This window comes from Cannabis sativa, chromosome X (assembly GCF_029168945.1).
Source record: "Cannabis sativa cultivar Pink pepper isolate KNU-18-1 chromosome X, ASM2916894v1, whole genome shotgun sequence".
Classification (NCBI taxonomy): domain Eukaryota; kingdom Viridiplantae; phylum Streptophyta; class Magnoliopsida; order Rosales; family Cannabaceae; genus Cannabis; species Cannabis sativa.
Window position 1 is genome coordinate 67,677,724 of NC_083610.1, and position 72,089 is coordinate 67,749,812.

Genomic DNA, 72,089 nt, shown 5'->3' on the forward strand with positions numbered 1-72,089 from the left:
CCCGACCCGCTATAGACCTGGCCCGGCCTGACTACTTCCTTTAGCCTAAAGGGTCAGGCCCGACCCGAGATGATCGGGCCGGGGCAGGCCCGACCAGTAAAAAAAAATCAATTTATTTATTTATTTTAAAAGAAAAATAAAGACTTTAACATGCACAATATAATTATAAGTATATATCATGTATTTAATTATATATATGCTTCCAATGATAATTTTGATAGTATCAAAATGCATTGCATTGATTATGTAAGTCTATTCTCATAAAAAGGTATTTTAAAATATACAAAATTGGTCAGAAGTGACTAGTGAGCAAATTGTAAGACAAGACCAAGTTATACTAATACAGTAATATTATTTAGTTGTATAACTGACCATAAGCTCAATAGTCTATCCCAATTTAGGGCCATTGAATCTCTTCTGCTAAGTAAGAAAAAGACTACGCTTTCACCATAACCTACGCTAATATATATATGATATTAAAGAAATCTAATTAACTGAAGATTGGAGTCGGTCGTCGTCGAAGAGAGAGAAAATGGGAGAGAACAGAGAAGTCAGAAGAGTCCAAGTTCAAAATGAAGAATTTGGGACTGGTTTTTTTAAGGATTTATGTCAGAAAAAAAACTGAAACCAGGCCGGGTCGGGCCCGACCGAAATAATATTTGGCTTAAGAGCCCGATAAAATCGGGTCAAAGCTGCCCCGCCGAGCCGGGGGCCCAACCAGACCCGAGAAAATAGCCCAAATTACCATTCCTATGTGCGGTTCAAGTTTTGAACTGAATTTTCAATCATTGAAAGCATTAAAGAAAATGAATGATATGGTCAATGGTGAATGACCGTAGGGGTGTTCATAACTTCATATAATATGCAATTCATAGTTTTAAATTCCAACCAATCTGGACAAAACTATTTGAGACCGAACCAAACGAATACGGTGTGAATAGTTTGGTCAATCCAGATCATTTATAATTCTCTAGTTCAGTTATAGTTTTAAAATTTCTGATAGTGGTTCAAGTTATACCAATCCGTATAATTATTTTATATATACTTGATATATTTTTTTTCCAGACAAAATGTTGATATCTAGAAATAACTTTATGTAGAATATTGATATTAACTTAATATTGTAATGAAATTTATTTTATTGTTATTTATGTATTATAAATTTATACTTTTTACGTAAAAAAAAAACATACTTTTTAGAAAATATATTATAAATTTATTAAAAGTAAAAGAATTACCAAAAAAATTAACAATTACTATAAAAAAAAAATAGAACTAACTATTTTGTTCTTCAATGTATTGGTTTAGTTTGGTTTGATCATTTAATTAGTCTGGTTTAGTTTTGAAGTTATAAAAAACCATAATACAAGTTTAGTTTTTGACAAAATTAAAAATTTGAACCAAACCAATTCATAAACACTCTTAAACGAAGGGCATTACGCGAAGGAGGTGGTCGGCCAATGGGAATGATAAGAGTGTAGGGAGGTGGTCAAGCGGGTTTCGGGGTATTGTTGTCAAAAGAAAGGCAACTGGCATATATTTTTGAGAAAATTACACTCTATAACCACTTTATTGTACTTTTTTTAATTTTTACCTCTCTTTTAATATTCTTTAATTTATACCCGCTTTTTTAGATTTTGTTCCCGTTATAGCCTTAGGTTAGTAAAAAGAAATAAAATTCAATTGCATCTCTAAATAACACCATAACCTCTGCACCTCCTTCCTTTTTCGAACAATGATCACAAAACGCACATAAACTTGTACACATATACATAGGCAATACAAACCATAATAAATAGAGGATTGAATGATGGAAAATAAGATTTAAAGAGACAAACTAAAACAAATTCAGAAAGCAAGAAAATAGAAAGAAAAGGTTACGTACATATTCAAATATTGAAGGACAGTAGCGATTGCGGTTGTAATCGGTGGTAGAGTAATTGGAGAAACGCCGGCAATGGTAGACTCGTGGTGGAGCTTGCGTGAGTTCAATTTCTATGGAGAAGTCGAACTAATTCCATTAATAAAAGTTGAGGGTAGATTAGGTAGTTCAATTATAAAATAGGGTATATTTTAATTAAATTTGTTTTGTAGGTGAATGTATAACAAAAAGAGGTAATTATAAACTTAACCCTATATTTTTGCCAACTTTAAATTATGTTGGCATTAAATTTTGAGTAATAATATGTACACACATAATTTACACACTTATGTGGCAAGCTATTTTTATAAATGAGACCATCTTAAATAAACATGATTGAATGAAATTACTTGTCACATAATTTTGTGTTTGAATTTCATGTGTGCATATCATTACTCTTAAATTTTAATAGGGTAGTAAAAAAGAGGCATAAATCATTAAGTTTTCCTTTTTTTCAACCTTGGCACTAATCGTTTTAGTTTTTGTGACAACTATTGTTCCAATTCAATATTCGATTCCAATAAAAGTACTGAAAGAAATAAAATATCTATTGTAATACACAATAGGAAAGTTGTAACTATGTTTTGCTTTATAATACAAGAATTACAAGAATGAATGTTGCTTTCAGTGCAAAAAAGAGGAGTTATGAATAATTATAATAAAAATAAATAGTGCATGATTAGTATACACAAGGAAAATGATTATACTTGCAAATCTACATGAAGAGCCATAAATTATGCAGGGTAGAGCTAATGCTGCCTTTAAATCATCTATAATCTTCCATCTTCTGGTTTAACAAGCTCACCAGGTTATCATATCCTGAAACAAGCATCAAACAAGGATAATTTCCTTTTCTATCTCAAAAAGAAAACAACACAAAGAGAAGGTGAGGTTAAAAAACAACATGAAATCTCAAAAAAACTTGTCTAAACTAGCTTACCATGCATGGTGTTATGTACTAAAACAGATAACATGTGTTATCTCACTTAGTTGTATAGCTCAAATGAATCTGCTGATTCTGCTCAATTGTTATTTCAGGGACTGTTTCATGTATTTGAGAGCAGACCGTAGCATTTCTCTGGCTTTCCTATCAGGGTTGCATCCTGATGAAATCATTTCTTCAAACACAGCTGGAACCTGAAATTCAGACCATGAAAATTGTTGTTTTACTCTTATACAATACACCAGGCTAAAATGATCAGATAAATACAATGGCTGGAAAGAATTCATATCTACCTTATCAAATTTTTCAACACGTATCAAAGTTTTCATCAGGGTAGTATATGTCACCACATCTGGTTTCAAGCCCTGTAGTAATAAAGAACCATGTGAAGTTTAATCAAGGCAGTACAATGAAACTGCATTAGGAAGAACACCTTGACTTTAGGAAGAACAATGAAAATGAACATGGAAAATAAGCAATTAGTTACATTATCCTTCATGTATTGAAGTACAGCAAAGGCTTCAGCATCCCTTCTATCCTCACCAAATCCATTGATCAGTGAATTGAGAGCTAAAATACTAGGTTTTAGGCCGTCTCCTCTCATGCCCCTGAAGGCATTCAGTGCTTGCTCAGACAAACCCTGCCAAAAGTTTACAATAATGGTTAGAAGTTCACCCTCACAAATCCAACATATATATAAATATAGATACTTAGATAGATAGATATATAAAGCCTAAGAGCATACTCTCTGTGCATAAGCGTTGATCAAGGCATTATACATAGTTGCGGATGGTTTCAAGCCTGAAGATTTCATTACTTCTAAGCAGTCAACAGCATCATTGAATCTCCCCGACCTTCCATATATATCCACAAGTGTTGTATAAGTAACTACATTAGGAAGAACACCTTGACTTTGCATCTTTCCCAACAAGCCATTGACATCACTCCATCTCTCTTGCTCTCCATAAGAGTTGATCAGAATGTTATAAGTTGTGGCGCAAGGCAAGCAGCCACTCTCTTGCATTTCCTCGAACAACTTCTCTGCTCTGTCATGGTGTCCCGCCTTGCAGTGAGAGTCTATAAGCGTATTCCAAGTAACAGTATCAGGCTTGATCCCCTCAGCAAGCATCCGCTCAAAGGTAGCCATTGCATGATCAAGGCAATTAAACTTGCCAAAAGTATCAATCATCACATTGTAAAAATGCCTATCTGGTTTCACACCACTACTTTCCATCTCCCTCAAGACTTGGAATGTCTTTTGCCACTCCCCTCGATCGCGATAACTCGCTAAGATTCTACTGAAGACGTATGAATTAGGCTGTACATTGCTCGCTTCCATCTCTTTTAACACAATTCTGGCGCTTTCCCATCTACCCGCATTGGCATAAGCATCGATTAGAAGGCTATAAGTGCGTTCATCTGGTGAAACTCCATTCTTTTCCATCTCTGAAACAATGGTCTCTGCGTCTTTCAAAGAACCTGCTTTTACATACCCTTTAAGGAGTGCATTATAAGCTCGAGTCCTTGGCTGCAATCCACCTTCTTTAATCTCCTCAAACAAAGCTTCAGCTTCCACTATCCTACCGGAATTCCCCAAAGCTGATATAACAGCAGTCAATGTAGCTGTTTTGGCTACCAACCCAGTAGCCTGAACTACAGATAGAAAATGCATAGCCTGGTTAGGATCACCAGCTTTAGCGAAACCCACAATTATGTCATTCAATAGATGCCCATCAAGCTCAATCTTATCACACTCAATTTCCCTATAAAGCTTTTGTAAAATAGGGGAATCGATCTTGTTTTTGCGAGTTAGGGATTGGATTACCAAGCTGTAATTAACGAAATCCGATGGAAACCCGTCTTGGCGCATCTTAGCTATTAAATTCAGCGCCTTTTCTAGGTCATCATTCCGAGCACAAGCTCCAATTAGGGCGTTGTACGTTAATGGCGTCAGGTTTTGCCTCTGAGAAAGCAAGAAAGCCTCGTAGAGCTTCTCGGACCGACCCAAGGCGTGGATGAGAATCGAGTAGAGAAGCTCGTAGGAATAGCAAAGGTTGTGCTTTTGAAGCCATGAAACGACGGCGTATGCTAGACCTATAGACGATGAATTCGAGCAAAGCGATTTAAGAAGATTGTGCCAGACAGTGGCAGGTACAGCCCGGTACGACTCGGCCAGCTTGAACTCCTCCGGGTCAAGCGAAGTCGGAGAATCCGAAACCGAACCCGACTCAGAACCATTAAGGAAGTTCAACAGGGGACCGAAATCGTAGCGGCGGTTACGAAAGGGAACGGCGTCGTTTTGGGGGTCTGAGCTTCGTTTTGAAGACGAGTAAGAGGGTTCACCCGAAAAGGCGGTGGTGGTGGTGGTTGCGAGAGCTGGGGCGGTTGTGGTTGAGAGGAGTAAAGGGAATATGTAATGGTGGTGGAATTGAATACAAGGGAATCTTGCCGAAAGTGGTGTCGGCAGAAGAAGCATGATATTGATATGGAACTAGTGAGAAGACAGGTTTGGGAAAATGGAAACAGAGAAAGAATGAAACTGAGTTTATCTGGTGAGTGAAGCACAGTTGAGTTCACTCGTTCAGGAATAGGAGGGAGATCATCACACTCCACATATTTCTTACCCTGTACTGTCTCGCATATAATCACACTGCTTCTTATTTATGGGAATTTTTAAACAAAAAAAAAAAATATATATATATATATATATATATTTTTTTGACCAATTTTTAACATTTATGAAATTAGAAAGAAAGGTAAAATAGAAACCAGGAATGAAGCAGTAGAGGCACTAAACGTTAGAGGACGTCTGAAAACCCGACATAAAGTAAGTAGAGGTAGATCTTGTTCTAAAAGGAAAATTTCAGAATTGAGATATGTGTGTGAGACATTCGTAAAAAGATCTTTCCAATGCACTTTGAATCACATCAATTGGAGTAGTATCGAGAGACTTATGTCTCTTTTTTTGCGAATTGTTCAGCCGCCAATACTCAAGTTGACAATCTTGCAATAGAGAAGTTGCACGATATAAATTTGGGTGCTGAGTCCTTGGGAAATTGTGCTAGAATCTTATTTTTTAAGTCTAAGTGATATGATGGCATCACTTAGCTGATTTTTTGGGTTTGGTGAAGTTGTTCACCAATTCTTGGAGATTTTGCTATTTCGCGAAATCATGAGACTCAAAACTATCCGAGTTGCGACCAGTTTGTTGATATTTCACTTTGTCGAAAATGTAAAATATCAAAGTGTGAATTTGACTTGTCACAAGTGCTACATCTTTTTTGTGATAGAGAACTACCATAGATTTGTTGACAAAACTAAAATTGGATGCTTGAAACCACCCGCGCTAGGTTGAATGTCAACTTGGGCGCTAGGTGCTCCTTTTGAGGCTCTCCGAGAGTCATTTTGGTACTTTGATGATATTTTAGTCAAGACATGACGGCTCCTCTCCCATTTTGAACCAAAATACAAAGAATTTGCAGGGCGAAATTTGCATCTGAGTAAAGAAACCACACATGCTAGGTTGAATGTCAGCCTGGGCATTGGCTAGGTGTTTTGGCCCCTAGATGGTCTTGTTTGCTTCCCGAGAGCACTTGTATCTTAATTTTTGATGAAAACAAAGAATATGCCCAAAAGACATCTCTGGAAAATTCGTTGGAAGTGTCTCAGGTTGAAAATATGTTAACATGGGGCCCAATGTCAACCTAAGCACTGGGTCAGCTTTCTGGCCACCAGATGAATCCGTTTGTTTCCCGAAAGTATTTGTATATTCATTTAGGATGAAGACGGAGAGAATGCTCAAAAAAAAATTTCAGTAAAATGGTTGGAAGCACCCTAGGTTGATAATGTGTCAACCAGGGCGTTGGGAGCTGGTGCCCAGGTCAACCTGTGTGTTGGGTCCAGGGTTAGTCCCCCTTGTGCACTACTTGCAAAAACTCAAGTACGAGTGTCGTTCCTTGTTGGATTGGAGGAGTCGGGAAGCAAAGAAGTTTCTAAGTCAAACCCTAGTCGTCGTGTTGCCCAGGTTGACTGAGAATGTCAACCTTGGTGTTGGGTGCCCAGGTGCTCCAAACGGGAAGTGTTTCAAAGTTGAATTTGGGGTCTCTGGCATGCTTGTGGCAAGTCTTGCATATGTCTAAGTGCAATTTTTGAGTAGTCTGCCCAAAGTTGAGGTCCGAAACTGAAACCCTAGTTCCAAATGTCAACTTGGGCAATGGATGAAACCCTAAGTGCCAGGCTGGCATCCGAGATGTCATCTTGACATTCTTAAGTTCCTGATCCGTGACTAGGGGTCTTTTTGTCGTGTTGGTTCAGATAGCTGAAGGATGGTGACTTGAAAATAATTTGGTGTGATCTGAACACCCACTTGGGAGTCCCCTATGTTAACTTGGGCGCTGGGCTAGGGACCCATTCCCGAGGTTGACTACTATGACTAGGGACGTCAAACTCCAAGAGTATTTTCCTTCTTGTCACATGTCAAAAAAGATGTCCACGTCATCAGGGCCAAATTCTGGGTAAACACAAGGCAAAGCAATAATTTGTATATACATAACTTAAAGATTAAATTATTTTAAATTCAACGAAAAAACTATTATAAAATAAAAAAAATGTATTTGAATTTCAAGAGATAATTCACTAGTAAAAAATTGTGTTAAATAGTCGGGTAAAGTATTCCCCTCAACAGTGATGGATCCAAAACTAAAGTTGAGAGGAGCAAACCTTTTTTTTTTTTTTTGTGAAGGGGAGGGTGGAAGTAAACTAAATATTAAAAATAAAGATGCTTTTGTTAGGACTTGACCATAACAATCATGCCAAAGCCAATGTTATCTTTATATTTTATCACCTTGAATTACAAATATATGTTGTAACTAATCAAAATATAATTATATATTTTTTTCTGATTTTTTTTTTCAAGAGGGGCTACTGCCCCTGCCTCTATGTGGATCCGTCCATGCTCTTCGATCTCTATAATTGCCGCCTATTCAACCATCGCAAAACGGGTAGAATAGACAACAGTGAAAAACTGTAGGCAAAATTTTTTACCAACGGGTGAAAACTGTCGCCTATACTATAGGTTATGGTTTAGCCTATACTATACGCTACAGTTTAAAATCGTAGCCTATACTTTTATAGTTCCACTACCAACAACGTGAAAAACCAAAAACCCTTGAAGCCCAGTACAGTTATCAGCAAGGTTTCAGATTCTATCAAGGTATGGATCCACAATCTCTTTCCCAACTGCCAAAAAAAAGCAAAAAGTTACAAACTTGAACAAACATTCGAAGTAATTTCAACAAACACTTACGAAACAAAAACCAAACCAAAAATTTCGACAATATATGAAGATTTGATTAAGACCCAAATGAAGATAAAGGACAAAATCAAGACGAAAAAAAACCTACCTGAATGCCATGTTCAAGGCAATAGAGCTCCCAACTAGAGTTACCGACTTGACCAATGTGGATCAAGATGCACACTCTCATTTCTCTTCTCTGGTTTTTTTTATTGTTCTATTTTAGTTAGGTTATTTGGTGTGAGAGAGATCAAGAGAGACGACAGTGGCTGATGGGTGGCCGTCGTCGGTGTAGATGGGGCTTTTGTCTTTGGGGGGATTTGGGGTTATTTGGTGTGAGAGTGAGAGAAAATGGCAAGGAATTTTGGATATTTTTATAAGAGGGGTTTAAATTTGTCATGCATACCAAATTTAAAAAATTCGCAAATTTATTATATAACAATAATAAATCGTTGGCTATACTAAACGAGTGTTTAAAATCGATGGTTATTCTCAACTATAGACGTTAATTTTAAATACTCACTTAATTTTATTAATGACGGTCTCTAAGAAAAAACGATTTGAGAATTAACAAGAATACTAATTTTTGTAATAGTGATTTGTGATAACATATAAATTTTTATTTTTATATTTGGCAAGTTAATAATTATATAGTAATTAATTGTACAAAAATAATAATATTTCGTAATTACATAATACACATAATTCCTATAAGTGCAATAAAAAATTGGAGTTAATTGCCTTCAATTACATAATAAATACACCAAACTTAGAGTGTGTTTAGCTACACTCTATTTTGATGTGTCTGTATGTCAAAAAGTAATTTCATATGAAAATTCTTCTTTTCATGTTTGGCGAAAGAGCTATAATTAGAAAAATAATATTATTATTTTTTTTTTATGGAAATTAGAAAAATAATATTAACTATCTAAAAAATATAATATTTTTTAATTACACCCAATTTTTATGAGGATCATAAGAATTAAAAAATTAAAGAGTAATTGAGACCCCTCAATTACATCTAATTCATAACTATTGGGTAATGATTTAGTTAAACAAACACGCCAGATATTATAATTACTCCGAATTACACTCAATTTTAATATTACAAGATGGTTTTCGAAACACACAAAAATTTCACCAAATACTAGAGGAAGGTGTGCGGCATGCAAAAACTTTGCCCTCTAACCCAACAATCGTTTCCCAAAAAAAAAAAAAAACCAACAATTGTCATATATTAAGTTTGATCCTAAGCTAATTTTAAATTAGACATATAATCACCACAAATTCTCTATCATAAGAAAATTTATAAATTCATATGTATGCAGCTCTCCCCATAATTCTTACAAATTTTCTCCTGGGGGCAACTCTTGAAGCTTTGGAGGAGTGCCAAGAACTCGCTCCATGTCAAAGCGAACTTCAATGTTACGCAGGCTGTACCCAACCACCATCAGCCAATAGAGCAACTTCGCAAGTTCAGGCGCAGTCGTCTCTGTTAAGCTCGTCTGCAAACACACAGAATTGAGAACACTAATACTCTGCTAAGAGTGACGAAGAACATGAAGCTCTAATAGAATTAGTAGGAGTGATATTTTGCTAATACTCTCCTACTAAACATTAAAATAAATTCATCTCATTTCATCAAGTTTACAGCACTGCTTTCATAAATTATTTATAACATGTCTACTAGACGAGAGTCCACGATTGGAGCTTAAACCCATAGTGAATAAGAGAGTGAGAGCCTCAAACCTTCATTTGGGCAGGATCTGAAACAGCCAATAACCGCTTGATGAATGTATTCATTGCAAGCACAACATCTTCACCAGCACTACTTGTCAAGTCCTACAAAATTATACACGAAATTGCTAGTGTATTAATGCCTCCTCCAACACTTACGACTCAAACATAATAGGAAACAACGAATGAAGTATGCAAATCATTATGATGCTAAAAAGTTATATCTACACTTCTAACAAGTTATCATTGAAAATATCAGAAATAATTTTTTCTGTAGATTTCAAAATTTTAATTTTGTTCTTTTGAATTTCTTAATGGTTAGTTTTCCTCTCCTAACACACTGTCAGCTAATGTCATCCATACAAGGAACTTAAAAGTCCAGGAACATGCATATTAGTTACAACAATACAACAATAAAGTATTTCATTTAAGCCTTCTTATTTACCTTCAAATTTTGTGGCTCAAGAGACTTTAGATATTCCAACAACTCATTTTGTCCATTTGAAGATTTCCTGTCTACTTGTCGATTCAATTCCTCAATCTCTGCTTCAAGTAGCTCGATATATTTTTTAGCATCAATTCGCTCAGCACCAGAAACGTTATTCCACCGAATAACTTCACCAGACACATTCTTCTGCGTCCCAGGTGCATAATCTGGTGCATCCTGAACACCCACTGGGTCATGTTAATGCACCAACTAAAACCAAATCAGCCAAGAACTAAGCTGATGGGCATAATAAAGGTGTACCAAAAGGTATGGATGTAAGTAACATGACAGCATAAATCATGGTAGCAAATTAATAACTAGATTTCATCAGAAGAAAAAAAAGAGTACTGACAAAAATAATTATACATGGAAATCATGGGGGAAAAAAGATCACTGTTTTGGGTTTGGTAGTACTAGTGTGTGTGGGAGGGGAGGGTATCAAATACCCATTGTATCAAAAAGAAAAAGTTGATGTATTTAAAAGAAAAAAAGAAAGAAAGAAAAAGAAAAAAAAATAACATTAAACATATCTGAAATTTCACAGTAGCTTAATGACACCTTCTTCTCTTGGACATCAGGAAGTGCAGCCTGCTCCAGACTCTGCTGAAGTTCCAACCGATATTGTGCATTCTTAAACATATATCCAGTCATCATGACGCTGTACATTAGCTGAGCAAGATTTTCAGCGACCTGGAATAGAAACCATATGACTAAAATGAAGTTGTGAACACTTTAAATCAAAAGACACTAGTACTACACTCAAACGGTATGCGGTTAGCTCTAGCTCCCATGAAATCTACCTTAAATAGAAATTGGTATAATTTCCCGGTCTCCAAATATTGTAGAGTTCAAACGAGTATACTTTAAATCATGCCACATAACAAATCACATCTGGCTTAAGAAAAAATTTACCGTGGAGACTGTTACTGCAAAAAACTGCGGGGGCAGTGTTCCTATCATGTTGGTCACTGTTTGGCGCATGGCATCAACAACCTAAATGAGTTCCCATGATTCATGAAACAAGTTTCAGACTTTCAGTCCAGCTAAAAATTACATGAAATATGAATACCCTGAAAAACTCTAGATATGAATTAACAAGTACCCAATGCAATGCAGCAACATAGGATATCAAAGCATATGCACCACTAAAATAAATACCTGTTGGGGCGCCCTTTTCACGAAAACCTCCATGAATTCTGGTTGAACATTCTTTACGTACTCTAATAGAAGTTCTCTCCTACTATTTGGCTGTATAATTTCATCCAAGACAATGTGTAAGCAGAGTCAGGGAAAATGATAATACATATTCTTTTTCTCATAATCATCTTGATTCGTAACCTTTACTTGGATTCCATTAATAAAAATAAAAAAATCCAACTTGGCAAAGTAAAGCTAGCACATCCATATTAAGAAGACAAAAAAGACAGAAATTTCATAAATACCAGAGCTCCATTTGGGGGCTTGGAATCGGCATTAGGATTGGAAGAATCGTAAGCTTGGATCTTCAAAGTCAATCTTCTTCCTACATATTTTGGCTTAACCGGGAACCAAATCGAAGAATGTAAGTGAGAGAAAGAAAATGAAGAAGAGGAAGAAAGTAAAGATTTTGGTGGAAAAGAGGGTTTTATAGTCAAAGAGTTCATCTGAGCTAGCTTGCTTGCTTCACTCACTAATCGAATTGAATTGAATTGAATCGGCAGACAGCCAGAAAGGAAAAAGGGATACAACCTACAAGGGTTCCGTTTCCCAGGAAATCATGGATGACGATGATGAATGATGATAATAACACACAGCTTCCACGTGTGCCACCTTACCAAAACTCTCAAAACCCCTACTATGTTAAACTATCTCCAATAAGAGTTATCTTTTAGAGTGTTCTTGCCACATATACAATATAGTTCTATTTTTAAGATTAATTTTAAAGAATTGTTAAACAATATTATTAGTGTCTAGCACCCTCTTCAGTATCATACTACTATTAGTATATTTAAGTATCGGTCACATATAACTTAAGAAAATAGTTTTTAAATAATATCACTAATCAATCGTGAGGCGGCACTTAATGTCCAATATCAATACTCTTTAATTTTATGTTAATGATTGCTCAATAATGACAATAGCCACATGATATATTTTTTCTTTTTTTAATTTTTATAATTAGAAAAAGTTATTTTTGACCTAAAAAGTCATTAAGTCAATGTGATATGTGATGTGGAACTATGGTAGGCAACTTTTAGAGTTGTCAACTATGACAAATCTTGTGTGGATGAGAGAGAAAATAAAAAATAATAATATTTAGCATGATGTGTGTATTTTGACAACTTTTAGTGTTGCCTCTATTGGAAATGCTCTTAGAAGTTTGCCAATTTCATCCATTTTTGGCTGTTAGATGACATGTTGTATTGTCCATGTGTACTTAGTGTATTGTCACATAAACATAGTGTATACATGACACAATTTTATTAGCTCAAGTAAATAAATATTTGAAAAAAAAATTAAAATAAAAAATATTAAAGATAAATGATAATATTATAAATTAAAAAATTCATTAAAAAAAACTAATAGCCTTCACCTATGTAACCTCGTGCTCCACAATACTTCCTTCAATTCTATTTGCCTTAATCTAAGCAGCCCCTGCTCGGCCTGCTAATGGTCGCCTCAGGCCATCAACGATCCAAATAGACCATAGAATTAACATCCCCTGGTCTTGAAACTCACAACCCTGAGACTCCTTCTCTCGCCAATATCTCTCTCATTTCTCTCTCTCTCTCTCTCTCTCAGTTTTTCTCAACCCGAAAATCTCTTCAACGTTGTTGAGGAACTTAGAGGTCCCACACAAGGTCCATCATATCTGGTCGCCATCACGGAGCTCCAGTTGTCATCTAACCTTCCCCATTTTTCAATTCAGTTGCTCCTCCTCTGTCCCTCTGCCCAGATCCATTGTCTTCAAAAGCTTCCATAGTTGTCGGCACCGCCATTAAAGTTCCTAAACTCTCAAATCTCATACCCACGAGTTCAGATCTCATCGATGATGAGATCAAACATCTCAGATCTATTTATTTTCTATTTTTTTCGTATATTAATTTTCTCATTTTGATATTTTGTTTGGTTTTGTTTTGGATTTGATATTGTTTTTGCATTTTATGTTTTTATTTGTATTTTTTAGGTTAAATTGGATCTAATAAATGTAATGGTGGTGGTGGTATTACAGTGGTGTGGTTGAAGTGGTAGTGAGTAGTGGTGTTTGCGTCGTGGTGATGGTGGTTTCGGTGGTGATGAATTGATTATCAAATTATTTTTTATTACCAGACACAATTTTGTGTGGAAGACCATAACGACATACAATATTCTTTATGACGAAGTCCATGACCATTTTGGAAGTCACTGTATTAGGCTCAACTTCCACCCACTCAATGAAGTAGTCAACAACAATAATAGCGAATTCGACTCCTCCTTTTCTAGTTGGAAGTGATCTTACCAAATCGATTCCCCAAACAGCAAAAGGCCATAAACTGCTCATCAAGGTTATCTCTATTAGTGGAGCTCTAGCAACTTTGGAATATCGTTGGCTTTGTTCACATTTCTAGACATATTCAATGCAATCCTTCTTCATAGTTGGCCAAAAGTATCCTTGGCGGATGGTCTTTTTGGACAAACTCGGTACGAAAGTATGATCTCTACAAAATTCTTCATGTATTTCATGCATAACAGCGCTTAGATCAGTTTTGTTGGGTTTTATGCCCTAAATAAAACTCATTTCAATATAATCAGATTTACTTATTAATATAGATCAGAAATAACATTTAATGTTGCATGGTTCACATGATTTATTTCATGATTATATGTACATAATGTATGAATTCATCTGAAACCCTTTTCACATACTTGATCCTGTTTATTGTGTTGTCAACATATTGGAAAGTAAACATGACTATGTGAATAAAGTTTCCTAGATTTATCAGACATAGGGTTTTACTGATATGATAATCTACAACAGAGTTTACTTGCATTTGGAGAAATGCTATGTTCTTTCCAGAGCATTGGTTAAAGTAAAGCTCAGGTTGGGTGCATGGAGTATGCATCGGAAGGGACCGATATTGAACTTTGACTTAGATTTATTAAACTTACCGTAATATCTATTCAAGTCAATATCGCCTAGTTGATCCTAGATCAAATGATCTTAATCCTGTTATGATTAGGCTCAATCTCAAGAGGCTATTCGTGTTCTTTGATTTGTTAGTTAAGCCTACTTTTGGGTCAGGGTGATACGTACATTTTGGGAACACGGTAGTGCAATTGAGTGGGAGTGCTAACATAAACATGGAATCTATAGCTTCTATCTGGCAAATAGTAAGTAAAGGATGATCTCCTTCGAGCTTGACCAAACGAAAATAAATGGTGGAGTACTCATTTCACATAAGCTGAAATATCATTTATACGGGGTTAAGTGTTTTAAGGATAAATTACATTGTAGGGTGTAGCGTTAATCTAATCCCTTTACAGTGTAGATCATTCATATAGAGGATCATTGATCAAATTAGGATTATAACAATGGATAACTAATGATGTGTCTATATGGTGGAACATATAGAGCATTCTATATACTGAGAGTGCAATTCTAAGTTCTATGCGTGGATTCAACGAAGAATGAATAAGTCAGTGAATTTAGGTTATAAATTCATGATCTGCTTATTGGAAGCTCGGTTATATAGATCCATGGTTCCCCCACTAGTTGAGATAATATTGCTTGTAAGACTCATATAATTGGTTTTGATTAATCAATTATAATTCTCAAATTAGACTATGTCTATTTGTAAATTTTTCACTAAGTAAGGGCGAAATTGTAAAGAAAGAGTTTTAGGGGCATATTTGTTAATTATGATACTTTGTATGGTTCAATTAATAAATATGATAAATGACAATATTATTTAATAATTATTTATAGTTATTAAATAGTAAGAATTGGCATTTAAATGGTTGAATTTGAAAATTGGCATTTTTGAGAAAACTAGATGCAGAAATGATAAAACTGCAAAATTACAAAAAGTGAGGCCCAAATCCATATTGTATAGGGCCGGCCACTTTTATAGCATTTATCATCTGATATTTTCATTATTTTAATGCCAAATAATTCAAACCTAACCCTAGTGGAATGCTATAAATAGATAGTGAAGGCTTCAGGAAATTTACACTTAACTTTCACACTTTTCATTCAGAAAAACCTGAGCCTTCTCTCTCTAAACCCTAGCCGCCACTTCTTCTCTTTCTTCTTCCTTGAAATTTTGAAATCACTTAGTGTTAGAGTAGTGCCCACACACAGCAAGTGATACCTCAATCATAGTGAGGAAGATCGTGAAGAAAGACATTCAACAAGAAGGAGTTTCAGCACTAAAGAAGGAGAAAAAGAGATCCAGGTTCAGATCTTGATAATACTCTGTGACAGAAAGGATACAAGGGTTAGAGATCTGAACGGAAGGAGTCATATTATTCCGCTGCACCCAATGTAAGGTTTCTAATACTTTATATGTGTTTATTTTGTAATCGTTTTAGAAGTTCATATTTAGGGTGTTAATCAACATACTTGTGAGTAGATCTAAGATCCTGGTAAAATAATTTCCAACAACTGGCCTCAGAGCCATGGTAATTGATTTGCTTGCAAGAAATTTGGACTTAAAACGATTTGTTTGTGTTTTTGGATGGTATCATGTTGTTTTGAGTGTTGTTTGATGATTGATTGATGTTTGTAAATTTTCGTGAAAAATAATTGAATATCTGCTTCTGGAAATATTTTTATTGGATAGTATGGAAAAAATTAAGCAATTTATTTTTTTACAGAACTCAATTTCGATTTAATTTGAATTAGTTATGATTTTTTAAAGTTTCGGAAAAAATCAGGGTCGTGCAACAGGGCCACGCGCGCGGACGAGGGTGACACCCTCGGACAGCACGCGTTCAGACAGCTGCTCGACCGAGCGCTTGTATGAATTTCCTCCTTGCGCCGAGGGACTTCGGCTGTGCACTCCCCATGCGCGCGCGGACAGTATGCTCAGCATACTGTCCGTACAGCTCGCAATTTTTTCGTTTTTCTTCGATTTTTCATGCTATTTCATGGATTTAACTTCCGATTTTTTGTGTAGTTTTGTATTTAGATATTTACTATTCCTAATTCAATTCTAAATATCATAATTAAATTAATTAATTTTTTAAAAATTAATTCATGATATTAGTGTAATTTGAATTTGATAATAGTAAATATCTATCTTTTTTGCTTAATTATATATCTTATTTTTAAATTTGATTATATCTTATCTTATTTTTAAATTTAAGGTCAGATTTTAAATTTTAAATTAAATATTTTTTTAAAATAATTTGACCTTATTTAAATTTAAAAATAAGATAACTATAATCATGTAATTTTAAATAGTAAGATATTTTGCTAACTTTTAAATTTTGTTATTTTATTTATTTAAATTAAATCATAAAATCTGAAAAAGATATTTATTTATCTTTTTTTTTATTTTTATTGAATATTTAATTTATAAAATAACATTAAATTTTTAAAAGTAGTTAGCAAATTTTGAAATGATATTTAGGTTAGTTGAAACCTAATTTTTTAAAATTGTAGGTTTAATTTTAAATATTATTTAATTAATTTCGAATATATATATATTTTATTATATTATTATTTTTTTCGAAAAATAAATTTTTTTTTATTTAATTATTTTTCGAAATTTAATTATTTAAAATTAAATAAATCCTACATCTAACTATCCAGCTAACCTTGTTGCAGGAGTATGTGTTTTAGTTTGTTTGTAAATTTTATAAAACCTATTATTGCTTGATTGCAAATAGCCATGGTTAACTTGTTGACAGATCCAATGATCTGATTTTAACTCATGGCTCCCTTGGTCAAGTGAATAATTTGTAGCAGGTAATTTTCACAATCTTCTTTCATCTGTGTATGACCTAGCAACATGATAGGATCTATCCAAATTGTGTACATGTGTGAGCCTATATGTTTAATTTTGTTATAGATGCATATAGGTTGTTGTTGCTAAATAAAATATCATAGTTTTTGATAGATTTTATTTAGGTCCATTTAGTTTTTGGGCCTATTCAATTAATAACAGTTGTTCATTTTAAGGTTAAATTCCTCTCTTTTGGGCCTTGTGTGAGAGTTGGGAGCCATAGAAGTGGGTACGACATACTGAACCCAGCACCCCCTCACATGAACCACCCTAATTGTGAAAGCTCATTTGTCTGATTTGAATAACTGTACTAGGTTAATTAAATTAGTTTAACCTAATAAAATTGATTAGCCACATAATTAATTTCATTTATTTTGAAATTAATTTAAGAAAACCATAGTTTAAAGAATTTTATTCTAAGCTAAACTATATGTATTTTCTTGTATTTAATTAAATATAGAATTATAACCATCTAGATTCCTTCTGAAGCTTAATTTAAATTTTTCATTAAATATTCCTATTTAAGTTGATATTTAGTTATCTATAACTAATCAGCTTAAATCTGAATATCTTTTGGATTTAAAATTTCAAAATTAAGTTGAGAAATTTTAGGAATTGGTTATTAAGATTCTTTAGATATTTTTTTAAGTTGATATTTTTTTCAAATATTAACTTAAAATGGAATATTTTCAAATTAAGTGGTTACAACTTAATTTTTGATATTTAGTTAAATTTAAATTTGAAAATATTTAAGTTCTAAATTTTCTCTAATACAACTTAAATTAGATATTTTTTCAAATTTTGTGGAAAAGATACTTAGTCAAATAAGATATTTTCTAGATAGTTATTTCTAGACTACTTATTATTTCTAATATTAAATAGGAAAATATTATACATTGTGAAATTAATTATTTAAATAATTAATTTTGGTACAATTTATTTTAAGTATATTTTTTCCTAGTATTAAACTAGAGATTAATAATTAAGCCTTCTCTACACTTAATTATTTATTTCTTGAATTTAATACTTTTAATTAAATTGAAAATTAAATATCTAAGTTGATTTTCATCATGATACTTAAATATTTTTTTTTCATGACACTTAATTAAATAGAAAATTATTTTTAGTTGAAATTTATTTTTTCAACTTAAATTTAAATAATTTTCAAAATATATATATATTTTTTTTCTTTATTTTATTAATCAATTTTCGAAATTGCATTTCATAATGCAAGATGATTTTGAATTTATCTTGAAAAATAGATTAAGTTGTAAATTAATTATTTATTTTAATTAATTCTTGGACCAACTTAAATCAATAATTTTTTCATTTATTGATTAATTTAAAATAAATGAATTAAAGTATATTATTAGAAGTTGAATTAATTAGTCAAAGGAAAATCTAGATAGGTGATATTTTTGCTTGAAGTATTTTTCTAAGTAATTATTATTTAAGTATTTCGAAAATATAAAGTTTTTATACTTTCTTTTTCAAAATACAATAAATATATATTCTCATGAAAATTTATTTTGAGTTACAAATTAATTTAAATTAATACAACTTAAATAGTTTTCTTAATATTTATATATCAAAATTACTACTGAGATGGAAATAATTCAATTTATTTTTATCACCATCTAAGTATAATTTTATAAATATTAAATTAAATTCTAATTTAGAATTTTAATTCTAAATTCGATATTTAATGAATATATTTTATTATAAATAATGATGAAAATACATTTTAAAGAATGAGCTTTATTATTAAGATATTCGATCTCCATTGTTGGTTTTACATAGCGTTGGTTTTAGTGAGTAATCCTCCCTAATGGAGGAGCGTTCATTAGCCAGTTCGCACCGTTTAATCTCGAAAGATAAGTAGTTTGTAAGTGTTTTATATGGTATGGATCACCCTAATGGTGGCGACCATATTTGACTTACAAAATATGAAACAATGGTAGAAGCTCATAAGATAGAATTGCCTTGACTCTCGCCTAAACGGGACAACGCTGAATTCCAATCTTGATTGAATAAAAGGTTGCTAGAATGTTTAACATTTTAGATGAGCTGACAACTCTATTCAATGGATGGTAGCTTTGACTCTCGCCTAAACGGGACACTGATATCAGTTTGTTGAAAACCTTGGAAATTATTTAGGATTGTATGTTTTAGTATTTTCACTTGTTATTCCTACTTGCTATATGTTTAATAATTTCTGAATTGTGTATGAATTTATATTGAACCATGTTATTTTCTGTTATTAAGTTGTAGTTTAATTTCTGTTGACCGAGATTTTCGGCAACTGTTAGAATATGATTATAATAAAGAGCTGTAAGAAAGTGAGATGAAGATTTTTACGTGGTTGGGGCGTTAATGAGCCTTAGTCCACGAGTCTTTGTTATTAATGGATGTATTTAATACAAATTCCACACTTGAGAGAATGTTTTTCTCATAAATACAGAGAATATTCTTGGTGAGTATTTTCTCTTCTTGCTCTTATGCAACCCAAGATTCTCGACCCCATTAAATGAGCTTTGAGGGGGTATTTATAGTGTTTTGGTGGGGTAATCCCTAGAATTTTTCTTACACATGTATCTGTAAGTATCCATAAAGTTGGGTATTTCCAATGAATATACCATGGGTGATGCATGGTCAAATCCCTAGGTGCTGTAGGGTTTTTATGAGGAATGTCCTTTTTGCCTTGTGATTGACGTGACTCTTCGCAGAGTAGCCGTCGCTAGACTTAAATGATCATTACTGTAGCGCTGCTGTTTGGGGGTTGTGCCGTCAGACTTTATTGCGTGTTACAGTCCCAACACGCTTCCTCCCATGCGACATTAAATGCGACTTGATTGCTCAGGAGAGGCCTGACACATCCCGGAGAGGCTTCATGCCATGCGAGCTTCCGGGAGCACCTTACGCTCCGGGTGCCTCCTCCGGGACCTATGCCCAGGGTGCTTCCTTATGGCATACAAAGACTTATCAAATATTTACAAGTTATCTGATCCACGTGTCCCCTTTCGACTGGTCCACGTATATTGGGCGAATTCAGGGGCAACATTTACCCCTCAAGCCTTGTTTACTTGGAAAAATAAACCAAGGCTTGCTTAAGTGCCTCCGGTTGACTCCTCGTTTCCCTGGCTCAAGCCTAGAGCGCGTGAGGGCACATTTAATGATGGTATTTAATGCAGCGATTCACTTTTTTGCAGTGACGTCTCCGGCCGCCTCCTCGGTTTCCCGACACGAGCTTGGGGCGCGTGAAAGTGTGCCTAATGATGGCATTAAATGCAGCGATTCGCTTTTTGCAGAGGTCGATTCGTTTCACGCCCTTTGATTGATGCGGCGCATTAATGGTGTCAGACGGATACTCAAACGTTTCCACCGCCTTTATGGCAGCTTGATCTGATCCGTTGATTTTCGGGAATTCAAATCGTGCATCTCCCCCACCGTACGATTGGTAGGTGGTGACACCTGTTCCTCATGCACTTTTGCCTATAAAAGCCACCATCTTTCCTTCAGTTTGGTTACTTTCCATTCCTTGCCATTTTTGCTCGAATTTCCTAGAGAGAAAATTCTCCAAAACAGCACGAACTGTCTTAGCACTTAGACATTTTTTCCAGTTTTCCAGTGTTTGCTTTCAACAGTCCTTCTTCAACCTTTACTCGACCACACTCAGGACCCCCAGTTCAACGATTTACTGTAAGTTTTTTTGCATCCTTTGGTAATGACATGCCTTTACTTGCTTTGTTTGTTTCTCTGGGTTCGTATTCTGAGATTTCTGGGTATGCGAGTGTTGAGGTTCTTCAAGTGTTCTGTTTTATGTCTACTGCTTTAGTTGTAGGATCGCCGTTATCATGCCTCTGTTATAATGTGCATTTTTGTTGAAGAGAGTCATGTGTTCTTCGTTCAACAGTTGCTTAGGGCATAGAATGGTTTTTTTTTTCCTTTTTTTTTTTTTTTGTAAAACCACTTTCTGCGATTTCACTGCACCCGACACTTGTTCAGGGAATCTCTCTAGGGTTTCCCATGTGACACGTGTCCGGAGGGGGCCTCTTTCCAGCGGTTAGGGGACCCCCACTCCCTTTTTCTTGACTTAGGGTTTGGTATGGGACCTAACTGCTGGAATTTTCTTTTTCCCTTTTTGTCTTTCGCAGAACACAAAATGTACGCCACAGTTCGAAATCTTCGAAGAAGAGTGGAAAAGACATGGCCACGTTGGAGGAGGTTTCCCTGGGACCTGTTGCCCAGGAGGGGTACAAATCCCGTGCGACTGGGTGGGAAGCGGCTGAGCTTCGATCCACCTTGACTTGTCCTCACCAGCTGGAGAATATTATAGAAGTCGCTGGGATCAAACCCTCCACTTCAGGGACCTATCACCGGCCTCCTCGCGACTCGGAGACGCCTAATCATAACTATGACGGCTTCGGGGCTTGGAGCCAGACTCATTTGATGGCCGGTGCCATGCTCCCGCTTCAAGATTATTTTGTTAATTTCCTTGTATTTGTCGGCCTTGCGCCATACCAACTCATTCCTCAAGCTTACCGCCTGCTCTCAGGCTTATTTATTTTTTATACCGCCCGCGGCTGGGGGTCTCCCAGCCCGGCGGAAATTTTGTATTTTTACGAACTTGTATCCGTCCCCAAAAAGGGGGACAAACTTAAGGACGGTTTTTATGGGTTCCGGATCCACCCCGCTAACGAGGGGGTGGTTCCGTATAATAGGCAGACTCACGTTAAGGAGTACCGCCACCGCTTTTTCTTCTCCTCCGGGTTCAGGGCCGTGGACCACCCGGAGCTTCTCACGGAGTGGGTGCGGATCCCACCTTACCAGCGGACGCCTCCTACTCAGACTTTCCTCCGAAGGGCCCAAGCCTTTGCCTCCTACGACCGCGCCGATCTTGATGTTGGGGGCCTAGTCACCACGGAGAATTGTAGGAAGGCCAAACTTATCCTTCCTCACCAATCCGTGGAGGACTCCAACCTCTCACGGGTCATCTGCCCCAATGTGAGGGCGCCGGTTGCGGAGAAGGCCTTCCGGGATGAGCTCATTGCCACGGCAGAGAAGAAGTACCAAGATTATCTCTACCGGAAGGCCCAGGAGAAAGCATACTCTCAGGCCCAGGCTGCCTCTGGGAGAGGACTTCGCGTGGGGAGTCCGGTGGTGCGGAGGAGTCAAGCCATTGCCGGGAAGTCCGAGGCTAAATTTTTTGACAAGATTCTTCAAGAAGAGATTGGGGATCGTCCTGCCAGGATACCCCTTCGTATTGAAGATTCTTCCGAGAAGCAAACTTCCCGGCCACAGCCTTCGGTCCCCGAACCAAACTCGGGGGCTCCCGGTGCTAGCACCTCCGGTGCCGGCGGTAAGTCTCCCTTGATAATTCGTTATGTTCCTTCCGTTGATGAATACACCAGTCGTAGGCCCGTAGGGTTCGACGAGCGTCTTCGTAGATTTAGGATGCCATCGACCCGGTGGGGGGATCGTTTGAAGGAATTTTATTTTTTGAACTTAGGAGATTACCTAGGTCGGTCCCGGATGGGCTCCGGCCCTCCGGAACCTATTCCCTTAAGTCGTTCAGCTTACGTAACGTCCAACTGGTTCCGGCCCTCGGACAGTTATCTCGGAGATGACGCTGCCAGCATTAAAGTTCAAGACTTTGCTAGGGCCGAATTAGGAAGTTCGGGTAGGAGTAGCTTATTTGTTGTATCTTGTATAAGTGGTTCCTCACGGACTTCTAACACTTGCTTATTTTGTGAAGCAGGTATCTCCATGGATGCCATCCTGGAACAGCTTGCCGGAGTTCATACTCCCGTGGCTACTCCGGCCTTCACCTCTTCTCCCCCGGCCCCTTCCTTGAAGGTTTCTTCCAGCGCTCCCCCCGACACTATTGACTTAGTGGATGACGAGGAGGTGCTTCCGGGAGAGGGCCAAGGGCAAGGATGGAACTTCTCGGAGGAAGCCGCTGAGGGTGCGGGAGAGCCTCGAGCCCTTCCGGAGGAAGCAGAGGAGGGCGAGGAGGGGCCTGAGGTGGCTCTGATTCGTAAGCGCAAGGGCAAGTGATTGCCCAGGATGAGCCGAAGAGGCCTCGGAGAGCCGACACTCCTGCTCATGGTTTAGACGGCGGAGTCTCTCCCATGGAGGAAAATCCTGCTCCTCCCAACATCGTGCTTACCCCGATTCCGGGGGACGAGGTGAGGCAGGAGCTTCGCATAGCCAAGCATAACTATGCTATGGATGAGTACTCCCGGGGATACGCCGAAGTGGAAGCCCTTAGGAGGATTCTGCGAGCTGAGGTTGAGGCGAGCATCAACCACCCGGAATACCAGGATCCGTGGGACCTTAATCTGGACCCCTTATCGGACTGGTTCCGTCGCTTCCTAGGGCCTACCTTGGCTCCTTTTGCCGCGGAGATGACCGGCGAGTTCGCTTCTCAGCTCACCCGTTGCGCGCCTAAGCGGTTTGCCACTTGCGCTTCCCTGAACTCCATCTTCCAGGTCCAGGACCTCAGCCATTCTCTCACGGTGGTAAGTACTTTGCAATTTTTGCGTTTCCTTTTATTGTTTGTATTTTATTTTTTCCTTTGAGAAATTCCTCATTCTTATCCTTTCATTACGGTTCAGCTTGCTGCTGAGGCTGGCCGCCTTTCCAAGAACATCATAAACCATGGCTTCGTTTTGTCCGACTTTGGGGACATGAACGATGTCAGGAAGGTCCTCCAGGACCTCACAGCGGAGAGGCAGATCTACCAGGAGGCTGCCGAGCGCCAGGAGGCAGCGGCCAAGGCCAAGGAAGAGGAGGCCAAACGGAGGGAGGCTCAGGCGGAGGCCATGATCCGGGACGAGGCTCAGCGGAGGGACAGGATGGAGGCCCATCACCAGGAGGAACTAAGGGCTCAAACCGAGGCTGCTGAGAAGGCCAGGCGAGACCTCCGGGAGGCCAGGAAGGCTTTGGATGAAATGGTCGCCAAGGTGAGATCTTTAGAGGAAACTCACCAGGCGGACATAGAGTCCAAGGCCGCTCTAGCTGCGGAGCTGAAGGAGCTGAGGGACTTCAAAGAACAATCCGTCAGGAAGGCCAAGAGGGCCGAGCTCCTCTCTCCCGTTTCCTGCGCCCGGTGTCCGAAGCGCTTCGATGATGGAGTCTACATGGCTTGGTCCAACAACGATCAAAATATCAAGCTTAATTTTTATCCCAAACCCGAGGAAATGATTGCCAAATTTCGAGAAAAGAAGAAAAAGCTTGATGCCGTGCTGGAGGCACATATCGGACCTCGCCTTCCTCCGCGGGCTGACTGAGCTGCCGTACAACCGACCAAGATTCCACCCATTTCTTTTATAACTCTCTTTTTTTTTGTTTGTACATACTTGCTGCTGCCTTAGAACAATATACATATAGGTAGCAGCTTTTATTCGAAGGGGAGACAATTATATTTTTAAGGCCTGTCCCCGGGCCATTTATATGTATATGACCTGCCCTTTGGGCTAGGATATTTTTTTATGCGATCCTTCTTTTGTCACACTTATGTTTTTTAACCTGTCCTTTGGATCAGGATTTTTATACTTATGCTTTTTATTTCTGTGCATACTCTCTGACCTGCCCTTTGGGTCAGGATGTTTTACTTAGTTTGTTTTTCTGTTTGTCCGTGCGGCATACCCTAGTACCCCCCTGAGTGGCATAGAAACTTTGTTTTTAAGGCACTCAGTTTTATTTAATATAGAGGAGGTATACATTTGGACGGTACAAACCCTTTGAACAAAATCTAAGTTTTAATTCGCTACTGGTAATATTTTCTGAGGTGATCGGCATTCCAGGCTCTTGGGACGGTGGTTCCGTCCATTCTTTTTAGTTTGTAAGTGCCAGAACCGATCTCGTCCTCGACCTCGTATGGTCCTTCCCAATTTGGTCCAAGTACCCCCACTCCGGGTTCTTGGGTGGCTGGAAAAACCCTTCTTAGGACCATATCCCCAATAGCGAATTTTCTGTTTTTAACCTTGGAGTTAAAATACTTGGTCACCTTCTTTTGATAAGCAGCCATCCGTATTTGAGACTCATCCCAGAGTTCTTCGACTTGATCCAAAGCTTCTTGGAGCGATTGCACGATTAGTGGCGAGGATCGTAAGTCGTCCTCTTGTGGGATGGGAATAATGTTTCTACCGGGACCATTGCTTCACAACCGTACGCCATTAAGAAGGGCGAGTGGCCGGTTGTGGTTATGGGGTCGTCCGGTAGGCCCATAATACCCTTGGCAATTCTTCAGGCCAGTTATTTTTACAGGCCAGCAGCTTCTTTTTCAAGGTGACCTTTAGGATTTTATTGACCGCTTCCGCCTGGCCGTTTGTTTGAGCCCTGGCTACCGCGGAGAAGCTCTTCACTACTCCGTGTTGGTTGCAGAAGTCAGTAAATTCCTCGCAATCGAATTGCTTTCCATTGTTTGAGACTATTTTGTGAGGCAAGCCGTATCGACACACTATGTTTTTGATAACAAAGTCCAATGCCTTCTTAGCAGTTATTGTCTTCATAGGCTCTGCCTCTGTCCATTTGGTGAAGTAGTCTACTGCTACTATTGCATACTTTACTCCTCCTTTTCCCGTAGGTAGAGACCCGATGAGATCTATTCCCCAGACCGCGAAGGGCCAGGGGCTGGTCATCAGGGTGATCTCGTTTGGAGGAGCTCTCGGTATGTTTGCGTACCTTTGGCACGAGTCACACTTTTGGACATAGTCTATACAATCTTTTTTCATTGTTGGCCAGAAGTACCCTTGCCTCAATATTTTCTTTGAGAGGCTGGGTCCTCCCGTATGATCTCCACAGAACCGTTCATGGACCTCTAGCATGATTTGTCTAGCTTCAGGGTCCGATACACACCTTAAATAAGGCATGCTGAGTCCTCTCCGGTAGAGAATTTGGTCCATCATTACATAACGATGAGCCTGATACTGAATCTTTCGAGACAGTGCCCTCTCTTGGGGCAACTCACCTGTGGTTATGTATTTTATGATGGGGACCATCCAGCTAGGTTCTTGCCCAACCGTTAGTGTGGTCTCTTTTATTTTGATGCTTGGCTCTGCCAAGCGTTCCACTGGTACTACCCCCAGCTCTTCGATTTCACTGTCCGAGGCTAACTTAGCCAGACAGTCCGCATGAGCGTTCTTCTCTCAGGGGATTCTTTCTATTTTATAGTCCGTGAACTCGTGGAGCAGTTCTCGGACTATTGTTACGTACGCGGCCATCCGCTCGCCGCGAGTTTGGTACTCTCTGGATACCTGGTTTACGACCAGTTGAGAGTCACTGTAGACTTCCACTCTTTTGGCTCCTACAGCTTTGGCCAATTTCAGCCCTGCTATCAAGGCTTCATATTCGGCTTCATTGTTTGAAGCTGTGAAGTTGAATCGGAGTGCTGCCTGGAGCCGCAATTCAGTAGGTGATATCATAGCCACTCCGGCTCCCGAACCGTTCTCATTAGAAGCTCCGTCTACAAACACCCTCCAAGTGGGGATTGGCGGTACCGGCGTATTAGCTGTTGCCTCGGCTTCATTACATTCGGTGATGAAGTCTGCCAAGGCTTGGCCTTTTATGGAAATCCGGGGTACGTAATGTAAGTCGAATTGACTCAGCTCCATTGCCCACTTGAGGAGTCTTCCGGATGCTTCAGGCTTCTGGAGAACTTGCCGGAGCGGATGATTGGTCAAGATTTTGATCGGATGGGCTTGGAAGTATGGCCTCAGCTTCCTTGATGCCATCAGGAAGCAGAATACTAATTTTTCAATGACTGGGTACCTTGTCTCGGCCCCTATCATGCGCTTACTGACATAGTACACGGGGTGCTGAATTTTTTCTTCCTCCCGGACCAGGGCAGCGCTGACCGCGTGCTCGGAGACGGCCAAGTAAAGGAACAAGTCTTCTCCAAGGACGGGTTTCGATAGGATAGGAGGTTTGGCCATGTGGTCTTTTAACCTCTTGAATGCCTCCTCGCATTCATCCGACCATTCGAACTTTTGGCATTTCTTCAATACGTTGAAGAAGGGTATGCACTTGTCCGTGGATCGTGAGATAAAGCGGCTCAATGCGGCTACCTTCCCGGTCAAGCTCTGCACGTCTTTATGTTTCTTGGGGGATGGCATGTCTAGGAGAGCTTGGATTTTCTCCGGGTTGGCTTCGATCCCCCTTTGGCTGACTATGAAGCCCAGGAATTTTCCCGACTTGACCCCGAAGGTGCACTTTTTCAGGTTGAGCTTCATACCGTATCTCCGGACGACTTCGAAACATTCTTCTAAGTCGCTTGCATGGCTATTGCATGCTTTGGATTTGACAAGCATGTCGTCCACATATACCTCCATGTTCCGTCCCAGGAGGCTTTTAAACATCCGGTTAAACATTCTTTGGTAGGTTGCTCCGGCATTTTTCAGTCCGAAAGGCATGACTAGGTAGCAGTATACCCCCTTATCGGTCCTGAAGCTAGTGCATTCCTGGTCTGCCGTATGCATTTTTATTTGGTTGTACCCAGCATAGGCATCCATGAAGGACAACAGTTTAAATCCGGACGTGGCGTCTACCATCTGGTCGATCCTGGGTAGCGGGAAGCAGTCCTTTGGGCAGGCTTTGTTTAGATCTGTGAAATCTATACAAACTCGCCAAGTCCCGTTCGGCTTGGGCACCAGGACCGGATTGGCCAGCCATTCCGGATAGTACACGTCGCGGATCATGCCACTGGACAAAAGTTTGTCCACCTCTTTCTCCAAGGCCTCGGCTTTCACCGAGTCGAGCGGGCGTCTCTTTTGCTGTACAGGGGGCATGTCCGGGTTGACATTGAGTACATGGGTGATGACATGAGGGCTGATGCCGGTCATGTCTTCTTGGCGCCATGCAAAGATGTCGATGGCGCCCTTCAGTGTTTTTATTATTTTATCCTTTTCCTCCGGATCCAGGCTCTTCCCTATCCGGAGTACTTTGGTGGAGTCGTCGTCGCACACTGGTATTTCTTCGACGTCCTCCATTGGTTCCACGACCCTTTCGGATCCTATGCGAGGATCCAACTCATCCTCTTCAGCCTTCTCTATCTCAGGGGACCCCCGGACCATGAGTACTGGTAAGTGGGTGGCAACATTGTAACACTGCCTGGCTTCTCCTTGATTTCCCCTCACAGTTCCGACTCCGGCTTCCTGGGTAGGGAATTTTAGGCACAGGTGTCGGATTGAAGTAGTCGCACCAAAGTCCACTAGGGCCGGTCGGCCTAGGATCGCGTTGTAGGTTGTTGGACAGTCTACCACCACGAAGGTGCAATACTTAAATGTGCTCTGGGGGGTATCCGGGCACAGGGTAACCGGGAGCCTTACTTTTCCCATCAGGATTAGCGTCGTCCCGTTAAACCCCGTGAGCTGTGACCCACTAGGCGAGAGGTCCCGGTCGGTCAATCCTATCGCAGTGAAGGCTTCTTTGAAGAGCAAGTTCACGGAACTCCCATTGTCAATCAAGACCCTAGCCACCACTTTATTTGCGATGGGGGTCTCTATGACCAGCGGGTCGTGATGAGGAAAACGCACCGTCTTGGCGTCTTCTTCCGTGAACGTTATGGGTTGGTCCATTAGCCGAGGCCTTTGAGCTGGGAGTTGAGTAACCTCCCACACCTCACTGTGTTTCGCGGCCTCGGCATATCGTTTTCGCTCCTTGCGAGTGTTTCCTCCGATATGGGGACCTCCGGAGATCATGGCTACCCGCCCATTAGGTCGGGGCGGTAGCCGGGAATATCTTGGGTGTCACCTGCGGGAGCAGCTGGAGGCAATACTCCTGCTGTACCCCCTGGTGTTCCCGGAGGCATACTCCCGGCCACCTGCCCTGGATTAAGGTGGGGCAACCTATTTTTGATCCACTCATAGAGGTGGCCCAAGCGGATTAGATTTTCAATCTCGTCTTTGAGATTCTTACACTCATTAGTGCTATGACCAATGTCGTTGTGGTACTCGCATCTTTTACTCGGATCTCTCCGGGAGCTGTCTTTATACAATGGCTGTGGTCTCCGGTAGTGCGTATTTTGCCTAGTGGCAAAGTACACACGTTCCTGGGAGTCCGTGAGCTCTGTGTACTGAGTATATTGGGGTGTGTACCCCTTCTTTTGGCGCTTCTCTCCCGTTCGGGTGCTGCCCTTGGAGGACCTTTTGCTCCTCGACCCCTGGGTAGGGCCGGTTAAGCTAACAGTCGGGGCCGCCTGTGAAGGAGCTCGTCCATTCACCCCGGACGGGTTGCCGTAATGGGAAGATGCTGGTGCCAAAGCTTGGCCCTGGCTGTACCCGGGAGTAGCAGAGAATTGTATGCTACTCACTTGTGGAGTCGCGGTCGGGGCAGTGCCCGAGGGCGACACTCCTGGCATGTACCCTGCTATCCCGGTGGGATAGTAGCCTCCGTAAGCCACGATCTGGGCTTCTTCGAGGTTAATATATTTTTGGACCCTCTTCTGGAAGTCCTGGAGGCTAGCAGCACCTTCTTGCTGCAACTCATTCCAGAAGGGAGTTCCAGTACGGATTCCTGCTTGGAGAAGCGCAAGCTGTTGTCCGTCATCGACCTTCTTGGTCTTCGAGGCTTCCTCTCGGAACCTCTTGATGTAGTTCTTCAAGGTCTCGGTGGGCAGTTGCTTGATGTTGGTCAAGGCACTAACCTCCAAGTTAACCTTCCTGGCGGCGACAAACTGTCTCCGGAAGTTGGTTTGGAGTTTGTTCCAACAACCCACGGATCCTGGTTCCAGCTTTTTGAACCATTCCTCCTCTGATCCGCTCAGAGTGAGGAGGAAGCACAAGCATTTGGCGTCATTGCTGACCCACATGACTGTCATGATACAGTTGAATCGTGACAGGTGGTCACTGGGGTCGGAGTTCCCGGTATATGCCGCCATTTCGGGCATCTTAAAATTTTTAGGGAGCTCCGCCTCCAGGATATGCTTGGCACATGGCTCCCGATCCTCGCTGTCCGAGTCGGAGTCGTCTCCCTTCTGCCTCCGGGAGACTCGAGCAATGTCTTTTCGAAGTATGGCAAGTTCCGCCATAATTCCTTCGTTTAACGTACCCGAGGAAACCACGGGCCTGTATCTTTTCTGGTCAAGGTGATCCCGGAGGTCACCTTGATTCCCATTGATTTGATTTCTCAGATCAATGGGAGGACATCTCTGTCCTCTTCTTCCTCTACCCCCTGGTTCCTGGTGCACGGAAACGCTTTTCCGGTCCCCTCGATCCTGAGGGCCAAGACTCCCTCTTTGGGGCTTGCCCCTCTGCGGACCTTTCCCTTTAGAGAAATCTGAGCGGACCTTTCGCGGATCCTGTACCTTTTTCTTTCGCCCAGGGGTAGAAGTAGGGTTTTTTGTTTGATTTTCCTTAGCAGGGTGCCTTATAGGGTTTTTGCTGCTGGGAATTAGGCGAAGACGTCGCTGGCTCTCCGTCGAGCCCAACGGCCATTGCCTTGGGGTGCACGTGAATGCCAGCTGCCTCCATGCTTTCTGCATGGCTAGCATCACTTCCTGCATTTTTTGATTTTGCGCTTTCTGAGCTTCGATCTCAGCTTCATGATCGATAGCTTTTTGTCTAAGGAGCACCAACTCCGAGTAACTTCCTCCGTCGTAGGCATACTCGTCGAGGTTTTCCTCGTAGTTCTCGTCGGGAACTATTTCTTCTTCTTCTTCCTCGGACTCCTCTGCCGCTCTTGAGGCTACATCTTCCTCATTTGGATCTTGAGCATCTTCCAGAGGGCGAGGATGACGTGTACTTCTTGTCTCCACCATCGTTGTGAAGTCAAATGCTTGTTATGCAGCAGCTTTCCTCAGCTCTCAATGAAAGCACCAAAATGTTGACCGAGATTTTCGGCAACTGTTAGAATATGATTATAATAAAGAGCTGTAAGAAAGTGAGATGAAGATTTTTACGTGGTTGGGGCGTTAATGAGCCTTAGTCCACGAGTCTTTGTTATTAATGGATGTATTTAATACAGATTCCACACTTGAGAGAATGTTTTTCTCATAAATACAGAGAATGTTCTTGGTGAGTATTTTCTCTTCTTGCTCTTATGCAACCCAAGATTCTCGACCCCATTAAATGAGCTTTGAGGGGGTATTTATAGTGTTTTGGTGGGGTAATCCCTAGAATTGTTCTTACACATGTATCTGTAAGTATCCATAAAGTTGGGTATTTCCAATGAATATACCATGGGTGATGCATGGTCAAATCCCTAGGTGCTGTAGGGTTTTTATGAGGAATGTCCTTTTTGCCTTGTGATTGACGTGACTCTTCGCAGAGTAGCCGTCGCTAGACTTAAATGATCATTACTGTAGCGCTGCTGTTTGGGGGTTGTGCCGTCAGATTTTATTGCGTGTTACAGTCCCAACACGCTTCCTCCCATGCGACATTAAATGCGACTTGATTGCTCAGGAGAGGCCTGACACATCCCGGAGAGGCTTCATGCCATGCGAGCTTCCGGGAGCACCTTACGCTCCGGGTGCCTCCTCCGGGACCTATGCCCAGGGTGCTTCCTTATGGCATACAAAGACTTATCAAATATTTACAAGTTATCTGATCCACGTGTCCCCTTTCGACTGGTCCACGTATATTGGGCGAATTCAGGGGCAACAATTTCGAATCTTCATTGTTAGTCTAACTTGGTTTGTTTATCTAATGAGATAAATCCCTAGTGGATTTTCACCATTAGACATACATAATAGTGTTAGATCTCGAAAGATAAATATTGTATATGCAACATCTAGCTGTTCATCAATTGATGACACCTTAGACTAGTATTTTTACGATATGAAACAAGAAGATTGTATAAATAAGATTACTTTGACTTTCGCTAATCGAAGCATCGTTGGATTCTTATTTAAACAACGAAATTATCCTAATTCCTCCTAGCTTATTCATTTCGAATTAGCTCAATAACATATCATTGGATGAATGGTCTATAAATCATTTCATGTCATTCTATTTTCTCTTAAGAAATTAAATGACATATGATTATAACCCGCAATTCTATTCCACAATGATATAAGTCCTCAATCTTAGAAATCTCCTACTTGTATGGCAAATCTGACTTAGAGTTTAAATTAGTAGTGGTGGTCCAAGAAAAAATTACTCATTTTATTTGGTATAAATTAAGTCTTTGACTTTAATTTTAGAATCCAAACAGGAATTTTATTATATTTCTAATTCCAGAATACAATACAGTTACACTTTCACAAGTGTTTAATAACCATTTTCTATCCATGGTTTCAAACTGTATGGAATATGAGTTTAATATTCTGTGACCAGGATCCACTTGCACTATTCTAAGAACTCTTTGATGTAACTAAACCTAAGAAATCAAAAAGACACAACCACATTTTTTTAATCTATGGCTTTTGTATCTTGTTCATAGTGGTTTTGACAAGATCAATCTCTTCAAAGAGTTAATATGCCTATATCCACTGAAAGTTGTTCATCTCATTCGTGGATGGATGTACATTCAGGGGTGGATATGAGTTTTTTATTGTATTCTTAAAACGATAACTCTAGATTATACCTTATGCAAAGAAATTTGAAATGTTTGAAAAATTTCTTAAATTTCTAGCAATGGTTAAAACCATTAAGGTAAGTGGTTAAAGATCTTGCGAACTGATAGGGGTGGAGAAATAGTTAATAGATATGCAGTTCAAAGATCATTAAATTGATTTTTGAATTATATCCAAACTTACCTCCCCAGAAATTTCGATTTTCATATTGATGATTAGTTACTAGTCGTTGTCTAAGACCTTCTATGGTAATACAATTTCAGAATGATGTAATGGTTGTATACTTAATCATTACTAGATTCATGGATGACCTAATCAAAATCTTAAGAAAAACTAGAACTGTTAACCATGGTTTGCATGTTTGTTAGCTATTCTAAGTGATTAGGGGTGGACCATCCCATAGTCAATAGATAAGAAAGTGTTTGTTTAAACAAATACTACTTTTCTAAGAAAATGACTAAGTCTGAAAATAAAGTAGCAAATAAAGGAGATATTTATTTCTTGATTCCAAAAGTGTTCTATCATCTTATTTGACATATGATGATCCCACTACCTCTATTGTCTTGTCACAACCGAAGAGGTCAATACCATTTAGTTTTCTTAGACATAATTCACGGTATCTTGTCGTAGTGGGAGAGTTTCTAGGAACTCACCTTCGCATGACTTGGAAGACACTAGTGATTAAAATCCATTGTGAGTTTAATCAAGTAATGGATTGTATAGATAAGAAACTAAGAAGAAAGCCAATAGAACTATGGTTTAATCCATTCACATGGAGTAACCTAAACTTTCTATTACAAGGACATAAAAGGAAATTTCCAGTATAAGTCTATTCAATGGACTTAACAAGACTTCCTGTTCCTAGTATTATAGGTTTGAGTTTATCTAAACCTATGGCTTATGGTATACCTGGTAATTACTTACTCTAATGCAAGCAACTTACTTTAGTAAGATGCTGAAGCATTTTCTTTCTAATAGCAATCTATAGAAGCTTCTCGACTTCTAGGCATAGATTTTATTTATCTAAGGAAAAGTCTCAACTATTCCAGAAAAGATAAAGCCATGAAAGAATTTCTTATATCAACAGTGAGAGGTATCAGATATGCTTTAGTATGCCTTAGACTAGACACCTGCTGTTGAGTGGGAGTAATGAGTAGGTATCAGATTAATCTAGGAGAAGAACATTGGAAGACAATCAAGTAAATCTTAAGATTAAGAAGAGGAACTATATGTTAGTCAATAAGGGTGTATTTAAAACTCTTAGACTACACCACATCAGATTTCGAGATTTGCCTTTGTGCTAGAAAATCTTTCTCATAAGATGGTGATTACTCTGGGGGTGGAATAGTGATTTTGGAGAAGTGTAAAAACCTATCTGAAGTCTCTAGGTCTACCAGAAAGGGACTGAATGTTAAAGTTGCAGGAAAGGTACTTATTCAGTCTAAGGAAAGTTCTATACATTTTTGGCACCATTCCAAATTGCCTAAACTACTAGTGTTGTTTCCTGATTAACTAAAAGTTGTTGCCAAAAGTATAGAATCCAGTATCCCAAAAAGAGTAGACATATAGAGAGGAATTTCACATTATCAATGATTTTGTGATTAAGGAAGAGTAATGGTGGAGAAAAGGTTGTGTTTAATTCAACCTTTCAGATCCTATTACGAGGAGTTTACTACTACTACACTTGATTTGTATATCAAGGTGTTGAGATTATTTGAAATGCATTTTTTGTTTTATATTAGTGCAAGTGGGAGTTTGTTGGGTTTTATGCCCTAAATAAAACTCATTTCAATATAATCAGATTTACTTATTAATATAGATCAGAAATAACATTTAATGTTGCATGGTTCACATGATTTATTTCATGATTATATGTACATAATGTATGAATTCATCTGAAACCCTTTTCACATACTTGATCCTGTTTATTGTGTTGTCAACATATTGGAAAGTAAACATGACTATGTGAATAAAGTTTCCTAGATTTATCAGACATAGGGTTTTACTGATATGATAATCTACAACAGAGTTTACTTGCATTTGGAGAAATGCTATGTTCTTTCCAGAGCATTGGTTAAAGTAAAGCTCAGGTTGGGTGCATGGAGTATGCATCGGAAGGGACCGATATTGAACTTTGACTTAGATTTATTAAACTTACCGTAATATTTATTCAAGTCAATATCGCCTAGTTGATCCTAGATCAAATGATCTTAATCCTGTTATGATTAGGCTCAATCTCAAGAGGCTATTCGTGTTCTTTGATTTGTTAGTTAAGCCTACTTTTGGGTCAGAGTGATACGTACATTTTGGGAACACGGTAGTGCAATTGAGTGGGAGTGCTAACATAAACATGGAATCTATAGCTTCTATCTGGCGAATAGTAAGTAAAGGATGATCTCCTTCGAGCTTGACCAAACGAAAATAAATGGTGGAGTACTCATTTCACATAAGCTGAAATATCATTTATACGGGGTTAAGTGTTCTAAGGATAAATTACATTGTATGGTGTAGCGGTAATCTAATTCCTTTACAGTGTAGATCATTCATATAGATGATCATTGATCAAATTAGGATTATAACAATGGATAACTAATGATGTGTCTATATGGTGGAACATATAGAGCATTCTATATACTGAGAGTGCAATTCTAAGTTCTATGCGTGGATTCAACGAAGAATTAATAAGTCAGTGAATTTAGGTTATAAATTCTTGATCTGCTTATTGGAAGCTCGGTTATATAAGTCCATGGTCCCCCCACTAGTTGAGATAATATTGCTTGTAAGACTCATATAATTGGTTTTGATTAATCAATTATAATTCTCAAATTAGACTATGTCTATTTGTGAATTTTTCACTAAGTAAGGGCGAAATTGTAAAGAAAGAGTTTTAGGGGCATATTTGTTAATTATGATACTTTGTATGGTTCAATTAATAAATATGATAAATGACAATATTATTTAATAATTATTTATAGTTATTAAATAGTTAAAATTGGCATTTAAATGGTTGAATTTGAAAATTGGCGTTTTTGAGAAAATTAGATGCAGAAATGATAAAACTGCAAAATTGCAAAAAGTGAGGCCCAAATCCATATTGTATAGGGCCGGCCACTTTTATAGCATTTATCATCTGATATTCTCATTATTTTAATTCCAAATAATTCAAACCTAACCCTAGTAGAATGCTATAAATAGATAGTGAAGGCTTCAGGAAATTTACACTTAACTTTCACACTTTTCATTCAGAAAAACCTGAGCCTTCTCTCTCTAAACCCTAGCCGCCACTTCTTCTCTTTCTTCTTCCTTGAAATTTCGAAATCACTTAGTGTTAGAGTAGTGCCCACACACAGCAAGTGATACCTCAATCATAGTGAGGAAGATCGTGAAGAAAGACATTCAACAAAAAGGAGTTTCAGCACTAAAGAAGGAGAGAAAGAGATCTAGGTTCATATCTTGATAATACTCTGCGACAGAAAGGATACAAGGGTTAGAGATCTGAACGGAAGGAGTCATATTATTCCGCTGCACCCAATGTAAGGTTTCTAATACTTTATATGTGTTTATTTCGTAATCATTTTAGAAGTTCATATTTAGGGTGTTAATCAACATACTTGTGAGTAGATCTAAGATCCTGGTAAAATAATTTCCAACAAGTTCCAACTATGCATTTTAGATATGGTATTGATAACCCTATTCTGTACAATTTTCCATCCATGAGCACATATTTTTGGGTTTAAAGCTGGATCTTCTATGCAGCTACTCCGTCATCCAGGAGCGTTCCAGATTCCAAAAACTTTTGAATTGGAGCTATCCAAGAAGTTGAATGATCAATCGTGGTTACCCCTAATGTTTCTGTGCTTGGAACGGATAAGTGGGCGATGGGTATTAGACTATAATATAGTATATAAAATACAACATATATATAAACGATATTTAATGCAGAAAACACTATAAGCATATCGAAATATATATGCAATGAAAGATCGAAATACCTCCAGCGTTTGACCTTTGAGCTTCAATCCCTACAATAGCTTCGGTATTGGAGTTCGGGCTTCCTCGCTCTCTCAACTCTCTTTAGATGGAATTTGCTGAATAAATAGAATGAGTGAGGAGCTCAGGGACCGAGACCCTATATTTATAGGTGAGATACTCCGTCAGTATCTGCGTCACATTAATTGTCAGAATATTTTGATAATTAATTCGTGAAATCAAGTAGGGTAGTGAATATAGAAATCTGACCATATATAGAATATTGCGTAATTAATTTTGTCCAGATTCAATGAATATGAAATATTCATTTATCACAAAATCAATTATTTATTTAATTTCTTTAAATAGAAATATATTTCCCAATATAGAAATATTCTTATATTTTTCCACTTGGTCAGTATTTAGACTAAAACATTCAAACCCAATGTTCCTCGTTATATAATAAACATACGAATCATAGCGACGTGTCCTCATTATGAGTCGAGTATTATCTTCCATGTATTACAATACATTTACTATATAACAATGTACTTTATGTGGCAATGTACTTAAGTGAATAAACCCTAAACCTTATGTTTATTCATGTCCTTTGAAATTTTCTCAAATGTAAAATTAAGATGCGCATAAATATGAGAAAAGTCAAAAATAAGAGTTTCATTGATAATAACTTTATTTGTACAAATTACATAAGGGAACCAAGTCCCATGTTCTTTACATGATCCTTGAATTTATGAGGTGGCAAGCCTTTCGTCATAGGATCAGCAATCATCAATTCAGTGATAATGTGTTGAAGGACTACTTTATTTTCTTTAACACGTTCTCTAATAGCTAAGTACTTTATGTCGATGTGCTTGCTTCAACTTCCACTTTTGTTGTTTTTAGTCATGAAAACAGCAGCTGAATTGTCACAGAACATCTTTAACGACCTTGCAATGGAATCAACAACTCTAAGGCCTAAAATGAGACTTCTTCAGCCATACACCATGTGATGTAGCCTCAAAACAAGAAACGATCTCAGCCTCCATAGTAGAAGTAGCAGTCAAAGTTTGTTTGTTACTCCTCCAGGACACAGCTCCACTAGCAAACATAAACACGTAACCAGATGTATATTTATGTGAATCAGTACAACCAGCGAAATCTGGTCTGAGTAGCCAACTACTTCTATATTGTCAGTTCGTTCGAACATCAGTTTGTAATCCTTAGTACCCTGAAGATACCTTATTACCTTCTTTACAGCTTTCCAATGGTCTATCCCCGAGTTACTCTGGAATCTTCCTAACACTCCAACAGAATAAGCAATGTCGGGTCTTGTGCACACCTGAGCATACATTAGGCTTCCGACAGCAGAAGCATAAGGAATGTTCTTCATTTCTTCTCTTTCAAAATTATTCTTTGAACACTGGCTCAAATTTAATTTATCACCCTTCACAATTGGAGCAACGCTCGATGAACAATCTTTCATATGAAATCTTTCTAGAACTCTGTTGATGTAGGCTTCTTAAGATAAACCTAAGATACCTTGATATCTATCTCTATGAATTTTAATGCCTATGACATAGGATGCTTCACCCATGTCTTTCATCTCAAAGTTCTTTGAAAGAAATTGTTTCACTTCACGTAGCAACCCTTTATCATTGGATGCAAGAAGAATATCGTCCACATATAAAACAAGAAAACAGATCTCACTCCCACTTTCCTTCAGGTATATGCATTGATCCATGACATTCTCTTCAAATCCAAAGGAAGAGATGACATCATGAAATTTTAAATACCATTGGCGGGATGCTTGTTTTAATCCATAGATGGACTTCTTAAGCTTGCATACCAAATCCTGACCTTCACTAGAGGAGAATCCTTCTGGTTGTTTCATGTATACCTCCTCCTCTAGATCACCATTCAAAAAAGCAATTTTTACATCCATCTGCTCCAACTCTAAATCAAAATGAGAAACTAATGCCAAGATGACTTTGAGGGAATCTTTCTTTGATATAGGAGAAAAAGTCTCTGTATAGTCAATTCCTTCTTCTTGAGTGAATCCTTTAGCAACAAATCTCGCTTTGTATCTCTCAATGTTTCCTAATGAGTCTTAGTATTATAGACCCATTTACAACCAATGGCTCTCGCCCCATTAGGCAACTTTACAAGTTCCCAAACTTTGTTTCACTTCATAGAATTCATTTCATCATCCATGGCATTGTACCATAATTTTGATTCTCTACTGTTCATAGCTTGTAAAAATGTTTCTGGATCATTTCCAATTCCAATATCAGACTCTAATAAATACACAACATAGCCTTTGTAAATCTTTGGTTTGACAGGTCTAGTAGATCTTCTTAAGACTTCACCAACAGGCTCTTGGGGAGCAGCAGCTAGTACAGCAGGTTCAGCAGGTTGTTCAACAATTGCAGGAAACTCTTGAACATCTTGATCTACTAAATTATCATTACCAACTTGTGGATCTTCAGTAATTGGTAATGGTTGTTCAACATTCGTTTGAACTACAGGAGTGTTGACCATTATCAATCTTCCTTTTAAAGTGGAAGGTTCTGAAGGATCTTTCTCAGGACCTAAGTCCTTTGATTGATCTCTCCCACTGATCAAGGCATTCTCAAGAAATTTTGCATTCCTTGATTCCACAATTCTTGTGCTATGAGATGGACAATAAAACTTGTAACCTTTAGACTTTTTAGCGTACCCTATAAAGAATCCGCTTATGGTCCTTGGGTCCAATTTCTTCTCTTGTGGATTATATATTCTGACTTCAAATGGACATCCCCAAATGCGTACATGATTCAAACTTGGTTTCTAACCTTTCTATAATTCAAAAGGAGTTTTTGAGACTGCCTTTGTTGGAACTCGGTTTAACATGTACACGGATGTCTTTAAAGCTTCAATCCACAAGGATTTAAGAAGGTTAGAGTTGCTACTAAGCATACTCCGCACCATGTCCATTAATGTTCGGTTCCTTCTTTCTGCAACACCATTTTGCTCGGGTGTACCGGGCAAGGTGTAATGGGCAACAATCTCATTTTCTTCAAGAAACTTCGCAAATAGACCAGGTGCTTGTCCATCTTCTGTGTATCTACCATAATACTGACCTCCTCTATCTGATACAATTAATGTATGATAATTAATTAAATACGAATTCCTTAATATGCAATTAATGCAGATTTTTTTCAAAATTTATTAATTTAGACAATAAATTGCATAAATTTGATAATATATAATTAAATGCACAATTATACAAATTAGCACAATAATTACATACCTAAATAAATCATGTAATAAATTACTAGATTAAACAAATTTCCACTTTCAATTTATACTAAATATATGTATTAAAAGATAGAAAATTGACTAAATGCAATTTATTGACTAAATTAACACAAAATAGGAAAATAATTAATATCCCAAATAAATAAAAATTTATAAAAAAAATCAGAATTTTTCCTTTTTTTTTTTTGAAAAAAGGCACTACCTAAACGACATGTCGTTTTTGCAAAAAGTAAAATGTCACGTCGTTTTTTCCATTTTGAAGGGCTAAACACACGTAAAAACGACACGTCATTTTTCCTAAGGGGAAAAATGACACGTCGGTTTACTCACCAAAGGGCTGCCTCACAAGATGAAAAACGAATGTCGTTTTCCATAGTGTGAAAAATGACATGTTGTTTGCAACAAACGACGTCTGTAACATAACATGAAAAACGACATGTCATTTTCCATGTGGAAAACGACACGTCGTTTGTGGCAAGATTGGTCATCTTGCATAAAAATGCTATCATCGTTATGATAATGATCCCCAAACCAGCTCCACCTCCTCTCAGCCTCAAGAACACAACCCACAGGCACTTATTTCGGATTCTAATTGCCTAGTAGAAGATAATGGCTGGTATGTGGATAGTGGAGCCACACACCACATGACTTTCGATGCTCAAACTCTCAATACCACTCATGATTACAAAGGCAAAGCCAAAATAACTGTTGGTAATGGCTCTAAACTTTCAATCTCTCAAATAGGCCAAACTGAATTTTCTACTTTTCATCAAAACAAAAAATTAATACTCAATGATGTGTTGCTTGCTCCCAATATCACCAAGAATCTGTTAAGTATTTCCAAGCTTACAACAGATAATAATATTATATTTCTCTTTGATTCTAATGCATGTATAATCAAGGACAAGATTTCGGGCTAAGTACTTCTGCAGGGCCATCTTAAGCATGGCCTTTATCACTTGGATCTCTCTCAGTCGAGTGCCAAATCTACACAGCTCAGCAAAGGGCTTCTTTCTCTGCCTGCTGCATACAATTGCATCCAAGAAAACCCTGCTGCAACATTTACTGAAGCTCAAGTTTAGCACCATCGATTGGGCCATGCCTCCTCAAGAATAGTTAAAAATGTACTAAGCAGTCTACATTCATCCACTAAATGTAACTCTCTTCCATTTTGTCAAGCATGCCAATATGGAAAATTACATAGTATGCATTTCAGTAGTTCTATTCCTAAAACTACATCTTGTTTTCAACTTGTGCATACCGTTGTATAGGGACCATCATCTTACAGTTCAATGGAAGGGTTTAGATATTATGTTAGCTGTATTGATGATTTCTCCAAATTTACTTGGATTTACCCCATGAAAACCAAATCTGAAGTGCCTCTATTTTTTAGACAGTTTAAGTCTTATGTTGAATTGCAATTTACAACAAAAATTAAGGCTATACAGTCAGATTGGGGAGGTGAATATAGGCCATTGCAATCTATTCTTGAGTCTTTGGGCATCACTTTCAGACACCCGTGTGCCCATACTCACCAGCAGCAGAGACAGGCTGAAAGAAAACATCGACATGTTGTCGACATGGGCCTCTCTTTCTTGGCACAAGCACAAATGCCCCTAACACATTGGCGGGATGCTTTCACTACAGCTGCATACACAATAAATCGCCTTCCAACTCCTGTTTTACAATTTCAAAATCCATTTGAGGTATTGTTTCATCAGAAACCCGATTATAAATTCCTTAAAACATTTGGCTGCTCTTGTTATCCCCTACTCAAGCCATACCAACAACATAAGCTTACCTTTCGAACTACTCATTGCTTGTTTCTTGGTTACAGTCCCAGCTATAAAGGATACAAGTGTTGTAATACCCTGAAATTAAGAAAAGGATTAGCAAAACCCTAATTAAATAATTATGAATCATTGAGGAATTATATTATTATATAGTTCAATATATGTGAAATTATATGAATTTTAATATGTTAAGACCCCGTTGGTGAGCCAGGGGCATTTTGGTAATTATGACCCGAGAAGGGTAAATTGATGAAATTAATTTAATTACGTGCTTAATAGAACTATATTATTATATAGTATGCTTGTGTTGTCTTTTCAGGTGTGTTCTGACAGGTTGGGGCGGTATAGTCACAACCGGGAATTTCGGGCTGAACCGGGTTCGGGCCCGAAATGCCAATTGGATTGCTTGAATCCAATTTAGTTAAAGGTGATTTTTGAGAAAAAAAAGATTAATTTCTGGTTGTGTTTTCCTCTCACCCGAAACCCTCTCTCTCTCTATCTAACCTAGTTCAAATTGAGAAAATTTCTTGGGAGCTTGCTTGAATCAAGCTTGATTGTTGTGAAGTTGTGTTTGGAGGCTTGGAACTAGAGTGTGGAGGAATTGAGGTAGTTTTTCCAGATTTTTAACTGAATTCTCTTGCTGAATTTTATGTTGGAAAAAAAAGCTTGGATTTGTGATTTTGATCTTGTAAATGCATGTTTGTGTTCTTGAGTTAATTTGAGCATGTTATTGCATAAATTTTTGTTTGTTTGATGCTTAGAATTTTAATTAAGCTTTAGTTGGGAATTTGGAGGTGATTTTTAACTTGAGCCAATGTGTTTTTGAGATGTTTTCATGGCTGGAATTTATTTGAGTTGTTGAGAGGAAGCTCTTGTTCAAGAGCTTAAAGTGCCATTGTTATGCATGATCTTTGTGTTGTTTGAGAAGTTTAAAGTTTTAAGTTTATGGCTTGAATTAATGTTTGGAGCATGAATTTAAATTCCTTGTTGATTGCTAGCAACTATATTTGTTAATTTGTGGGTTTGGTTGAGAAATTGGAGTGAAAGATTGAGTTTTCTTGCTGAAATTCGTGGAAGGGCTGCTGGTTTTCTGGGTTCTAGCATGCCGCGGCCCGCCCCTTTTGGTGGAACCTGGGTTTTGTCCCAGGTGTCGCGGCATGGTTTGGGCATGTCACGGCCCGCCCACGTGATTTTTGGGCAGTTTGTGTTGAAACTTTGAAAATGCATAACTTTTGATTCCGAACTCTGATTTGGGAGTTCTTTATATCGTTGGAAAGCTCTTTCTGAGCTCTGTATGATTATCTGAATTTTAAATGCCATGATTGAATTTTATGAGTGTGGAACCAGGGGTTAACCTAAGTGTGAAATATCCCAGATTTGTGAGACTAGGATTACCGGCACCTGATCAGGAGCACCCGGGGATTCGAAATCTCTTTTTATTGCTGGAAAATAGGTAAGACAGTGATTAGCACGTAGAGTATATGCAGTGGCGCTTATATTGTGAATGATATGCATGAAAGTTTAGTAACCGGGATTAGGATTATTACCCTAAAATGAGCGGTTTAATAGCCTAGGGTTATTACCCTAGTGATATATGTTGTATAAATTGTTGGGTTTTGTGCCCTAAATAAAACCCATTACAATCTGATTAGTTATCAATTTAGAATTTTGAAGTGATTTATGTTAACATGTATTTTTCATGTTTATGGTTTAATATACATATTTAATATATGCACAAAATCAGTTAAGTCCAGAACATATATTCATTCACAATTACAGTATTGTCAATACAGTGGAATGTGATTGTGATTATATGATTCAAAAGACTAAGTCCCTGTTCATCAGTGTTTTGGATTTACACTGATGTGATAATCAGTGATGAAGTATACTTACACTTGGAGTAAGTGTTATGTTCTTTCCAGGACATTGGTAAAGTATACTAGTTTCAAATGTATGGAGTATACATTGGACTGGACCGATATTGAACTTGGTCGAAGATATTATAAACTTTTCGTTGTATCTTTCCAAGTCAATATCAGAAGTTGATCTTAGATTAAAAGAATTTAAATCCTGATATGCTTAGGCTCAATCTCAAGAGTGCTATTCATGTTCTTTGATTTATTAGTTAAGCCTACTTTTGGGTCAGGGTGATACGTATATTTTGGGAACATGATAGTATGATTGAGTGGGAGCGCTGAACATAAATATGGAATCTATAGCTTCTACTGGTGTATAGAAGTCAAGTGATGATTCCCTTCGAGCTTCGTTAAATGGAAGTAAATGGATGAGCTCTTATTTCAGTGACTATATATTAGATCACTAAAACATCATTTACAGGTAACTAAGTGTTTTAAGGGGCCAAATACATTGAGGGGTGGAAACGGTAAATTTATCCCATCTCGATGTAAATCATTTATATAGAGGATCTTTAATCACATTAAGATTATAACAATGGTTATATGAGATAGCATATCTATATCGTGGAACATATAATATGCTCTATATAAGTCTGAGAGTGCAATTCCAAGTTCTAAGAGTGGATTCAACAAGAAATTAATAAGTTAAGGATTTACTTGGTAAATTCGGTTCAACTTATTGGAAGCTCAGCAATATAGATCCATGGTCCCCATTCTAGTTGAGACCATACTGTTTGTAAGACTCTATAATTGATTTATGATTAATCAATTATAATTCTAAAAGTTAGACTGTGTCTAATTTGAGAATTCTCACTAAGTAAGGATGAAATTGTAAAGAAAAGGGTTTTTAGGTTTATTTATTAATTAAGAGACTTTGTATGTCTAATTAATAATTATATTAAATGACAATATTATTTAATAATCTATTTTAGTTATTAAATAATTAGTTTTGGCATTTAAATGGTTAGAATTGGAAAAATGACATTTTTGAAAAAATAGAAATAAAATTGTGGAAACTGCAAAACTCAAGTGAGGCCCAAGTCACACCATGGCCGGCCACTATTGTGTGTTTCCCAATTATTATTTTCAATTTTTAATTGCCAAGTAATTGCTAACCTAAACCTAGCAGTAATAGGAAAGTGGTGGATCATACCAAATAAGGCAGTTAATCAATTACTCAGTAAAAGAGGAAACTGTTTATTTTGGAAAGTTGAGCTTCCCTTTTCCCTATATATAGCAGCCCTCCTCTCTTCCCTTTGCATGCTTTATTCACACACGAAATCAAGAGAGAAAAGAGAGAGAGAGAATTCGAAATCCTTTGTGAGAGAGAAGTACCCACACACAGCAAACAGTACCTCAATCATAGATTGGAAGATTGTGAAGGATCACATCCATCTGAAGAACATTCGGGCTCAGATCTTGATTATACTCTGCGACGGACAGGAATTAAGGGTTAGAGATCTGAGTGGAAGGAGACACATTATTTCGCTGCCATCACTGTAAGGTTTCTTAACTTTTTATGTGTTTTGTTTATCGTTTTAGAAGTTAATATTTAGGTTGTTAAATCGACATACTTGTGAGTAGATCTAAGTTCCTGGTAAAATAAATTCCAACAAAAATATTATGCCATGTTGGATAAATGTATATATTGAGATTATGAATTATGCGCTTAAGGCATAATTAAGCTAGACTCGGTAAGTTGGTACCTTGAGTAAATTTTAATGCGGTCTAGGGTTATTACCCTAGGATATTATGAATCCAGTGAAAGCATGAGTTAGGGTTAACGCTCTTAGTAAATATTATCTGAGTATATAGAAGTGTATTGTATGAGTGGTTACTTAGTATGTAAGTTAGGGTTATTACCCTAAGATTATATATGTTGTAGTAAATGTTGAATACACGCATGTATGTTAAAAGTTATGTGTATGAGACATAACTGGGTTAGACCTGGTATATATCACCAGGATAAACCATTGAAAGAACGTAATGTATGGATTACGTATATATAAGAATAGGGTTATGCAAGCAAGGCATAACCAGGTTAGGCTCGGTAATCAAAACTGAGGTAAACCCTACTAAGGCCTCATTGTATATAGACGTGTGAGAGCAACACGTAGGTCTACGCCATGTAGACATAAATAGGCATGTGAGCATAACATGCAGGTCTACAGTAGATAGACCAATGGTGCAGTGGCACCATTAATTATGTGTTATACATATTGAGATTAAAGGTTATGCGTTCAAGGCATAATCAAGTTGGACTCGGTAATCAGAACCGAGATGAACTATTCTAGGGCCTTATTGTAATTAGACGTGTGAGAGCAACACGTAGGTCTACGCCAAGTAGATATAAATAGATGTGTGAGCGCAACACATAGGTCTACGCCACGTAGACATAAATAGGCATGTGAGTGTAACATGCAGGTCTGTGACACACAGACATATATGAATGACATTATTGTTTAAATAGTATGATGAGCATATTATTATTGTTATGCTATATACTGTCTTGTTGGGCTTGGTTTACAGGTGCTCTACTGTGCAGGAAAGGGTAAGGCATTGGCTGATCAGCCATGAGTTTCAGGAGCAGGGCGAGGAATGTACATGTTCAAGCCATATCAGACCAAGCGGGTTAAGGGTCTATCAGTGTTGAACTTTTGAATTCTGATTTGCCGCTTAGGTCGGCTAGAAAGAAAAATGACTTGTAATAAAGTTTATAAATATTTTTGGGATCCCAACCGTTTAAAAGTTTAAATATATTACAAGTTTTATTTTCACTCCGTTTAATTTAAAAGTTTAAATTCTGCGCTATTTTGATTAGTAATCCCGAATTAGGGGATTAGGATTCCATAAGTATTTTGAGTAGCGTGCCTAATTATTTAGGGTGTTACAAGTGTATGCATCCCTCGGGTAGAGTCTATATAGCACGAACGATCAAGTTTAATGAACACCATTTTCCATACAACACACTATTTCCAAAACAACCTACTGTTCCCACAACCTCACCACCAAACCAATCACATGCCTTCCAAATTCCTTTACCACCACCCCTATCATTGCTTCCCAAGCCACAAACCCAGTTTCACCCCCACTTCATACTACTAATCATCCCCCATCTCCACTACCCGCAACAAACAACTCCACTGTACCAATCTCTGTCAGTATCTCACCATCATCAAATGATCATGAACCCAAACCATTTATTCACTCAGTTGACAGCACACAAACTCATCCATCCATTATTTCTCAACCTGTCAATAAGCACCCCATGGTTACAAAGCCCAAAGCTGGAATACATAAGCCCAAAGCCCTTACAGTCCTCAAATATCAGTATTGAACCAAAGACACTCAAAGTTGCCCTTCAAGATCCTCTCCGGTTTGGTGCTATACAAACTGAAATAACTGGTCTTGTTAAGAATAAGACTTGGAGTCTTGTTCCATTTCAACATGGGATGACAGTTCTTGATAACAAGTGAGTTCATCGGATTAAATACAACCCGGACAACACCATTAACAGATACAAATCTAGGCTTGTTGCCAAAGGATTCCAACAGACTCTTGGCCTTGATTACTTTGAGACTTTTAGCCCCGTAATCAAGCCATGTACCGTACGAATAATTTTCTCTCTAGTAGCTACTCAAAATTGGCCAATACAACACATAGATATTAATAATGCTTTCTTAAATGGGAATCTACAAGAGTGTGTTTATATGGCACAACCAGCAGGTTTTAAAGATCTGAAATATCCTACTCATGTTTGCAACCTACACAAAGCCATTTATGGCTTAAAATAGGCCCCTCGAGCTTGATTTGATAAGCTCAAACAATCCCTTAAGCAATGGGGATTCTACAACTCATAGGCTGACAATTCCCTATTTTTTCTAAGAAAGAAAGGCAAACTTACTCTTCTCTTAATCTATGTTGATCATATCTTACTCACGGGTGAAGATGCTCCCTTTATTCATCAACTCATCTCCCAACTGCATCAACAATTTGCTTTAAAAAATCTCGGCCCAGTAAGGTATTTTCTGGGTTTCAAAGTCACTCGAAACCAGTCTGGCATTTATCTTACACTGGCAAAATATGCCTCAGACTTACTAACTCGCACCAACATGGATGCAGCAGCCTCAACCCCCACTCCCATGTGTCCAAACACCAAGTTATCAGCTACCTAAGGCACTCCAATGGACAACCCAACTCTCTACAAAAGTTTCATTGGAGCACTTCAGTATCTGACCCTCACACGGCCAGATATCTCCTTTGCTGTCAATAAGCTCTCTCAGTATCTCAAGAGCCCCACCCATGAACACTGGCTTGCTTGCAAAAGGCTCCTTCGATATCTGGTAGGCACCATAAATTATGGCCTTCACTTCAGACCAGCTGCCACTCTTCAACTCACTGCCTACACAGACGCTGACTGGGCGAGTTCCATAGAAGATCGACGCTCAACTTCTGGTTATTGTGTCTACCTTGGTGGAAATCTCATCATGTGGAGCTCTCGAAAACAAATAGTGGTGGCACGCTCAAGTACAGAATCAGAGTATCGTGCTATTGCTCTTGCCACCACCGAGCTTGTGTGGATTCAGTCACTGTTTAGTGAACTCAATATTCAACTTCACTCCTGTCCCATACTCTGGTGTGACAACTTAAGAGCCACATCTCTTGCCTCCAATCGTGTCTTTCACCAAAGAACCAAGCACATAGAAGTGGACCTTCACTTTGTTAGGGACAAAGTCCTTGATCACACACTCGATATTCGACATCTTTCAGTTGATCACCAAACAGCATATATATTGACTAAACCACTTCCACAAGTTCAGTTTGCCAAGTTTAGAGACAAGTTAACTCTCAAAGAGCCGAGTGTAACTTGAGGGGGGGGGGGGTATTAGAGTTAGTTATGGTTTAGTTAGTTGTTATATTTTATGTTACAACAATTAGTTAATTCCTTTTTGTTACATGTTCCTATTGATCAATGTAACCGTATCCTATATAATATATCCCATTGTGTTTCATTATGGGATATATTTATTATTTTATGAGGCGTAAATAGAACTCCCTTTATTTAAAATTATTGGCATTCCTTATAAAAAATAAATATATTTAATTTTTATTTATTAAACACAAAAAAATATCATATATTCATAACAAAATAGTGATAATACCTTAAAAAAAGGAAATCACCATATAGTTTAGGTGGCATCCTCAAAAAAATATTAATAATATTTCATAGCAATTTTATAAATTTATAATTACTCTTAAGAGCAATGAAATTGTATATCTATTTTTGTCGTTCTTTAAAATAAATAAACAAAACCTCTTTAATCTATTTACATATATTATATATATAATCTATATAATTGTATTGTTGGGGTATGTGACATGACATTCTATCATTTTTAGTATTGTCATTTTTCTATTTTATGGTTTTTCTAAGATTTATCTAATTACCTAGTGTAAAAATAACAAGCTACCCGAAACTGTATTAATAAAAAATGAATTACAGAATGACAAATAGACATCAGAAAAACAACAAACTATACACTCTAAATTATATCAATCCACCATTTAAAAAAATTATATCAATCCAAAATACACTACCAAATAACAAAATAAGTACAAAAAGAAGACATCATTTTTAAAAGTATCATTCCAAAATAAAATAAATAAAACAACAAGAAATCATAATATATATTATTATATTATTATTATAATTGCTTCTAGATTTTTCATTAGTTTTTGTGAAGGTGTTAATAATGATTAGGCCTATTTCTCTAAATCCTTTTGTTAGTCCAATGTTTGGGAAATTTAAGTTGAAATAATTACATAACGCACTATTTTTTATAAAATAATTATAATTTTACATTCAAAGAATTTTTTTTTTTTTTTTACATTTTTACGGTTTTCCAAAAAAATAATACGAAAACAACATAAAATTAACAAGAAAACTACATAAAAATAACAACAAAAAATAACATACATATAACAAAAAATCAACAACAAATTAACAAGATTACAACATAAAACGACCATATTTTCTGTAAATAAAATAAAAAAAATCATAAAAAATATTTAAAATTTCATGAAACCGTATTTTAGTAATTTTTTTGTTGTTTTTATGTTTTTGTGAAATAATCCCATTTAAGTTTGCATGCTTAAATGTGCCCCATATAACAAAATAATTCCCCCATAATACACATTAGAATTGAGAAATTTTATTTACACCCCTAAAATTTCTAAAAATGCCCCATTTTAATAATTTTTATTTTATATAAAATTTATATTGTACTAAGCTTTTTTAACTTTTTTCTTCCAATTCATATTCTTAAAAAATATACCTAGCAAATAAAATTAAATTATATTTTAAATATTATGAAAAAAATTATATGAAATTTTCTTAAAAAAAATAAAAATAAATATACATGAGTTAGAAAAAAAAAATATGAAAATGAAATTAAAATAAGTATTGAAATTAACTTAAAATAATGTAAGAAATTTTTTTTTTAAAAAAAATATTAAGAGTAATTTTTAAAAATTATTTAAGTTTATATATTTTTAATAATGAGGTGTATTTATAATTTTGTAGGGTGCAAATAGAACACCCCTTAAAATTTTATGCTATTATTTTTCATTCTACCAAAAGTACCCCTTCCATTATCTTCCTAACCTTTTCTCTCTTTCTAACAACCACCATCACCACCATTCGCCAAAAAAAAAAGTAAGTGCTTTTAATTTAAAAAATGTTGTTGAAATTGATTATTTATATGTATATTGTTTGATTTTAACAATCTACACATATCTACCTATGTTTTGTTAATTTTTTTTCCAAAAATTACATTTCGAATTTTGAATTTTCTGCGTTTTTTTTATCTAATTTTTCGCAATATTTTACAATGTTTTGTGATAGTTCAAATCTGAAGTTGTAGACGTTTTGTGATAGTTCCAAATGTTTCACGATGTTTAACTAAAAAGTTAAACCTTTTGTGTATTTTTTACGCCTCGTATTAACAAATCACACTCAAAGCTTTTAGTTTTTTAGACACATTGTAAAAAGTCAAATTTTATCACAAAACACAATCTCTAACCTCAAATTTGATTTGCGCAAATATATCGTAAAATATCGTCACATATCTCAAAAAACTGAAAAATTAGATAGATCTGTTAAAAACAAACTACGTGCATATAAACAACCAACTCCAATATTTTTTAGTAAATGGTAGTAGCGGTGGTGGTCGCTGCTCTTGGTAATAGCGGTGGTGGTGGCTGGTAGAAAGAGAGAGTAGGAAGGGAAGAAGGGAAAAAGGGAAGAGACACATTTAGGAATGGAAACTCAAATTTCCCAAAACAAATAATGCAGCCTAAATACGCAGTTACCCACAAACTAGGGGCATTTCCATCTCTTGCCCATAGTGGACAACATAAAAAACAATTGTTAAAGTAATAAACTCCTCCCATCCTATTCCACATTAACGCAGTAAAGCTTGAAAAAAAAAAACATTTCGAAATTCCTTGAGTCACAAAGTACTTCATTGTTATCCAGAAAGAAATAATGCAGGTGATAATGTTCAGAATATTACCATCAGATCCTAAGGAATGACCAATTAAAAGAATGAAAAAATTGAGATCAAAATATTGCAATTGCACTAATTTCAACGATTACACAAAGGGGATGGCAAAAGTAATTTCTTAACAATCTAACCCAAAAAGGATTTCATCATGTTGGGGGGAATCCCTCAGGAGGTGTAGACGGCCCAAAGTCTAGATTTGGGAAGACACCAGGTGGCCTTTCTCGGGGTTCGATGGATAGCAGTTGGCTCGAGTCACCCACAACGTCAGCCCATCCATAATGAGGTTCAGCCCTTTCATTCAAAAAAAAAAAAGTTGACACAAATCACAATTACTAACTGTGACGACACAAGTCACCCAATAACCAACATTACTTGACTAAGAAAAAGTCAAATTCTTACTCGTAATAAGTTTCTTCGTCGACAACAATGTCCCAGCTTTCACCTGTTGTACTCTTCCCATATTTGTGCACTTTACTGATTAAAAGAAAAGAAAAAAGCGAGAAGAGATTACCACATAATAAGAACAGTGACATTTCATAATAATCATCTAAATTCATATGGAAACTAACGTTTCATACTAGTAAGTTAATAGAAACAATAGTTTGGTTTCCGTACCCATTTCCGAAGTGCTCTTCTCCCCATGTCCTTGACCAACCTAAACATCAGAAAGGTAAAAACAAGTCATCAGTTAGAAAAAATCCCAGAGATTTGTGAAAAGGTTCTACTAAGATATCTATATATTGACAAAAAACATAACAATATAGCATAAAATACGGATGGAGACAAGAAAGAATGCTGAAGTACCAATAACAGAAACCGCCCTATGTAAATCCTCATTAAATAAAGTTCAGAATGCATATTCTTGGGTGGTTAATACTAACAGTGAGTAACGTAATCATTAATGACCATAGAAAATTAAAATTATAAATAGAGAATGTTTCACAGATCATGCAATAAGTATTATGAAGCATAATTAAACATTATTGCTCGAAAGAAACATTATTGCTCGAAAGTACAAGAATTGACATACGTTCACCACTGGGAGATACATGCCATGTCTCTCCCTGTCTAGAACCGATGCCAGCAAAGAACTTCTCTTCCCACTTGTCACCCCATTTAGTCCCAAGTTCGGTCTCGGCCCATTTATCTGTCCTGAAAAGGTTATTAAGTGAACAAAAATCAGAAACATTAATACTGACAATATACCAATTTCCCAGTGAATAATTCCAATGTATAATAGGATTACGCAACACAACTGCTAAACAAATTAAAAAAACTAAAAAAGGAAACGAAAAAAAGCAGAAGAAAAGAGGACCATTTGAGAACAGATCCTCTTCCATCATAATGCTCTCCCCACTTCTCCCACCATGACTGTTCATTAAGTCTACCATATTTATGTGCTCCTTTCTCAGTCCAGCCTTTAGCATCATATTTCTCCCACCTGTATCCAAATTTTCCATTCCATCAATATTACTATACCTAGGCGTGTCATAATTGCTCAAGTGAACTGCGTACAAATGTCATCCTCTAAAGCATAAGCTTACCATTTCTCATACCATCCAGCATTTTCTGAACCTGATTTTGCCTGCTTCTGTGCACTCCTCTCAATCCTTGCTAGATTACTGCAATACCATAATGTAGTACTTGCAAGATCAAAAACTACATAGTTACACTGGGGAAAACCGGAAAAACCGACAAAGGAGAAAATCAAATCCAATCTTCGAGAGCATGGAAGATCATAGAACAGCAAGAAGTAATCTAAATAGTTACATTGGGCAAAAAAGCAAAAACAAAGTAGTTAATATCTCAAAATGTTGAAAGATTATTAAATACAGTAAACAACCTCCATTCATCTTGATGAAGTACTTCTTGCCATGTTTCCCACCATGAATCTCCTTCTGCATTTCTACCTGATTTCTCCACACCTATGAAAAAGATAAATATCACTGAGAACTGACTTAACACAAGCATGTGTGATGCAAATAGATAACAGATTTTTCTACATGTGGTCTTGGGCATTAAAGTATTTTCAAATATGAAATGTATGGTTAACAGAACGAAAAAACCTAATTTTTCAGTAATAATACGCTCTACTTCTCTTACATAAATAAACCATAGTGTAACCATTTTAGTTCAATGGGTTCAAAATTTCACGTCAATTGTAGTTAAAAAAAAGTCAAAGATTTTATCATAAAAATATATGGGATGCAATATTGATGCCCAAATGCTTGTACAAAAAGGAAGAAAAGAGGCAAAAATAGATCAAATGACAAAAATAGCGTTATCATATAAAATGCCGACAGAAATATTGACACACAAATGCTTGTACAAAAGAAAAGGGAAAAAAGAGGCAAATAAATAAAATGATAAAAATAACCCTTACAAGTTCGCGTTCACAGTTTCAATACTACCAAATAAATGGAATATAAACCAGAACACATAGAATGAGAAGCATAAATACCTAGCTCTTTGAATCCGGTCCAGTCACTTTTCTCCCACCACTGTCAATGAGATCAATAAATCCACATTAAATGCATCCACCTGGTGATACTTAATATGGTCATATAATCAATGTTAATGTAATGAGCATTAGAAATGCGATGGCGATTGACTAGGTATGATGTCTTATTATTACAGGTATACATATCAGCAGTAGATGCCTACCCAATCTACATTAAGTGCATTGCAACCGCTTGGTCATAACAGGAACACAGCATAATATCGTAAGCATTAGAGTATGATGACAATTGACTAATGGTATTCTTAAAGGTACACACATCGGTAGAACTATAGAACCTTTCATTTGCACGATGAAAAGAAAACTGGTGAATCAACAAAAGTTAATGCTTACCACAAATAAAAACTAATAAAGGAATGTGATCTTCTCATATTACACCAAACTTTTAAAAGCTTGGATTACATGAAGCATGCAAATTCTTAAAAAGACCCACATAAAAGAAGAAGAAAAAAGAGTAAAAATGAAATGACTGTTTCGCATTCCATAGAGATAGAGAGAAAACTTCTTCCATAGAAGACAGTTTTTAAGTGAGAATACAGGGAACTTCCTTCTTCAATTTCATGTAACAAGTCAACTGTGAACTTCAAAAGGGAGTAAAATATAAATATAATTCCCTTATATAAGCTTTAGTGATAATTTTACCTGTGCAAAAAAATTATATGGAAGTTTAAACCAAAAACTATATGCAACTGAAAATCCAAAATCAGATTAGGAAACAATATCCTCTTCTTCTAGGGGCTAGGAACTAAGTTCCATTGATCGTAGTATTTTAATGTTGGTTTTATCTACTAACAAGAAAGTAACTACCAGTTGCATTTGTAGACTTTAAAAAGTTAGTAATTATCAGTTTCAATTTATCCTCTAGACATTTAATTTTGAACTTGAAAATGGGGTTAGTGGATGTTGGTTCTTTTTAAAAACAATAGCTTAATAATACCAATAAGACAGATCAAATCATACCGTTTCCTTCCATTCTGAAGATCCATCGTTAGATTGACCACCCATCTTTGTCCATCTGCATCTGAACCCATTATCTCCCAAGTCTTCTCCACTTTCTCGGTACCAAGTACTGCCATCTTCATTTGTACCAGTCTCATTGACATTTTCGTTTAACAAACTAATGCCCCAATCCTTCTCATTTGCAATACCAGTGTCTGCAGGGAAGGCATCAGCAAGCATCAAATGACCATCAAATAAATTTATAAATGCAAAACATGAAATAAGTTCCTAGGGTTTAAGTCCAATAGCATACACTGATAGTAATTAAAGTCTATTTCTAGTTATTTTGAAATATATTATAAATTACCTCTTTTAGGTGGACTGTCTCGGGACTGTGGACCAGAATTCCTCGGGCTACATCGAGGATAATATTTTTCTTGTTTAGAGTCAAAACGATATCTGCAGTAATCACGGGGGATAAAAAAATGGAAAATTGAATAAAGATTGGTCATAAATCGCATCTTGAAAGTATCTTTTTCAGAAACATCTAACTACCCTCGCTGGCAACACAAGGTTTACATCATTGCTTATGATTTCACTTTTACAAATCTTCAATGTTCTTCCTGTGGTTCTAAAACGAAATTTATACCAGACTGCGTTTCTATTTAAATGAACTTTTAGACAAAAGTAGCATTAACATTGAATACTGTATGATCCAAAAACTAAACTGATCACAGATTTTCTTCAAACTAGACTAAGTATATCGTTCTTGATAAGTAAAATACCTAAGATCAACTAAATTAAATGTAAGCAAGAATCCCAATCATGATCATCAAAACAAGAAAAAGAAAAGAAAGATCGGAACGTACTGAGGAGAAGCAAAAGGCAATGCAGGAGAAGTGGCCTGGATTCGAACTCTGCGAGGGGCTTTCTTGAGATCAAATCGCCATTCTTCGTTCTTCTCAACGCTCTTCCCTGGCCTGGTCGCTCTCCTAATCGGAACCACCGAGTCAGAACAGCAACATCCGATTCGACTAGTAACTCCAACTCGGTCAACTTCAAAACTAACTCTCTTCCGCTTCCTCAACTCCAAACCATTGCTACTACTCCGATGCGGTGAATGATGAAGAAAGGCGAACCGCCTAAGTTTGAAATCGAACTGAGTCGCGAAACCTCTGGAACTCGCCGCCATTAACACTTTTATCTCCACAGGTCAGTAGAAAATGCATACAAAGAGAAAAAACCCTAACAAAGGATGAGTGAGTGAGAGAGAGAAGAAATGTTGGAGGGCAAGGGAAAGAGAAACAGTCTGGTGTGGTTGGGTTTTAGAAATTTATAGACAGTAAGAGTGTTTCGATTGAAAGGCGGTGGAAGAGAGAAACAGTGTTTCGATTTAATGATTTGATAAATAAATAATAAATTGACCAATAGGAATGGAGGAGTGAAAATGGGGCGAATCTATGTTTGGGTACATTTCAGGACTCTGTAAGAGTGAGAGGAAGAGAGAAGAGAGATGAGAGAGAAAGGCGGTGGAGTGGTGTGGTGTGGTGTGGAGTGAGATGAGATCGATTCATCGGCAGTGGCTGTAAATCCCGGGATTTGAATTATACACGTGAGCACGTGTGGGCCCTATTCCTTGATGGTATGCCACGTGTTATTATCTTGGCCGTTGATGAAATTGAGATTGCTCCTATATTCTCATTTCGATGATCAGATGAGTATCTACTGGTAGTAGTGGCTGAAAATAAGATTGGTTTTATTTGATTAATTAACTAGATTAAATTTATTGTTCCATACAAAATATAATAAATAATAAATAAATAACTAGATTATTTGGAACCTGACAAAAAAATAAAAATTAATTATTGGAATTTATATGAAAAAAATAAGTACAATATTGGGAAAATATGAAGTCTATACGAAAATAAATAGTTCATACAGAAAATTAATAAAAATAAATAGGATTTTTTCATTTTTATACTTCAAAATATATATATATATTTTTTTTATATTTTTACGAAATTTTACATAAAAATCTTTATTGCAACTAGCGCTGCAACTTAAATTGCAACAAAAAATCGTATAGAAACCCCTAATGCAATTAGTGCTGCAACCACTTTAGAAACCCAAACTGTAAATTTGAAAAAAAAAAAAAAAAAGTTAAAAATAGTATATGGGGTAATTCCCCATAAATAGGGGCTTTTTCACAAAACTTAAGGTGGCGTTTGGTTGGAGGTAATGAAATGGAATGGAATGGAAAGGAAATAACTTTCATTTCATTCCTTTGTTTGGTTGCATTTTAAAGTATTGGAATGACATTCCAATGGAATGCTCTTTCCACCATTTTGGTGGAATGGCTATTCCATTTTAAAAAGGAAGGAATGACCATTCCAATGTAACAAGAAAAAAAATTTAATTATTTTTTTATTAATTTTTTTTATCCATTTTAAATTTTATTCCATTCCATTCCTATTCCTATATTTTCATTCCTCCCAACCAAACGCCTCCTAAGTGTTTTTGTTTTTTAAGAAAATATAAAGATGTAGGTAAATCGAATAAAATTAATATAGCTCAAAGAATAAAATTATAAAAATTAGGCATACTAAACAATTTACAAATAACATATAAGAAAAGGGTAAATGGCGGCAAAACCTCCAATACTTTCGTTTTGGTTTCATTAAACCCCCACAACCCAAATTTCTGCGAGTAAACCCCCAATACTCGGGTTCTGTTAGCAATTTAATACTTCCATCCAAATTTAACTGTTAAATGCCAGGTTCGATTGTCCACGTGGACACAATATACACGTAGCACAATTTTATTGGTCCACCTAAAAAATTATTTAAAAAAATTAAAAAAATAATAAAAAAATTAATTTAAAATTTTAAAAAAATTATAAATAAAAAATTAAATAATTTTTTTTCTTTTTCTTTCTTTTTCTTTTTCTTTTCTTTTTTCTTTTTCTTTCGTCTGAAACGAACCCTCTCTCTCTCTCTCTACATCACTCTCGCTCTATCACTCTCTCTCTCTCTCTCTCGATCTCCTCTCTCTTTCTCGTTTTCAATCTAGGGTTTTCAAAACCCCCTTGGGCGGCCACCGCAGTTCTCCACCCTCACGAGCCCCGCCTGACACCAAGGAGGAGATCGACAGATCTCCGATCTCACGAGCCCCACATCAACAGAACCCCACACTTCACGAACCTCGTGTTCAGTAAGCCCTCTTTCTCACCCTTGCGATTTTCTTTCTCCGTTAGTTGCGATTTTATTTCTCTTTAATCTGAAGTCTCTTTGATGTCTTTAGATCTGGATGTGGGGTTTTGTTTGGATCTGAAAAAGAGGTTTCGGTGATGGTTTTGGTGGTGTGGGCATTACAGTTGTGGTGGGCAGATGTGGGCGGTGGTCTGGGCGGAGGAAGGGTGGTTGTGGTGTGGGCGGTGGTCTGGGCAGAGTGATAGAGCGAGAGAGTGATGGCTGAGAGAGAGAGAGGTGGGGATCGAGTGCTGAGAGAGAGAGGGGGATCGAGAAAGACAGTTTGCAAGAAAGAAAAGAAAAAAAGAAAGAAAAAGAAAAAGAAAGAAAGGAAAAAAAAAAAAAAAGAAAGAAAAAAAAATTATTTAATTTTCTATTTATAATTTTTTTTTAAATTTTAAATTAATTTTTTTTAATTTTTTTAAATAATTTTTTAGGTGGACCAATAAAATTGTGCCACGTGTATATTGTGTCCACGTGGACAATCGAACTTGGCAGTTAACAGCTAAATTTGGACGGAAGTATTAAATTGCTAACAGAACCCGAGTATTGGGGGTTTACCCGCAGAAATTTGGGTTGTAAGGGTTTAATGAAACTAAAACGAAAGTATTGGGGGTTTTGCCGCCATTTACCCATAAGAAAATCAAGCTCAACTAAGGATTCAATAAGCCGTCAACGGTGAACTTTCTTGTTAACCAAATATCATGCTCCTTTTCTTTCATCTTCATTATTGCAGGATTTCGTTTTGTTTTGAAATAGTTTTATTATTATGAGCATTTGAGTGCTTTGCAACAGTTAACTTCAACACCACATAGTCAAATCTTTTCTTTTCATCCAGATTTTGTTATAGATCTCGATTCTCTATGTCAAGAGTAAAGAAAAGCTACGCTTTTTATTGGCTTTTTTTGCCCTATTATTTGTAACCAAATGAGATTGGCTTTCATCGCCGTTTCCATGATCCAAACAACTGTTATGGCTTCTAATGGCAATGGAGGTTATCACAACAACAAGAAAATATATGGACCAGGGAGTCTCAAGAGTTACCGTAAGTATTTTGTTTTAATTATTATTTTTGTTATTATTAAATTATTATCCTAATCGTGGCTTGTATCAAGAAGAATAGAGAGAAAAATGTCAAAGGCCAAGCCTTGGAATCATAATAATATACATTTACTCTTTTTTAATCATATTTTTTAGATTAGGTTTTTGTTGGAGTTTTGCTTGGTGCAAATTCCTGTTTTTCATTTTAAATTTAAATCTTGATGCCTCTATATAATTTTGCTTGGTTTGTATGTAATTGTACTTTTTCAAGTTTTTGCGATTGCTTGATTTTGTCATTATAAATCTAAATATCTATAAGACTTGAACTTCAATTCTTATATCAATTGTTATTAGTGTGTATATAGGATTATGGTTTTTTATTTTGTTGGAGACTTCTCTGATGTTGTTTGAATTTTTATTGTTATGAATATGTTTTTTGACTTACTGTATCGACTTTCGTTCGATTTTTTTTTTTTTGGAGAAAGAAATTGTTTTTCGTGATGATAGGAAAAAGTCCACTAATTATAATGAGTTAAGGAAAATTATGTCAACATTAAGGTAAAATTTGCTCTTTTAATTTCGAGTTATTATAGACCCATAATTTCGGGTAATATATGTTAGTATTAAATTACCCTATTATATGTGTTAATTTTCTCATTAAGTTCCTTTTATGTTATTTTGTTTAAAAATTATTTTCCAATTTAATAATTTTATATGAATTTTACCTTTATTATTTTTATCTCACTTTTATAAGTTAACCATTTTATTATAGAAATGTATTAATTATAATTAGTTTTAGTGTATTAAAGAAGTTTTATTGGTCAAATATTTTATTTTAATGTTTTTATCTCACCTTTATAAGTTAACCATTTTATTATAGGAAAGTATTAATTATAATTAGTTTTAGTATATTAAAAAAGTTTTATTGGTCAAATATTTTATTTTAATGGTAAATACATTTATTATAATTTTAATGATTTTGTTATTTATAATATATAATTTTTTGTTTTGTGCATTTCTTAATTTGATAATTATTTATTATTATTATTTTTTCTCATTCGGAATCTATATGTTTTTTTTCATTCCTTTTATAAATTTGGGAGTTAATCAAAATTATTTTTAATTATTTTTAACCTTCTTGATTTTGTGTAGTTTATCATTAATGGAATTCTAATCCTAATTTTAGTAGTCTATCATTAATGGTAATTTTTTAAATTACTTTTTATAGGTAAAGTATATATAAAGTAAGAATTATCATTTTATTTTATAATAATAAAACTAAAAATTAAGATAACCTACCTTATTATCATCATTGTTATTTTTTTTTTTTGACAAAGTGATTAGAATCACTCATAAATTTACGACGCAGACGTCCGCCACCGGCAATATGTTATTATCATCATTGTTATTTTAATTATGACTAATATGGCTTTTTAGTTTTTATGACTAATGTACCTTTTGGTTTTGTAAGGCAATATGTTTAGTTTTGTAAGTGGTTTATTTTTTTTTTTTGATTTTGTAAGGCCAATGTGGCTAGTTTTTTTTTGTATGGCCAATGTGACTAGTTTTTTTGTATGGCCAATGTGGCTAGTTTTCTTTGTACGACCAATGTGGTTAGGTTTTGGTTTTGTAAGGCCAGTATGGCTAGTTTTGGTTTTGTAAGGCTAGCATGGCTAGTTTTTGGTTTTGTAAGGCCAGTTTGACTAATTTTAATTTTATAAGGTCAATATGACTAGTTTTAGTTTTGCAAGGCTAACATGGCTAGTTTTGGTTTTGTAAAGTTATTATATGGCTAGTTTTAATTTTGTAAGGTCAGGTTGGTCTAATAATAACACATCAAATGTAGTGTAGTCACCGTCAGCAATGGAGATAAGAATAGATAAGTTCTAGTATTTACATCAGAGAATTCTATGTGACTATTTATATAAAATTTCATATTTTATTTTATTTTATTTGTAATGGGAAATTTCATTTTTATTAAATATTTATTATGTATTAATTTTTTTCTCTTTATTTTGTAGGTGTTCTACTAGTGGATCGAAAGTGACAACTCTCAATTTTGAGGTTTTCTTTTCTGATATTATGGTTTTATTGTCTAGTTCTCCTGGGGTATCTCTGCATGCCCTTAGGATAGACAATAAACTGTTATAGATGGAAGAAAATCCTTCTCTGGTTGCGTAACTTTGTTACCTTTGTTATTTTTGTTGGGTTTTATGCCCTAAATAAAACTCATTTCAATATAATCAGATTTACTTATTAATATAGATCAGAAATAACATTTAATGTTGCATGGTTCACATGATTTATTTCATGATTATATGTACATAATGTATGAATTCATCTGAAACCATTTTCACATACTTGATCCTGTTTATTGTGCTGTCAACACATTGGAAAGTAAACATGACTATGTGAATAAAGTTTCTTAGATTTATCAGACACAGGGTTTTACTGATATGATAATCTACAACAAGAGTTTACTTGCATTTGGAGAAAGGCTATGTTCTTTCCAGAGCATTGGTTAAAGTAAAGCTCAGGTTGGATGCATGGAGTATGCATCGGAAGGGACCGATATTGAACTTTGACTTAGATTTATTAAACTTACCGTAATATCTATTAAAGTCAATATCGCCTAGTTGATCCTAGATCAAATGATCTCAATCCTGTTATGATTAAGCTCAATCTCAAGAGGCTATTCGTGTTCTTTGATTTGTTAGTTAAGCCTACTTTTGGGTCAGGGTGATACGTACATTTTGGGAACACGGTAGAGCAATTGAGTGGGAGCGCTAACATAAATATGGAATCTATAGCTTCTATCTGGCGAATAGTAAGTAAAGGATGATTTCCTTCGAGCTTGACCAAACGAAAATAAATGGTGGAGATCTCATTTCACATAAGCTAAAATATCATTTATACGGGGTTAAGTGTTTTAAGGATTAAATACATTGTAGGGTGTAACGGTAATCTAATCCCTTTACAGTGTAGATCATTCATATAGAGGATCATTGATCAAATTAGGATTATAACAATGGATAACTAATGATGTGTCTATATGGTGGAACATACAGAGCATTCTATATACTGAGAGTGCAATTCTAAGTTCTATGCGTGGATTCAACGAAGAATTAATAAGTCAGTGAATTTAGGTTATAAATTCTTGATCTACTTATTGGAAGCTCGGTTGTATAGACCCATGGTCCCCGCACTAGTTGAGATAATATTGCTTGTAAGACTCATATAATTGTTTTTGATTAATCAATTATAATTCTCAATTTAGACTATGTCTATTTGTGAATTTTTCACTAAGTAAGGGCGAAATTGTAAAGAAAGAGTTTTAGGGGCATATTTGTTAATTACGATACTTTGTATGGTTCAATTAATAAATATGATAAATGACAATATTATTTAATAATTATTTATAGTTATTAAATAGTTAGAATTGGCATTTAAAAGGTTGTATTTGAAAATTGGGGTTTTTGAGAAAATCAGATGCAGAAAAGATAAAACTACAAAATTGCAAAAAGTGAGGCCCAAATCCACTTGTATAGGGCCGACCACTTTTGTAGGGAATTTAAACTGATATTTTCATTATTTTAATGCCAAATAATTCAAACCTAACACTAGTGGAATGCTATAAATAGATAGTGAAGGCTTCAGGAAATTTACACTTAAATTTTTTATTTTTCCTTCAGAGAAAACTTGAGCCTTTCTCTCTCCCTATCTTTAGCCGCCACTTCTTCTTTCTCTTCCCTCTTGAATTTCGAAATACTTAGTGTGAGAGTAGTGCCCACACACAGCAAGTGATACCTCAATCATAGTGAGGAAGATCGTGAAGAAAGACTTTCAGCAAGAAGGAGTTTCAGCACTAAAGAATCAGAGAAAGAGATCCAGGTTCATATATTGATAATGCTCTGCTACAGAAAGGAATCAAGGGCTAGATATCTGAACGGAAGGAGTCATATTATTCCGCTGCACCCAATGTAAGGTTTACTAAACTTTATATGTGTTTATTTCATCGTTTTAGAAAGTTCATCTTTAGGGTGTTAATCAACATACTTGTGAGTAGATCTAAGATCCTGGTAAAATAATTTCCAACAATTTTAACCTGTATCGGTTTCCTTTCAAAAAAAAAAAATAATAAGCCGTCAACGGTTAAGCACAAAAGAAGTATGAAGTATATTAGACGTCCAAACTAAAAGAATATCTGATAGAATTCACTTATCATTGACTATCAGCTAATGATCTTATAAGAAAATTTAGGACATAACAGTCCCATTGTTCAATATAAAATAAATGAAAATAAGCAAACGACTAACCATAGCAATAACAATTGTAACACACAATTGCATCATAATCCATGGGGCCAATAGAAACATGAGAATCTCCTTGATCTGAATCTGAACATGGACAAAGAAAGTTATGCTATTAACATAAACATACTTTGAGTCAATAGAGATTTCATCATGAATGAAAAAAGGTCTACTATGATAACAATAGTAAGGTGGTGTATGAACACCATTATTGAAATTAAAAAAGAACAAAATAAATTAAACATAAATAATGACATAATGAAAAACACAGATGCCTATCGAAGGTGTATTCTCCCCACGGGTCCTCCATGGACACAGTCTCACCACCTTACAGATCACCCCGCTCAACCACGTAGAGCCCACACCGACAACCACTACAACCCCAGATTCGAACAACGAGCCACCAAAACCCCAATGGATTTGAACTAGCCCGATAGGCCTAAAAACCACCCTCATCTCATGGCTAGGCAACCCCAGATCTTGCACCATAGCTCGGCAACCAAAGGACCACGAATCCCAGGCGACCACCAGATCGACCGCCACACCAACTTTCCTCAACGACTTTGCCACCCTACACCCAAAAAGAAGAACACTATCAAAAAAACTATGACACCTAAATCAAAATTCGACCAGAGCAACGCCTAAGGCCAGAGGAAGCCGGCAAGCCCTGGTCGGACTGGAAGAAGACAACGACCACAAAGGGCTAAGAGAGAAACCCTAGCAGCAAAAGGGATTTGAAATTCAACATAAGTTTTTTTTTTTTATATATATGTAATCCAATTATCAAAACACTATTATAGAATTAAGACTTGGTAGTTATGAGTGAAATATAAATCTCACAAATTATTTCCACATAAATAATATGAGACAATACACACTAGTTTCTTCTCTCTTTTTTTTTTTTTATAGAATTTATTTACACGCATAACATTAATCTTCCATAATGTTCACCATCTTAAACTTTCTTCATAGCAATATTTTTTATTTTTTTGAACAATATTCTTATGATTATGCATTTCTTGTATGTCACGTGTTATAAACTTTAGGGTTGCTTTCTATATTTTGATGATTAAATGCATATGTATACATTGAGAAAAACTGGTTAAGCATGATCCAATATAAGAACTTACATCATGGTCATCATGTATCATAGTTTTTTTTTTTTTTTTTTTTTTTTTTTGAAGTAACTGCAAAGAAAAATAGTTACAAAGTTTAAACTTCACGTAATACTTGTAGCTAAGTCTATACTACACTACTTTAGGACATTTCGGTTGACTTAATTATCATCTGTTTCGGTAAATTTTTTATCTATTGTGATATACATGAGAGTTTTTTAATTCAATTGTTTTTCATGTTTACGTTGTAGTTATTTAGAACCATCTATAAATTTTCTAAAAAATTCTAATAATTTACAATGCCGAAAATAAAATTTGAATATTTTATTACACTCGGGATTGTTTTTTATATACCGTAGTAAATAATTATTTGAACGTTATTTTCGATATTATAAATTATTCAGAGTTCTCTAAAAATTTACAAGGTACAACGTACACTATCATAAAAGATGAGAATGGTTAAAATCTCTTATGTATGCCAAAACTAATAAACGGATTTACAGTACTACAAATTTTCTCATATATTTATGATGAGTATTTTCTTTTGTTGATATTTTCCTTAGGTGTAATTGTGGGATTTATTTACTGGTGTAAGTATTAGGCAGTTATTACAGTTGGTTTTTTTAACAGTTTTTCTCTTATGTTTGTACCCAATTTTGTACTCTTGTTCGACCTATATATAAAGGTCATTTTCTGTTATTTCAGTTAGCAATTAGAGAGTGAAAACAGAGAGAGTAATTAGTGTTGTAATAGAGCCTGAGATCCTGGAACTCAGTGGCTCTCGAGTGACACATGTGGGTGTTGTAGGAGCATGACTCCATGAAGTTCATATCTGTAATTCTTGTTCTCTGAGCTGATTCTAATAACAACAAGGCAAAGCCTCAAGGCAGTTCCTCCCAAGGATTAGATCCAAGTGTTAATTCACTTGTGATTGAACCTTGTAATTCGGTTGTGTTCTTTCTTTTTCTTGCTAATGGTTTATTGATTGTTTTCTGGTTTATGTTATCTGTTCCACTGGTTTATTTGATCTGTTTTATGTTCTTGAATGGTGATTGAATCACCACAAATGGTATCAGAGCACAGGTTGCATTTGAGGATTCAAGAACTGTAAAGATCAAGCTTGAAGAACATCAATGGCGACAGCAAGATTCGAGATCGATAAGTTCACCGGAGTTAATGATTTCAGTCTCTGGCGTATCAAAATGAAAGCACTGCTCGTGCAACAAGGCATTATAAATGCTATTCTGGAACCAGCTACCAAAGAAGGAGAAGATGAAAAGAAAGTCTCCCAAGAAATTGAAATGAAGGCTCATAGTGCAATCTTGTTGAGTTTAGGTGATGAGGTTCTTCGAGAGGTTGCTGATGAAGAAACTGCAGTGGGTTTATGGAATAAACTGGGATCAATTTATATGAAGAAGTCCCTAGCTAACAAACTTTATCTAAAAGAGAAACTCTACACCATGAAGATGGAGGAAACCAAAGAACTTAGAAGACATCTTGATGATTTCAATAAACTAATCTTGGACTTAAATAATATTGGTGTCAAGATCGATGAAGAAGATCAAGCTATTCTCCTACTCAGTTCCCTGCCTAAGAACTACGAACACTTTGTAGACACTATACTGTATGGTAAAGATACTCTTACCATGTCTGAAGTTAAGGCAGCCCTCAATTCGAAAGAGATACAGAAGAAGGTCGATGACAAAACTGAGATTGGTGGAGAAGGCTTATTTGCCCGTGGGAGATCAGATAAGAGGGATTTCAAGAAATCAAAGAATGGACACAAATCCAATTCCAAGAACAGAAATGCCATTGGAAAGAAATGCTACTACTGCAAAAAGGAAGGACATTTCAGAGATGATTGTTACTTGCTAAAGAATAAGTTGAAAAGAGATAAAAGCAGAGACAGAGGTGAGGCTGATATTGTCTCAAGTGGATATGACTCTGCTGATGTGCTTATTGCATCTAGTGAAGATACTGGTGGTGAATGGATTCTAGACTCGGGCTGTTCTTTTCATATGACACCTAACAAGAATTTGTTTGCTTCTTTTGAAGAAAATGCATCAGGTACTGTCCTCTTAGGGAATAATAAGGCATGTAAAATTCAAGGCATTGGCTCAGTCAACATGAAAATGCACGATGGCATCACTCGATCAGTTCAAGAGGTGAGGTATGTCCCTGATCTTAAAAGAAACTTATTGTCTATAGGTGTGTTTGACAACAATGGTTATGCTATCAAAATAGACAATGGCACTCTAAACATCTCTAAAGGTTCACTTGTAATAGCTAGAGGTAGACTCAAGAATGGATTATACTACTTGGTTGGTACAGCAGTAACGGGGACAGCTTCACCAGCCATAAATAATGTCAAAAACAACATTGAGTTGTGGCATTTGAGACTTGGTCATGTCAGTGAGAGGGGGCTCACTGAACTTGACAAACAAGGGATGTTTCAAGGAGGTTTAAATGGGAAACTTGGCTTTTGTGATGAATGTGTGTATGGGAAAAGCTGCAGGGTAAAATTTGTTACTAGTCATCACACAACCAAGGAGAAATTGGCCTATATTCATTTGGATTTATGGGGGCCCTCTATAATCAAAACCCTTGGTGGTGCTAGTTATTTCATTAGCATCATAGATGATTTCTCTAGGAAAGTTTGGGTATTCCTATTGAAAAGCAAGGATGAGGCATTCAATGCCTTTGTCAATTGGAAAAAGCTGATAGAGAATCAAACCAAATGCAAAATCAGAAAACTAAGAACAGACAATGGTTGGGAGTATTGCTCTAAACAATTTGATGCATTTTGCAAGGAACATGGGATAGCTAGACATCTCACTGTTAGAGATACACCTCAGCAAAATGGTCTTGCTGAAAGAATGAATAGAACTCTCATTGAGAGAGTAAGGTGTATGTTGAAAGGTGCTGGTTTGGATAGGCCTTTCTGGGGAGAAGCTGTTAAGACAGCTTGTTACCTAATTAATAGGTGTCCTTCAGTTCCTTTGAGGTTTAAGACTCCACAAGAATTATGGACAGGCCATGTACCAAGACTTGACCATTTGAGGGTTTTTGGATGCTCTGCTCATGCTCACTACAGACAAGACAAATTACAACCTAGAGCCCTAAAGTGCATGTTCCTAGGTTATCCTGATGGAGTAAAGGGATACAAGTTATGGTGTCTAGAACCAGGGCATAAGAAATGCATAATTAGTAGAGATGTGGTATTCAATGAGGAGGAAATGGCCATGAAAAGAAGTGCTACTGTTACTGCACCAGAAACCAGCAGCCTTGGTGATCGAATTGAGGTGGACTCAACCACCTCTGCCCCAGTTGAAACTACTGAAAGTAGTAATATGGACAGTTCAACCATAGACACTCATTCCAGTCTTAGTAACTACCAGCTTGCTCGAGACAGAGAAAGGAGAACAACAAAGGCACCTGACAAATTTGGTTATGCTGAATTTACAGCCTATGCACTAAGTGTTGCTGAAGATGTGGAGAGTGATGAACCTTCAAGTTACATGGAAGCCATTTCTGGTAAAAATAAAGTTGCTTGGTTGCATGCTATAGAGGAGGAGAAACTGTCATTAAAGAAAAACAAGACATGGACAGTGGTGAAGAGACCTGAAAACCAAAGAATAATCAAATGCAAGTGGCTATTCAAACAAAAGGATGGTGTACCAGGTAGTGAGGGACCAAGGTTTAAAGCAAGACTAGTTGCTTAAGGTTTTACTCAACTAGAAGGTGTTGATTACAATGATATATTCTCTCCTGTTGTCAAACAAACTACCATCAGAGTTGTGTTGTCCATGGCTGCTAGATTTGATCTTGAGGTGGATCAAATGGATGTTAGAACTGCATTTTTGCATGGGAACCTAGAGGAGAAAATCTACATGGAGATACCTGAGGGCTATGATGAGAAACCTGATCAGGTATGTCTCTTAAACAAATCTCTTTATGGTTTGAAACAGGCTCCAAGACAATGGAACCTTAGATTTGATGAATTTATGCTGAAAATTGGATTTACCAAAAGCAAATATGACACTTGTGTCTATTTTCACAATGGAATCTATCTACTATTGTATGTTGATGATATACTAATAGTAGGGAAAGAAAGATGTGAAATTGAAAGGTTGAAGTCTCAACTTAGTGTGGAATTTGAAATGAAGGACTTGGGGCCAGCCAAGAAAATTCTAGGAATAGAAATAAAGAGAAATAGACCTCACACCATAAGTCTATCAGAAGGAAATTATCTCAAGAAGGTAATTGACAAGCCTGGCATGAAAGAAGCCAAACCTGTGACAACTCCCCTTGCTCAACATTTTAAATTGTCACAAGATCAGTCCCCTCAAACTGAAAATGAGAGAAAACATATGGAAAGCATACCCTATGCTACTGGTGTAGGTTGTCTTATGTATGCTATGGTGTGTACTAGACCCGATTTGGCTCATAGCATGAGTGTTGTGAGTAGATTCATTAGTGACCCTGGTGAAGAGCATTGGAAAGGGCTGAAATGGATATTGAGGTATCTGAAGGGCACTCTTAAAACAGGTCTTGTACTGGGAAATGACAGCAAATTCAATGACAATGTCTCTGGTTTTGTAGATGCCGATTATGCTGGGAATTTGGACACTAGGAGATCTTTGTCTGGCGTTGTGTTTACTGTGTTTGGAGGGTGTGTTAGCTGGAAAGCCAACCTACAAAAGGTTGTGGCTTTATCCTCCACTGAAGCCGAGTATATGGCTGCAACAGAGGCTGTGAAAGAAGCCATTTGGCTAAAAGGATTGACATCAGAACTGGGCATTAATTCAGAGAACTTGTTTATACATTGTGACAATCAAAGTGCCATCCATCTTATGAAGAATCCAATGTACCATGAAAGATCTAAACATATTGACATCAAGCTACACTTCATTAGAGACATCATTGCCAGCAAACAAGTCAAAGTGAAGAAGATAAGCACCCATGAAAATCCTGCTGATATGTTCACTAAAGCAGTCACTAGTGAGAAGTTCAGGTTATGCCTGAAGCTACTAAATATTGAAGACTGCTGACCCTTCAATCATGAAGGAAAATCTTATTAATGGAACGGTTTTGCCTTACTTTATGTTGCTCAGTGCTCATACTTACTCAAGTAAATAAATTAGGTAGAATTTGTGGGATTTATTTACTGGTGTAAGTATTAGGCAGTTATTACAGTTGGTTTTTTTAACAGTTTTTCTGTTATGTTTGTACCCAATCTTGTACTCTTGTTCGACCTATATATAAAGGTTATTTTTTGTTATTTCAATTAGCAATCAGAGAGTGAAAACAGAGAGAGTAATTAGTGTTGTAATAGAGCCTGAGATCCTGGAACTCAGTGGCTCTCGAGTGACACATGTGGGTGTTGTAGGAGCATGACTCCATGAAGTTCATATCTGTAATTCTTGTTCTCTGAGCTGAATCTAATAACAACAAGGCAAAGCCTCAAGGCAGTTCCTCCCAAGGATTAGATCCAAGTGTTAATTCACTTGTGATTGAACCTTGTAATTCGGTTGTGTTCTTTCTTTTTCTTGCTAATGGTTTATTGATTGTTTTCTGGTTTATGTTATCTGTTCCACTGGTTTATTTGATCTGTTTTATGTTCTTGAATGGTGATTGAATCACCACAGTAATAATTTACAATTGTAACAACACAACAAAGGGTTAAAAATTGCACATCACAATGATACCATGAATTTTTTATTTTCTAAGACAAGGAACATTTGGGTTTAAGCTTCAATTTCAGAGTCTACATAGCTCGTTATTGTTTAATTTTTCCTTTTTTTGGAGGCTAAAATATTTAATGGAATCACAAAAACAACTAAATACAAATTAAAATATGTGTAAATATATGTAATTATACCATTTTAAATTATGATTATTTACTTACACATAATTTAAATGACTAAGAATTAAATTGATCCTCAATCGGATTGATCGAAGAATCAAAATTAGAATGAATTATTTAGTTGACTTATAGGAATTGAAATAAGAATAAGTAAGGTTCTTATTAATGTGTTTGCATTATTATTTTAGAATTAGAATAGATTATTTTAAGTTATAAATATACACTTGATTAAAGGTTATATGTGTGTAAAACTTTATAAAATAATTATTTTTTAGATAATATTATAATAAGATATCTTTAACTTAGAATATTAATTGAGTTTTATACCAATTTTAAACAATAAAATATATTTTTAGAAAATATGAATATTTAAATTTTAAATTGTATACAATTTTATAAGGAAAAAAATAGAAAAATACAAAAAAGGAAAAAAAATTACAAAAATACTATGGGCCGGCCCATTAAACATTTATACAGTCCACATACAAATATTTACAAAAATACCACATGCACTAAGCCTTCAGCTGTACAGAGCGAACGATGAAGATGAACATGCCTCGATCGTTTCAAAACCGCAAAGCAACCAAAATGAAACCAAAACGAGGAAAATACAACCATTAATTCTGGCGAAATTAACTGGAAAAGAAGACCTGCAATGATCTAAACAGAAAATGACGAAAGAAAATCAGAAAAACTGTGAAGAAACTAAAATTACACATTTGTTTTCTGTTTTATTCGATCAAAACAACTCCCCCTAATATCGAAATCCAGATTCATGAAATGTAGATCTGTAACAAACAGATCTAGAGCTCCCACCAAATCCAAAACAATGTATGATGTGAAAAATTAAAAAAAAAAACCTCATGTATAATACATCTACGTTATATACAGTTGCATTTTGATTGATTACTGGTTTCTAATATAAATATATTTTAAAAAAAAAACACAATAAGAAGAGTAAATTCGAATTAAGGTACAACCAGTTATGTATAAGTCTGTTTATTTTTTGTTTTGGTTGCCTTATAGTTACATTATCGTTTTATGATAGTTTATATATTATGCAGGAATTTAATTTGGCGGGGACTAAGAAATAGTAGTTATACATAGTAAGTTTTGTGCAAATAGTTGCATATTAGTTTTATAATGAAATAACAAATGCAAGTAGCAAAACTATAATAAAACTACAAAACAACTGTATACAAACTAAAATATAGGAAAAACTCTTTGAACATCAACATCCATGATAAATCTCATTGTTACCCATTGATGATATAAAAATGGACAGAAAACAACTAGATAAAAAATATATTAAAAAAAATACATACAAAAGGTGTTTACACTATTAAAAAATATGAAAAAACTATTACAAAATGAGAAATCAATAAACACAAAACCCACAAAAGTTGAATATGAAAAAATTTTAAAAATGGGGGAAAACCAAAAAGAAATCGAAAACAAACCTGCGATCGAAGAGGAGCACCATCCTAATCATTTTTTTGAGCAGGAGCATGAGAAATTTTTTCATGGGCAGCAACCTTTGATTTCTTTTTAGGAGGAGCTCGCTCACGTTTTGACAATTGAGGAGCAAAATCGGAGTCATCGTCTTGAACAATAGGACGTTTGCCCTTGAAAAACCGTGTTTTTGCAAA

General features: G+C 36.4%; 4 protein-coding genes across 5 annotated transcripts; 1 reads left to right on the forward strand and 3 right to left on the reverse strand.

Annotated features, from left to right (window-relative positions):
• Positions 1-2,490: 2,490 nt before the first annotated feature.
• Positions 2,491-5,496, reverse strand: LOC115713910 (pentatricopeptide repeat-containing protein At5g42310, chloroplastic). Of its 2 annotated transcripts, XR_009684756.1 has the most exons (5): positions 3,610-5,496; positions 3,352-3,504; positions 3,158-3,229; positions 2,862-3,058; positions 2,491-2,740 (listed from the first exon to the last, which is right to left on the reverse strand). XR_009684756.1 is itself a non-coding variant. In XM_061105185.1 (4 exons), exons 1-4 carry the CDS (start codon positions 5,338-5,340, stop codon positions 2,951-2,953), a joined length of 2,064 nt encoding a protein of 687 aa, XP_060961168.1. In that variant the 5' UTR covers positions 5,341-5,495; the 3' UTR covers positions 2,491-2,950. The 2 variants fall into 2 exon arrangements, 1 of the variants encoding a protein (XP_060961168.1); XM_061105185.1 differs by having other exon boundaries at positions 2,491-3,058; positions 3,610-5,495.
• A 3,707-nt stretch (positions 5,497-9,203) lies between these two features.
• On the reverse strand, positions 9,204-12,261 carry LOC115713920 (uncharacterized). The gene is made up of 7 exons (XM_030642403.2): positions 11,824-12,261; positions 11,540-11,629; positions 11,294-11,374; positions 10,940-11,071; positions 10,340-10,558; positions 9,907-9,999; positions 9,204-9,662 (listed from the first exon to the last, which is right to left on the reverse strand). The coding sequence occupies exons 1-7, from the start codon at positions 12,022-12,024 to the stop codon at positions 9,501-9,503; spliced, it is 978 nt and encodes a 325-aa protein (XP_030498263.1). The 5' UTR covers positions 12,025-12,261; the 3' UTR covers positions 9,204-9,500.
• A 35,761-nt stretch (positions 12,262-48,022) lies between these two features.
• Positions 48,023-48,709, forward strand: LOC133032325 (secreted RxLR effector protein 161-like). Its single transcript, XM_061106233.1, has one exon. It carries the CDS (start codon positions 48,023-48,025, stop codon positions 48,707-48,709), a length of 687 nt encoding a protein of 228 aa, XP_060962216.1.
• A 2,635-nt stretch (positions 48,710-51,344) lies between these two features.
• On the reverse strand, positions 51,345-56,443 carry LOC115713930 (protein EARLY STARVATION 1, chloroplastic). The gene is made up of 11 exons (XM_030642416.2): positions 55,730-56,443; positions 55,228-55,319; positions 54,882-55,075; positions 53,865-53,904; positions 53,247-53,328; positions 52,948-53,025; positions 52,719-52,844; positions 52,434-52,555; positions 52,019-52,058; positions 51,803-51,877; positions 51,345-51,694 (listed from the first exon to the last, which is right to left on the reverse strand). The coding sequence occupies exons 1-11, from the start codon at positions 56,050-56,052 to the stop codon at positions 51,550-51,552; spliced, it is 1,317 nt and encodes a 438-aa protein (XP_030498276.1). The 5' UTR covers positions 56,053-56,443; the 3' UTR covers positions 51,345-51,549.
• Between the last annotated feature and the right edge of the window lie 15,646 nt (positions 56,444-72,089).

Excerpts from the sequence above, each read along its gene's own strand:
- LOC115713930 (XM_030642416.2), bottom strand. The coding sequence starts at position 56,052 with ATGGCGGCGAGTTCCAGAGGTTTCGCGACTCAGTTCGATTTCAAACTT. Across the intron at positions 55,320-55,729 it reads TTGCCTTTTGCTTCTCCTCA|ATATCGTTTTGACTCTAAAC; the intron begins GTACGTTCCGAT and ends TGATTACTGCAG. Across the intron at positions 51,695-51,802 it reads GACGAAGAAACTTATTACGA|GGCTGAACCTCATTATGGAT; the intron begins GTAAGAATTTGA and ends TTTGAATGAAAG.
- LOC115713910 (XM_061105185.1), bottom strand. The coding sequence starts at position 5,340 with ATGCTTCTTCTGCCGACACCACTTTCGGCAAGATTCCCTTGTATTCAA. Across the intron at positions 3,230-3,351 it reads TTCAATACATGAAGGATAAT|GGCTTGAAACCAGATGTGGT; the intron begins GTAACTAATTGC and ends TTATTACTACAG. Across the intron at positions 3,059-3,157 it reads GTGTTGAAAAATTTGATAAG|GTTCCAGCTGTGTTTGAAGA; the intron begins GTAGATATGAAT and ends TCTGAATTTCAG.
- LOC133032325 (XM_061106233.1), top strand. The coding sequence starts at position 48,023 with ATGGACAACCCAACTCTCTACAAAAGTTTCATTGGAGCACTTCAGTAT.
- LOC115713920 (XM_030642403.2), bottom strand. The coding sequence starts at position 12,024 with ATGAACTCTTTGACTATAAAACCCTCTTTTCCACCAAAATCTTTACTT. Across the intron at positions 11,375-11,539 it reads TGAAAAGGGCGCCCCAACAG|GTTGTTGATGCCATGCGCCA; the intron begins GTATTTATTTTA and ends GAACTCATTTAG. Across the intron at positions 9,663-9,906 it reads CAGATCCTGCCCAAATGAAG|ACGAGCTTAACAGAGACGAC; the intron begins GTTTGAGGCTCT and ends GTGTGTTTGCAG.